The sequence below is a fragment of the Cetorhinus maximus genome, chromosome 7 (assembly GCF_964194155.1).
Source record: "Cetorhinus maximus chromosome 7, sCetMax3.hap1.1, whole genome shotgun sequence".
Lineage (NCBI taxonomy): Eukaryota > Metazoa > Chordata > Chondrichthyes > Lamniformes > Cetorhinidae > Cetorhinus > Cetorhinus maximus.
Window position 1 is genome coordinate 68,372,708 of NC_135885.1, and position 72,089 is coordinate 68,444,796.

Genomic DNA, 72,089 nt, shown 5'->3' on the forward strand with positions numbered 1-72,089 from the left:
GCTGCTATTGCTGCTCCTATTTGGTTTTGGGGTTACTTGTTCTTCTGTTCCTCTTCAGAGATCAACATAATGGCTGCATAAGCTGTTCCCATTCTGAGGCAGAGAACAGGTAGGTTTATAGCAAGGTAAGTAAGCACCAAGGTCAGTTAAATGAAGTCCAAAAGTTGCTCCTGCCCTGTAAATCAGGGAAGGCAGGCTCTCACACGAGTGCTCTGAGTACAAGCCATAGGCATGGCTGCAGCTGTTCTCTTTCACAATTAAAATGCTTTCTAGCATGTCACTTGCAATGTTCAATGATTTCCTGCTGTGCACTTGCCTTGTAGGTCCTGGCAAGATCCAGGCAGCTCTGTGGGCTGCTTGTTAAAGCCAGAATAGAAGGTTAAATTGCTATTTTACATTATCTGAGGCTATGCCTTCAAGGGGTTTCCCACTCACTTGCAACCACCCCCATGTTAAATGTGGAAGATATCAGAAATAAGTAGGGTTCCCTACATGCTGTTATTTTTCAAGGCTTCAAACACCGACTGCCCCCTCCCCTAACCCCAACTGAGCCAATTCCCCTTTGCAGATAAAATTTTGCCCTTAGATTACAAAAGCAAGGAAGTTATGATGAGTGTTTTTAAAACATCGGTTCAGCCTCAACTGGAGTAGTGTGTCCAATTCTGGGCACTGCACTTTAAGAAGGGTGTGAAGGCTTTAGAGAGGATGCAGAAATGATTTATAAGATGAGGGACTTCAGTTATGTGGGCAGTTTAGAGATGTGGGGTTGTTCTCCTTGGTGAAGAGAAGATTGAGAGGAAATTTGATAGAGGTGCTCAAAATCATGAGTGGTCTAGAAAGAATGGATGGAGAGAAATTGTTTCCATTGGCAGAGGGGACAAATTTAAAGTGACTGACAAAAGAACCAAAAGCGACATGAGGTAGAACTTTCTTACACAGCAAGTGGTTTGGATTTGGAATGCCCTACCTGAGACGTGGTAGAGGCAGATTTAATTGTGCTTTTCAAAAGTGAATTGGTTAAGCACCTGAAAGGATATAGGGCAAGGGGAGGAGCATGAAACTAACTAAATTGCTCTTACAGAGAGCCAGCATAGACAAGACAGGTCAAATGGCTTCCTTTTGTGTTGTAGCCATTCTACGATTCTATCCGAATGAATCCATATTTGTATATTCTGCTGAACCAGTAATATGGTCCAAAATTCTGCATTCATACAACATGATTTTATTCATTCCTTTCTTTCTTCCTTGTTTGTCCGTCCGAGGCGGAGATGACCATGTTCATCATCCAAGGTGATTGGTAGGGCTGTGGTGGGTACATAGGTGACTGCTAAGGTTGATCTAGACCCGGAAGATCCTGATACAAATAGGACAGGATACCACAGATGACTGAGTTTTGGACAAGTTGCTGGCTTGGGATTTCCTCTCCTTGTGTTTTCTCTGTGCCTCTGACATGCACTTGCTTTCAAAGGAGGCCACACCACTTTTTATTTGGTTGCGCCAGCTGCAGTGATCTTGGGCGAGCTTCTCCTAGGACTTAGGATCGATATCAAAACTGCTAAAGCCTGCAGAGTGTCTTTGTAGTGCGTCCTTTGACCACCAGACTTAAGCTCTCCAAAGAAGATTGGCTTTGGTGAGTGAGTGTCAAGTATTCTGGCAACATGACCAGCCCAACTCAGTTGTGACTGTCGCAGTATGGTGTGGATGTTTGGCATGCAAAGACCGATTCTGCTGGACTGAGCAGCAAGTCCAGTCGAGTGCCCAATGGTTTTGAAGGCAGATTAGCACCACATTGTAGTTTTATTGTCAATTGGATTTGAAACCAAACTCACTAATGGGCTGAAATTTCTCACATTATGAATCCCCCGTTCCAAGTTAAAAATAGTGAGGCAACCCACAAGAAAGTGTATGCTCAAGGACAGGCAGATGTCTGCCACAATGAGCTAGTAGTAGATTCAGAATCCAGGTGCTCACCACAAAGCTCAGCCTCTCTTTGGAAGCTTTTCCATACTGCTCATCAGCTGAATCAACAAAATAAAGAGTGGTGTGTTCACTCTTCCCAGTAAAGAAATATCAAAACTGGAAAAAACTCAATTCTTTATTGTGAATAACAGTCTCTTGCAGTTACACCTTCTAAAGTTAGATAATGTGAGAGTTTATAAAACATAAAATTATGAAGAATATTGCTAAAGAAGCAGGTCATAGGAGTTGGTGCTATTTCACTCTCATTCAACCAATGTTTTTATCAAGACTTTTCTATTCTTAAGCTTCTTACAGTTCCATCTATTTAAAAGGCACCACATCAATCCTTACTAGGAAAGAACATTGCTGCAATTATTTAGCTTTTTGCGTTGTTTCTTTAATTCAGCATAATATAAATTACTTCCATGGCCTGAAAGAAGCAGGATCCACTGAAGTTACTACCCACCAAATGACATGCTTGGCAATCACTTGAATCCGAGCCTTGTTCTATAGTAACAGCCAGATTTACAGCACAGCAAACAGTGCTGGCATAGCTTAATTCATTTCTGCCTACTTCCAAGAGAAGAAACAAACTCTAGTATTTATTTGTAGAAGAGTCAAATATGCACTAATACTCATCTTCGGGAATATTTAACAGTAGGTCTTGGGATAGCAAAAATGTTCAGCTTGCAACCTAACTGTAATAACACACTTCTTACTTCTGTTACATTTATAAGATTATTATAGTTTGGGAATGTAGCTTTAAATCTACAAATGAAGAGGGTCATGTGACCTGTTCTGCAGTCTGCCTGATGGTAAGCCTGGATGGTTTGATTGTTAGAGATCAAAGGAAGACTTATTGTTATTTTATTGAGAACATGATGCAAGGCATTTATACTTGGCACTGAAACTTGCATTGTGCGGGCAGGTGCACACCCAATTTGCTCGAGTGTAAAATGACATGCGATGACGTCGGGTGAGCGCCCCCACATCATCATGCAATTGACAATATTTCGGTCGGCGGGTGCACGCAGGAGTCGGCAGCTGCCCGCTGACAATGAACAGGCCTATTAAGACCGTTAAAGTTCTAATAGAATGAAATTTTTTGCTGCCTGTCCAACCTTATGGTAGGCGGGCAGACAAGGCGGCCAAGCCTTGCAGAAATTAAAAATTAAATAAAAACCTTGAAATTTAATTTATAACATCTCCCTGCTTATGTGACAGAGTCGTATGAGGGGACATGTTTTTAAACAGTGTTAACTTTTTCATTTGTGTTTTTAAATCTTCAGCTTCCTGAGGCAGCTCTGTGCCTCAGGGAGTTTTCATTGCGTGCACCCGTGCGCATGCACAAACTTCTGCGCTCGCCCTCCTCCCGAACCCATCCCAGCAGCACTGAGCACTGCAACACACATTTCATGCTGGCTGGCCATTAATTGGCCAGCCAGCATGAAATCGATGTCGGGGCCTGTTGCAGGCGGCAGTCAGCTTCGCATCAACTCCCGGGCCCACCCACCGCACCTGACCGACAAGGTAAAAATCCTGGCCTTGGAAACCATGGCAGCTGTTTCCAAGTTTACCATGAATAAACTTTGAATCTCCCAAAATCCCAGAAAGGTGTTGTGGGTATCAGGTTGTAAACAGCTGTTCTGTAAGTCATCCATTTACTTTTAGAATGAAAAAAAGTTGGGATCAAGTATAACCAATTAACAGTTCTACCCAGAAACAAGATTAATGTGTTTCATGTTGCCATGGGAAAAGAGGGCAAAGGAAGCCATTTTTTGAGATCAGGTTACAGGCTTCCCTATAAATCAATGAATATCACACAGAACAGAGGTTCCATGTGGTTAGCAGAGAGAAAAAGCTGCTTGTCTTTGCAAGTTACCACAGCCTGATGCAGGAGGGAGACGCTCTCTAGTCAAAGAGACGCATTCAGCAGCCATCTAAGGATTCTGGGAGATTTGTCCTGGCATGGCCAGGGAAGAACATTAATCAGGACAGATTTACTGTCGGTGGTGGATTTAAGAAACTCTCCAAAAACTGAGGAAAGCACCTGAAGACAGACACCCGAAGTTAAAACTTGGCAAAGCGGGGATACAAGAACCCATTGGAAGCTGGTCGGAACTGTAGGCTGTTTGCTAAAAGGACTGCAATTCTGTGAAGAGTGTGATGAGTGATAAGTATACACAGGGAATGTCACTTTCTGTAGTTAAAGTATAAGTGGCCTACAACAGGAAAATAGTTTTAGTTAGTGTTTTAGTCATATGTTACAGTCAAAGGAGTACAATGTGAAATTGTGTTGTTTCATTTTTCAGCTAACACCTGGAATTCTGAATTTCTTTTTTTTTTAAAAAAAGCTATTGAGCTCTGTGGAGATCATAACACTCTGCTGCTCATGGGCTCATTAGGTGTGAAATTGGGCTCAGTAGTACCCACCAGGCACCAAAATAGCACTTGATACATGCATGAATACAACTGCCGCGAATCATGCTGGATACATCATCAGTGAAGGCATTAGTGTGCACGTGCTCTGTTAATGTCCACCAAAAGCACCTAGGACAGGCAAATTGTGACGTTAATCAGCGTACAAACCTGATTTGATGCCATTTGGCTGCTATTTTGGAACTCAAAGCTCTAGTAAGATGCCCTCTCTAAACCGCACATGGCTAAAAACTTGTGAAACAGCAGGAAGGTCTCCCCACCAGTACCATTTAAAGAGATCATCAATTATTTACACTTCAGCCGCTGGTTGATTTCTTTTGACTGATGCTATGAGTCTACAAGTGCTTTCTGTAGTTGTCTCAAGTTGCAAAAGATCTGGTAGGTGCTGAAGTCTTTCCTGACTTCAAGGCTTTTGTGCAAAACAGTTGTCAACAGCTATGGGTGCACTGGATGGCTTTCCCCGTGGAATAGTGCATGACTTGGAGAATGAGCAGGTTTCAGGCAGAGCAAGACCAGCTATTAGAAGAGGGGGCGGGTGGAGAGGAGGGGGTAAAGGAGAAAGAGGATGAGGAGAAGAGAAGCAGCAAACTCAGCAGTTTCCTGCCCAGGCTGTATTTGAAGAACGACCTCAGAAGAGATATCAGTAGCTGCAACCACAACTCCCCATTCACCAACACTCTTAATCCTTACCTTCCCCTGTCACCGACCATCTCACAATGTCATCTTGGCCACAATGGAAAAAATAAAAGCCACCATAAATAAACATCCCAATCCAAATTTATAAATTAAATCATACAATTTGCATACAATAAACCAGTAAACCAGTCACTGTTATGCATTCCCTTAGTGCCTTTCTTCCACCAGCCTTTTTCCTAGTGCTCCTCTGCAGTGTTACCCCCATAGCTGCAGAAGTGGATGGTGGAAGGCTGCCAATTTTCAGTGACATATGCATTACGTTTCTCCTGCTTTCCACCTCCTTCACCAAGACCTCAACTGTAGCATCCAAAAACCTTGGAGCCCACGTTGCACCATTCTTCAGTGCTTCCCAGGTCAGATTATCTTCCTGCATTATTGCCAACACCTGCTCCAGCCACAAAATCTCCTTTTTAAGAGGTACAGGCTAGATTTTACAGTGCAGGCTGGCTTTAACTGGTAGTAGCAAATATCAATTGTTGCTCCCTGCTGTTGCATGCATTAAATTAACATTGTGGTTGGCACTGGCTTCACACAGAAATCATTATAATGAGCACACAGCAGGAAGTTAGTGTGCTGACTGCATTTCAAACAACTGATATAGGTGATTACACATTAACAATCCCCAGAGTTTTTGAGGGGCTATATAATTTAGACCCCATTGGTGTCTCAATTCTTAAAAACAACATGAAGGACCGAAGTCTGTTACTGAAAAGAACAAAAGCACAAGGTAAGTAAGTTATAAGTAATTAGGTGATGCTAAGCTAGGGTTTTCATATCTTGATGATTCTAGAAGGAACAAAAGATTGAGAATGGAAAAAATGTTAATGGAACCTTCCCAGATATGAGAACAATATTTAATTTTTGTTGTGCTTAGACTCTATAAAGACTCAACAGTTCTGGGTTTGGTATGAAAGAAGAATCCAAGCTTCTAAAATGCAGATTTAATATAGAGGAGATGATACTATTTGAGGTTGGAATTGAAGTCAGAGGTCAGAGTCAGCAAGGCTAAGAATGCCAATATATGAAGAACAAAAAGTGGATATTTGTGGCCAGGTTCAAAAAGATAATCATGGGTGATTTTAATATGCATATAGACTGGACTAATCGAATTGGCAAGGGTAGCCTTGAGGGAGAGTTCATAGAGTGTCTTAGAGATTGTTTCTTGGAGCAATACGTTGTGGAGCCAACCAGGGAGCAGGCTATTCTGGATTTGGTTTTGTGTAATGAGATGGGATTAATTAATGATCTCATAGTAAAGGATCCTCTAGGGAAGAGTGATCATAGCATGCTAGAATTTCAAGTTCAGTTTGAGAGCGAGAAACTTGAGTCCCACACTAGTGTTCTGGAGTTAAACAAAGGTCACTACATAGGCATAAGGGCAGATTTGGCCCGAGTGGACTTGGCAAGAAGACTATAAGGTAGGACTGTTGATGAACAGTGGTAGATATTTAAGGAGATATTCAATTCTTCCTGAGTAAAATATATTCCAAAGAGGAAGAAAAATGGTAAGAGGGGGAAAAAGCATCCATGGCTAAGCAAGGAAGTTAAAGATAACAAAGGCAAAAACTAAGGCAGATCAAATTGCAAAGGTCAGTGACAGGCTGGAAGATTGAGAAATTTTTAAAGATCAACAAAGGGTTACTGAAAAAGATAATAAAAAGAGCAAAGGTAAATTATGAAAGAAACCTAGTGCAAAATGTAAAAACTGATAGCAAAAGCTTCTACAAGTATATAAAAGGAAAGAGAGTAGCTAAAGTGAATGTTGGTCCCTTGGAGGTTGAGACTGGGGAATTAATAGTGGGGAACGCAGAAATGGCAGAGATGCTGAATCAATATTTTGCCTCAGTTTTCACAGTGGAGGACACTAGTACCACTCCAATAGTAACAGGTAGTGCAGAGGGTATAGAGGAGGAGGAACTTAGAACAATCACTACAAAAAAGGTACTGAGCAAACTATTGGGATTAAGGGGTAACAAGCCCCCAGGACCTGATGGCCTACATTCCAAGGTCTTAAAGGTAGTGGCAGCGGAGATAGTGGATGCATTGGCTATAATATTCCAAAATTCCCTGGATTCTGGAAAGGTTCCAGTGGATTGGAAAAATGCTAATATAACGCCCTTATTCAGAAAAGGAGGGGGGTGGGGTGGGGAGGCAGAAAGTAGGAAACTATAGACCAGTTAGTTTAATGTCTGTTTTTGGGAAATTGTTGGAATCCATTATTAAGGAAATAGCAATGGGGCATTTGGAAAGTCAAATTGCAATCCATCAGAGTCAGCATGGTTTTATGAAGAGTAAATCGTGTTTGACTAATTTGCTAGAGTTCTTTGAAGATGTGACAAGCAAAGTGGATAATGGGGATTCTGTAGATGTAGTATATCTGGACTTCCAGAAGGCCTTTGATAAGGTGCCGCACAAAAGATTAATACACAAGATAAGATCACACGGAGTTAGGGGTAATATATTAGCTTAGATAGAGGATTGGCTAACCAACAGAAAGCAGAGAGTTGGGATGAATGGGTCTTTTTCTGGATGGCAAGCTGTAACTAGTGGGGTGCCACAGCGTTCGGTCTTTGGGCCCCAACTATTTACAATCTATATTAATGACTTGGATTCAGGGATATTAGGTACTACAGCTAAATTTGCAGATGACACCAGAATAGGTGGGAAAGTAAGTTGCAATGAAGAAATAAGAAATTTACAAATGGATATGGACAGATTAGGTGAATGGGCCAAAATTTGGCAGATGGATTTTAACGTGGATAAGTGTGAGGTTATCCATTTTGGTGGGAAGAATAAAAAGGTGACTTATTAGTTAAATGGAGAGAAATTCCAGAGTGCTTCAGTGCAGAGGGATCTGGGAGTCCTCATGCATGTATCGCTGAAAACTAGTATGCAGGTACAGCATGTAATACGGAAGGCAAATGGAATTTTGGCATTTCTTGCTAAAGGAATAGAGTATAAAAATAGGGAAGTGTTGTTGCAACTGTACAAGGCATTGGTGAAACCGCATCTGGAGTACTGTGCACAGTTTTGGTCCCCTTACTTGAGGAAGGATGTAGTTGCATTGGAGGCGGTTCACAGGAGGTTCACTAGACTGATTCCAGAGATGCGGGGCTTGTCTTAGGAGGAGAGATTGAACAGTTTAGGCCTACACTCGCTAGAGTTTAGAAGGATGAGAGGAGATCTAATTTAGGTATATAAGATGCTAAAGGGGATAGACAAAGTAGACGTGGAGCGGATGTTTCCCCTTCTGGGGCATTCTAGAATGAGAGGCCATAGTTTTAGGCTAAGGGGTGGTAGATTTAAATCAGAGATGAGGAGGAATTACTTTTCTCAAAGGGTCGTGATTCTGTGGAATTCAGTACCTCAGAGTGTAGTGGAAGCCAGGACGCTAAATAAATTTAAGGAGGAGGTAGGCAGATTTTTAATTAGTAACGGGTTGAAGGGTAATGGGGAGAGGGTGGGGAATTGGAGTTGAGGCTGAAATGAGATCAGCCATGATTGAATGGAATGGCGGGGCAGGCTCGAGGGGCTGAATTGCCTACTCCTGCTCCTAGTTCTTATGTTATGTTCTTATCTCTTGTTACTCGAACCAAGAGTTATACAAATACTTTTATTTGAAGGATTGATAGAAACAGGGGGTTGGAATTTGCTCAGACCATTTTCTACTCTATTGGTATAACTTGGCTGGAAGTGAAACAAAACCCCATCCACACACACAAAAAGAACTTATTTTGCTCAACCAGAGTTACAATAGCAGAACAGTTGGAGCATCAAGCAAATTCAGAGTCAAGATTACTGCTGTCTTATTGGATGGCATTGTGGGAATCAAGATGATGTGACTGAGCTATTGCATTGCAGGAAGGCTGGCAGCTTTACATGCTTGAGACATGCGATCAGAAATAAGCTGATGAACATTGAATGGAATCACTATCAAAAATATAGATGAGACTGGAGGATGAATGAAGGGAGCCTTTTATGTAAGGAAGGAAGAGAGTAGAAGAAGAGGGAGACCCCCTAGAGAGTTCCTAAATTGATGGGAAAAGAATCAGATCTAAGGCAGGGTGATTTCAAAGCAAATGTTCTTGCCATGAAGATAGCTTGGATAGGTACAAAGTAATGTTGTTCTAAATTGCGATGTCAGACCCTGTCAAATGTCCAAAACAATGACAGATAATTCACTCATGTGTCCAAGAGAAGCATTCCAAAGTTGCCTAACATAGGAAACAAGGTCAATATTGCGACTGCTGAAAACCATGCGGGTAATTATGGATTTGGCCATAACTTTCAAGGCTTGAATGATTTAAGAGCAGCAATGTCATTTGTTAGACTTGCCCTTGCATGTTTGGATTTATAATTTTTTTTCTGGTAGGTTGCTGGAAGTAGGGCTTGATGGCCAATTCTGGCTGCATTGCCTCTGCCCACAAAGTCTTCTCCAACCCAACAATATTGCCCATTTGCAACCTGGACTTCCTATCCCAGCTGAAGCATTGATGGGCCAGTGCAGAGATCCAAGGAGAAGACCGGTGAGTGCAACAAAAGTTGGATGAAGTGAGGGCACATGTCCTTTACACGACAGTAACTGCCATATTCAGGTAACTTTTTAAAGTCTCAAGTCTTTCAGTGGCTTCATGAGTGGGCGAAAGGGCGGGTGGGTGAGTAGGTGAGCAATTGGGTCGGGCGTGGTGGGAGAGATTCAGGTCGGGTCAGGGGGTAGTTAATCGGATCGGGTTGGTTGGGGAGGAATAGTCAGGTCGCGGGGACAGTGGAGGGATATTTGGGTCGGGTCGGGGGGGACAGTAGTCGGGTCAGGCCGGAGGGTACAGTCAGGTCTGGGAGATAGTTGGGTCGAGTAGTGGGGTTGGTAGGGGGGTGAGTCGGGTCAGGTCTGGGAGAGGGTGGACAGGTCGGGTCGGGGTAGTTGGGTCATGTCGGGGGGTGGGGGCAGTGATTGGGGGGTGTGGGTAGGGGATCATTTGTGGTGATCAGTTCAGTTACACTGCTATTCACTTAAGTAGAGCGGATATTAGCCCATGTAACATTCCCAGGGCAAGTGTGTGGGTAATTACCATGTTTCTGGTCCAAGTCTCTGACACTGAGCTTAGTGTCAGAGACTTGCATGAAGTGTTCCGGGCAGTGGAAACAGCCCATTGGAAGTTTAAACTTCCAGGGCAATTTCAGCGCATCTGTGTGCATCGGGACTTTCACAGGGCCCAGACATGCATCTCCCAATTTAAGACCAATATACAACGATATTAATACCAGAAGATTTGGGCCGATATGTTGCAGAGAGGGAAAGCAGGCACCTGACATCCGAACAATTGTGTAGCTCCTGAACTTACTGTAGGAATGAGAAACAAAAGGTCTGAGGAGGAATGAGAAATGTAAATTCAAGTGGGTAAATTCAATATCAAGTCAGGTAGAAAAAGAAATAGAAAGAAAAGAAATATTAAATTAAGAAAGCAAGATAAGGAGGCAGAAAGTACACGTAAAAATTTTTAATTTTACAATTTTTGAATCAAAAAAATTAAACCTGAAGGAATGAGACTATACTCTTGTCATAGTTTATTTTTCAGTTCTAGAGAGGTTTACTGGTACTTAACGACCAGAAAGTTACCTGTGTGGGGTGGGCTGGGCGGGAGCAGGCACGGAGCTGATCGGCTGCGCGCCACCATTTAAGGCTCGCCCAGGGTGATGCACGGCCAGTAGCGCTCAACGCTACCTGTGTGGGTAGGGGGAGGAGGGAGAGTCGGGGCCTGCGCTCCTTCACACATGCGCATGAAGGAATCTCCTTGAGGCACGGAGCTGCCTCAGGGAGATTAAGTTGCTTAAGTACAAAATTATTTAAACATGTTCCCTCATGTGACAGTGTCACATGAGCTGGGACATGTTTTTATATTTAGGAAAATTTTATCATTTAATTAATAAAAGCTTTAGGAAGCCTCATCCTGCTCGTGGATGAGGTTTCCTAAAAAACATGAAGGCCGCTTGGGCTCTTCGCCTGCCCACCAACATAAGGTTAGACGGGCAATGTTGCAAACAACTTTAATTGGTTTCTTAATGGCCTTAATAGGCCATTGAGAGTTTGATGGGCACGCAGCCACCTCTGGCGTGCACCTGCCGAACAAAAGATCTAAATGACGTGCAATGACGTTGGGACACATGCCTGATGTCATCTCCTGTCATTTTGTGCGTTGGTGTGCAGGGGCAGGCCCCAGGGAGATTCCTGCGTTCGTTCGCATGCCCGATGTCATCTCGCATCATTTTGCACGTCGGCATGTCGGGCCCGCCCCCGCACGTCAACGGCAATATTCAGGCCAGCATTTCAAAAAGGGTACTTAGGCTGAAATAGACAAGAGTTAACTTTCTGAGATGAATTCTGTAGGTTGTATTTACCGCAGAAATACAGAAACTTCACACCATTAAATGCATTTTAATGGTGAGATGTCATTTTTGTGCTGATAATTTAACATGCAACCCTGACAGCAGTTTTTGAGTTCAATCACACATCTTCTCCTCGCCTGTAGTTGTTGTACCATTTGCGCATAAATAATGGGCAGTGCCATTAGTCTCATTGCTAATTTGATAGCGAATTATGGACCACTGATAATGGGACAGTACTGTTAAGGGTAAGAGGTGTCATTTTTTTAAATCAGGGATACGATAAGCTGAAGCAAATTTCCAAAGAGAAGGTACGGTGGCCTGAGGGAGGAAATGGAAGGACATCGATCAATGATAAATCAGATTGTAAATACCTTGAATATGATAAGAAAGATAACATTGGGTCAGAGATCTTAGAGACAGGAACAGGTGACTGGAAAGAGCTGGAAGTCATAAATTTAATGTTAGTCATAATGTTAAAACAGATTGGGGGAAAATTTTTTGTGAGGGTTATCAAAATAGAGTTCAATGAGAAAAGGAAGCCAAATAGATCAGCTTTTTCTTTAGGACGGTTTGTAATTATGTCACAAAGTGGTGGAGAAATGAATAAGGAGAAGTTACAAGAGATTACCTTGTCAAGGGATCTGAAGGAATGACTAGTGGAAGGTGGTGCACAGTATAATGCTCTTATTCAAAAGGTTTCATGTCACAGCTCTTAAGTGAATTCAAAGACATTATAATCAGAGATGAAGTTGGTTCAGGATGCTCAACATGCTTAATGCCTGGTACAAAAAGCAGAGCCATTATGAGAGACAACAGAATCATTGACATAAAATTAGATAAGACGCCAAACAAGGCATGATGGCTTACAAAGCATGATATCCCGAGATAGCTACGAGACGTTGATCAGTACTGCTTATGCTGATACAGTGCAGGAATCAGAATTAGAGATAATGAAAGGTTTGGAAAATGAATTGAATTATTGAGATGATCAAAGATAGACTGATTAGTGAACTATTTAAACTCATTCACTGAGAAGCCAGAATTGAGATTTGAGGAACATCATGGATTTGGATAACTATAAATTCAAGCAAGAGGGCACAATGTGTGTAACAAGTATTGTTTTAGACATTACAAAAGACTGTGACAAATTGCAAATCTTTAGTTAGGATTTACATCATATTGAAGGAGGCAAGAAAATATAATGGACTGCTACCTCCAACAGAAAAAAATGCTGGTAAATCTCAGTGCATCCATGCATTGGTGGTGCCCACCAGATACACCAAATAGTAAAAGCACCCACCTAATTATGAATTGCATGGGTCATTGAGTAAATGGCTTTGTTATTTACTAGTGCCCCATATAGCCTTTGGCCCTTCGTTTGCCAACACATTTCTGCAGCTTCTAACTTGCTCAATGAACATTGTTGTCACATTTGACCCTGAGCCGAGCTTCCAACCTCACATTCGCTCCATCACTCAAGTCAACACTATTTCTACCTCCATAACATCACCCAAATTTGCGCCTGTCACAGTTCTTCTGCTACTGAAGCCCACATTCATGCTGTTATAACTTTTTGACTTGACTATTCCAATGAAGTTCCAGCTGGTCTACCACATCTTACCATCTATAAAATTCAAGTCATTCAAAACTCTGCTACTGTGTCTTAACTCACACCAAGTCCCTTTCATCTATCACCTGTGTGTCTGCTGACCTATACTGCCTTCCGGTCAAGTAACATAATGATTTTAAAATTCTCATCCTTGTTTTCAAATCCTTCCATGGCCTCAGCCCTCTTAATCTTTGTAATCTCCTCCAGCCTCACAACCCCCTGATATCTGTTTTCCTCTAACTCTGGTCTCTTGAGTATGCCCAATTAAGTGCTCTACCTTCAGTTGCCTGGACCTTAAATCTCTGGAATGCACTCCCCACACCACTCCACCTCTCTACCCCTTTAAGACACCTTTAAGTGTCTTTCCACCTTTAAGACACTCCTTCAAACCTATCTCTTTGCCCAAGTTTTTGGTTATTTCAGCTTGTCTCCTTATGTGACTCGTGTCATATTTTGTTTCCTAATGCTCTTGTGAAGCATATTGGGAAGTTTTATGATATGAAAGACACAATACAAATATAAATTGTTGCCGTAACGTATATTTGCCATTTTTTGATAACAGAACATTGAATTAGCCTTCCTTCAGTTTAAAAAAGCATTGACTTTATGCCTAGGAGAGAAGGCAACAGAGGAACACATCATTTTTATTGCGTTAGATGTCATGTGCAAGTAACGCAATGATGCATTTGATGTGATTTGTGTCATGGTGTTTCACTGACAAAAAGGTTTGATACTTTTTTTTCGGAAGGAAGTCCCCATGTTGAAAGAAATAGTTTGTCAGCTGTGATAGAATTGCTTTCCAAACTGGTTCAGCTGTCCTGGTCATTAGATGCCAGCCTAGGACAATTTGTAACATTAACCACAATATAACTAGCAGATTCATTATCGAAATAACTTCTTCAAGGGGGAATATAAATTTGCTTGTGATTTCTTACCGTTCTCTGTGTTCTCAAGCTCTGTGTCAGTAAGAGTGAGTGCAGAATTTGCCCGACTGGATAAGCAGGAGCTTCGTGTTGATTTAGCATTTTGTCCCCAAAGTGTCATTGCATTTTCAGGAGACATGACCCCATCTGTTTCTGTGTCAGCATCAGAGCCTGCGCTTACGGAGTATGCACGGTGTGACAGCCCTAATTCTGTCCGATATCCAGTGCCAGGCTGAGGTGTAGCTTCAGTCAATCCTAACTCTCGCAGAGAAAAATTTGTTCCTAGAAAACAACATTCAGTACATCAGAAAAATGTAGTCGCTGCCTCTGTACACAATGGTGTTTTTCAGTTATGCAAGGCTCAAATTAAGCAGCTCAAAGTTGTAGGTAGATTCCTCCCCCACCAAACCCCAGCCCCAGCCATTCCTATCTCTTAGATACTTTGCAGAGGACAAAAAAGGTAAGTAGCTAGATTAAACCTTCACAGCTGGCCAAAATAATGGTACTTACACAAAGTTCTTATTTCTTACAACAATTCTATTACTTTAAAGCAGTAAATGGTTTGGAATGAATTAACACCTTTGAAAGCTGAATGGCTGTCTATTGAGAGGGTATTGGAAATATTAAGACCATTGATTGATTTATTTTCAGTGCAGGTAGGTGAAGGAACATTTGGCAATAATATATTAAAAAGTGGTACAGCAAAAGCCTTCCAATCTGACACTTCAGATCAGACACTTCAAGAGCCCACAACAGGGGCTGAGTTCGTTTACACCAGAGCAGACAAAGGCGATTAACAATTTATTGAGGTCTATTATTCTTTCATGGGATGTGGATGTTGCTGGCTAGGCCAAAAGTTATTGCCCATCCCTAAATGCCCTTGAGAAGATGGTGGTGAGCCACCTTCTTGAACCGCTGAGGTCCATATAATGTAGATACCCCCACAGCGCTGTTAGGAAGGGAGTGCCAGAATTTTGACCCAGTGACTGTGAAGGAATGGCGATACACTTCCAAGTCAGGATAGTGACTTGGAGGGGAGCTTGCAGGTGGTGGTGTTCCCATGCATCTGCTGCCCTTGTCCTTCTAAGTGGTAGAGGTTGCAGGTTTGGAATGTGCTGTTGAAGAAGCCTTGGTGAGTTGCTGGATTGCAACTTGTAGATGGTACACACTGCTGTCACTGTGCATCAGTGGTAGAGGGAGTGAATGTTGAAGGTGTGGATGGAGGTCATCAAGCGGGCTGATTTGTCTTTGATGGTGTCGAACTTCTTGAATGTTGTTGGAGCTGCACTCGTCCAGGCAAGGGGAGAGGATTCCATCACACTCCTGACTTGTGCCTAGTAGATGGACAGGCTTTGAGAAGGCAGGAGGTGAGTTTTTTTCTCCAGAATTCTCAGTCTCCAGCCTGCTCTTGTAGCCACTGTATTTATATGGCTAGTCCAGTTCAGTCACTGGTCAATGGTAACCCAGAGGATGTTGATAGTGGGGGATTCAGCGATGGCAAATAATGCCACTGTCAAGGGGAGATGGTTAGATTCCCTCTTGTTGGAGATGGTCATTGTCTGGCACTTGTGTGGCATGAATGTTATTTGACACTTATCAGCCAACACCTGAAATTTTTGCAGGTTATGCTACATATGGGCCCAGACTGCTTCAGCAACTAAGGATTCACAAATGGTGCTGAACATCGTGCACATCATCAGGAACATCCACATTTCTGACCTTATGATGGAGGAAACATCATTGATGAAACAGTTGAAGATGGTTGGGCCAGAACATTAGCTTGAGGAACTCCTGCAGTGATGTCCTGGGACTGAGATGATCGATGGGGCAGCAATTGGCTGGGGTGGATTAGTCCTGCTTTTTGTGGACAGGACATACCTGGGTAACTTTCCACAATGTCAGGGAGATGCCAGTGTTGTAGCTGTGTTGGAACAGCTTGTCTGAGGGCGTGGCCAGTTCTGGAGCACAAGCCCTCAGTACTATTGCCAGAATATTGTCAGGGCCCATAGCCTTTACATATCCAGTGCCTTCAGCTGTTTCTTGACATAAAGTGGAGTGAATCAAACCGACTGAAGACTACCATCTGTGATGCTGGAGGCCTCCCGAGGAAGCAGAGATGGATCACCCACTCGGCACTTCTGGCTGAAGATGGTTGCAAATGCTTCAGCTTTTTCTTTTGCACTAATGTGCTGAACTCCCCCATCATTGAGGATGGGGATATTTGTGGAGTCTTCTCTTTCAGTTAGTCATTTAAATTCTCCACCACCATTCACAACTGGATCTAATCTGTTGGTTGTGGGGTCACTTAGCTTTGTCTATTGCATGCTGCTTTCACTGTTTGGCATGCAAATAGTCCTGTATTGTAGCTTCACCTGGTTGATATTTTTAGGTGTGCCTGGTGCTGCTCCTGGCATGCCCTCCTGCAGTCTTTATTGAACCAGAGTTGATCTCCTGGCTTGATTTTAATGGTAGAGTGGGGGATATGCTCGGCCATGAGGCTACAAATTGTGGTTGGCTACAATTCTGCTGATGGCCTTGTGCCTCATGGATGCCCAGTTTTAAGTTGCTAGATCTGTTCAAAATCTCTCTCATTTAGCAGTGCCTTCCAGGCTGAATATTGAATTCAACAACTTTAGATCTTAAACTCCCTCCCCTATCCCCACCCTCTTTCCGTTTCTTCCCCCTCACTTTTGTTTTTTCCAATAATTTATATAGATTTTTCTTTTCCCACCTATTTCCATTATTTTTAAATCTATAACTGTAATACCCTGTCAGTCTTTCCACCCCACCCCCACTAGAGCTGTACCTTGAGTGTCCTGCCATCCATTCTTAATTAGCACATTCTCTTAGATAATATCACCACCTTTAACACCTCTTTGTTCCTTTTGTCTGTGACATCTTTTGATTATCTGCTCCCATCACTGCTTGCTTGTCCCTACAACCATCACCCCCCCGCCCCCCCCGCACCCCCCAACTTCTCTCCCCTCCCACCCCCGCAACCTTAAACCAGCTTATATTTCACCCCTCTCCTAACTTTACTCAGTTCTGCTGAAGGGTCATGAGGACTCGAAACGTCAACTCTTTTCTTCGCCGATGCTGCCAGACCTGCTGAGTTTTTCCAGGTAATTTGGTTTTTATTTTGGACTTCCAGCATCCGCAGTAGTTTTTTGTTTTTATAACGATGGAGGGAATCCTGAATGTGAAGATGGGACTTCGTCTCCACGAGGATTGTGTGGTGGTCACTCCTACAAACACTGTCATGGACAGATGCATCTGTCATGGGCAGATTGGAGAGGATGAGGTCAAGTAGGTTTTTCCTTCTTGTTGATTCCCTCAGCACCTGCTGCAGACCCAGTCTAGCAGCTGTATCCTTGAGGACTTGGCCAGCTTGGTCAGTAGTGGTGCTACTGAGCCACCCTTATTGATGGACATTGAAGTCCCCAACCAGAGTACATTTATCAGCATATTTATACACTTATGGGCATTGACAGATTTAACCCTAAGAAATTATTACCATGATTCCTAGAATGAAATGGGGCATGGACTGAAGCTGAAAAGAAGGAAATTAAATGGACAGGTCAGGTTTAACTACTCCAAAGAGAGAGTGGTACATGTTTGGACTTCCAAGGGAAGCAATCAGGGCTGACATTATTAGTAATCTCAGAGAAAATTGGAGAGCATGTGGTGACAAAATCAACTGAGGGACATAGGCATTGAACCATCAATTCTGTTTCTGAACAATGGGGCTGGTGAATATATCAAAATCGCCTTTTCTTTTCCAAAGCCTGTAAATTCCATGTTTCGAATACTGTGTTTTGGAACACTTACAACCATATTCCAGTGATTGTCAAAAGGGAAAATGAAATGCATTAGGTTCTAGGTCAGTTCATCAACAACATATAGTTGTCTGAAAAAGGCAGCATGGTTATTATTGCAGCAATACCTGGAATTGATGCTCCAAGAATGCCTCTTAAGATGCCATCCAACACAAAATTGATGAAGGTAACAAAGGAATGTGTCACAGTGGATAACCGGATATTAAACTAACAGAATAGAAGATCTAGAAACATTTTTTCAGTGAGAAACATATCAAAGGGCTATTGTCATGACATTTTAGAGGCCAGTTCAGAAATACTTTAAGTAATTGTAAGCAAGTTGCAATTTTCAGCTTAAGCTAAAGTTATTAGGCCACATATTGCTGAAACATGCCCCGTTGGTTAGAGTTACAATTGCACATTTGGGTTTTGCCAGGAGTGTAGCTGATAACAGGGCATCTGAGATCTGACTGATTCAAATACATTCTGTTTATTCTATTAGTCAATGAGATTGAAGTATTGAAAAATGAAGAGATGAGGATAAATTAGTAAGGTGAACTCAATGTCGCATCAGGAAGAAAGAGAAATAAAGAGATGGAAAGAAAGATTGGGTTAATAAATACAGTAGAAAGAGACAAAGGAAAAGTAAGAAAACCAATTAAAAATTTGACTTTTTAAAAATATCCTGTAAAAAATCACAATCTGAGGGATTAAAACTCCACACTTATAATTGTTACTTTCTAGGCATGAGAGTTTGATTGGCTGAAGTTAACAATTATCACATTATTAAAAAGGCACACACATTACTTCTTACTAGACTTTAATTGCCTATTAAACACAAAGTTAAGTGCAAGTACAACAAGTCCATGAAAATCATGGGATTGTAAAATAAGATCATAAGAAAGAGGAACAGGCGTAGGTCACTGGGTCCATTAAGCATGAACTGCCATTTGATAAGATCATGATGGTCTGACTGAGGCCTTAACTCCACTTTCCTGCCTGCCCCCCAGAATCCTCGACTCCCTTGGAGATCATTTAAATATCTGTCTAACTCAGTCTTGACTATATTCAACGATCCAACCTCCACCACTCGCTGCAGCAGAGAATTCAAAAAATGAATGACCCTCAGAGAAGAAATTCCTCCAGTGAGTACAGGCTCAACCTGCTCAAACTTTCCTCATAGACAACCCTTCATTCCAGGAATCAGTTTAGTGAACCTTCTCTGAACTGCTTCCAATGCAAGTGTATACCTCCTTAAGTAAGGACACCAAAACTGTGTGCAGTGCTCTAGATGTGGTGTTACCAATGCCCTGTAAAGATGTAGCAAGACTCCTTTTATACTTCACCCACTTTTCAATAAAGGCCAACATTCCATTTGCCCTCTTAATTATTTGCTGAACCTGCATGCTAACCTTGTGATTCATGCACAAGGATACCCAGATCTCTTTGAACCACAGCGTTCTGCAGTCTCTCTTCATTTAAATAATATTCTCCTTTATAATTTTTCCTGCCAAGTAGACAATCTTACATTTTCCCACATTATACTCCATCTGCCAAATTTTTGTCCACTTGCTTAGCCTGTATATATCTCTTTGCAGCCTCTTTGTATCCTTCTCACAACTTGCTTTCCTGCCAATCTTTGTCATTGTCAGCAAATTTGGCTAGTCATTAATGTACATTGGAAATAGTTGAGGCCCCAACACTGATCATTATGGCAAGCAACTAATTTGACTCATTTATTCTGACTCTGTTTCCTGTTAATTAGCTAATCCCCTATCATGCTAATATATCACCCCCAACACAATGCATTATCATCTTGTGTAAGAACCTTTAATGTGACACTTTATCAAATGTTTTTGGGAAATATACTGGTTCCCCTTTGTACACCCTACATCCTCAAAGAAATCTAAGAAATTTGTCAAACATGATTTCCCTTCCATGTTGATTCTGTGTGATTGAAATATGATTTTCTAAATGTCCTCTTACCACCTCCTTACTAATGGATTATAACATTTTCCCAATGATAAATGTCCGGTTAACTGGCCGCATTTTCCAGCTTTTTGTCTCCCTCCTTTCTTGAATAGAGGGTAAATTAAGAATGAGATGTTTCCATGATGCTGATGGTGGAGTGTTAAAATTCGGCCAGCAACTTGTGTTGATTTGCAATTCACAGGGCATCCCTTCCTAGCTACAAATAGTTGGCTGATTTGCACATTAACAACAGTGTGTGTCTTTCACATGGCTTGTTTTTTTTAAAGCAAAATTTGGCCATTTCTTACCGTGGAAGTTTGCTCGATATGCAATGTTCTTCAGGTGATTCTAAACTGACTGCTTTCCACAAAAGTCTCCAGCTCATGTGCAATAGTGAAAGATGTCTCGCTCACCTCCTGCTACATTCAAAACAATTCTGAAGAAAAATATGGGAATGCTAGGCCTGAACCAGTTTAATTCAATTCAGTTCAATGCATTCCAGCTGTACAAATAGCCATAAGACTCACTATCTGAAGAAAAATCAGGAGGAATAAAGGTTTAATTTTTTGAACTGAGGTAAATGTACATTTGTAGGAAAAAGAAAGGAAAAGAAAGCTTTCAACTTTATCACGTTCTTCATCTCCCTGTCTCTTAAATTGGCTGTGACAGATATGGTCCTGCTGGACCAAAATGAATACAAGCTGCTAAAAACAGTCTGCTCTTAACCTTGATGCAGAATATAAAACATGAAGGCTTATGGCCCATTAATACTATCAACATTGTTCATAGCTACCAAATGTTTAGTTTTTGCAGAGACTACAAATAAAAAACTAATAGCTCATGATTTCTCCTTGGGCCCAAAAGTTCTGTTGTCCTTTTGAACCAATGGCTTAGTTATTTCTAAGATACTTTGTGTCATCAAAATCTGTTTGCTTTCTTTCTGTTTCTGCTTGTTGACTCACTCATGAGCTTGAGAAGATCATCAGTATTAAAGTCCAACTTCAGTGACTGCCTCTGGGAGATGGCCATAAATTATGAAAAATTACTGCCACAATTAACTGAAAATCAAACTTCTTCATAATAAATGCTGTGAGATAAATTGATTTCATACCCTGGGCCTAATATGCCCTTTTAAAAAGGACAAAGTTCAATGACAGGAACCAATAAATCACTAGGATATTTTCCATCCAAGTTTGATGGATGAGACTGTGGTCATTTTCATTATTGACTTTTTATTGCAATTTTCTTTCTATAACAATTAAAAATACTCATTTATCTGGCAGAACATTCATGCTTAAAAACTGAAAAATATTAGCATCAATATTTGCTATTAGCATAATGTTCCATTCAAAAATATAAACTTGAGAGATTTACTTCTCATTTGGTATTCAAATAAATAATACTCTTTTTCACTGTAAAATAGTTAGAGTTACTAGCCCACCAGCAAAATACAAGCATGGTTTAAAGTGAAAACCTTGATTTTACAGCTATTTAAAATTAACTGTGTGTTTTATCAATCGAGGCATTGAGGACAAAAGAAGAAATGATGAATTTATACAAAACATTCGTCAGGCCACAGTTAAGAATACTTTTCCAGTTTTGTGCAAAAGCTTGTACAAAGGATATTTAAGAAATGGAAGTGTACAACACAGATTTACGAGGACAATGTCAGGGGAAAAAAAATCATATGATGGATCATATAATGCCCCCGGAAAAGGTGCAGAATATTACAAGAATGATTTCTACAGGGCTATAGCAAGACAGCAAGGTTGAAGATTAGTTGTGGATTACTTTAGCATAGAGCCAGCACAGAACAAGGGAGTGAATGGCTTCCCTTTGGTGCTGTAAATCTCTGTGATATGAAGGTTATTGTATGTACCACAAAGGAACTTTGTTTCAATGTGGATGTATATTTCTTTTGTTCCTCCAGTTTTCTACATACATCTGCTGAAAATACAGTCATGTTTGAATACAACTCCAAAAGAATTGGCTAATCACCTTCAGGTCCCTCTCCCAGTTGCCCATGTGTGAACCTACACAGAAGTTTTAGCAGGCTGCGCTCCCCCCACCTCCCACCCCACCCCCGCAGGAGAAAGTGAGTGCAACCACACCAACTGTTCTCACCCAAATTTCACAAACTCACTTTTCACTGCAGGTCAAAACCGTTCTGTAAAGCTGACCTCAAATTAGCATTAACCCATTCAACTCTTTCACTGTTGATTGCAGAGGTTCTCATAAGATACAAAAAGCTCGTTTTTCAAAAGCACTTCCAAAATGCAAGGCATGATCAGGCTTGATCTAATTGAATGGTAGCAGAGCAGGCTCAAAGGTTTGACTAACTTGCTCCCTTTTCTAAGTCCAGTGGTAAAATTTGATTGCATTCTTGTCCTTGCAACAAATGTTGTAAGTGCTGCTTATTTTGTAACAGTGGATTGGCAAAGTCACATTGGGCCTGCACTCTTTTCCTTGCATTTGACTTATTTCCTCTGGGGAGAACCCAGGACTCCCTTTTATCATTCACCATGCAATTGTATAGCACGTTCACGTGCTGAAAATAGAACACTTTGACTTTCCATGACAGTTGCAATTCTAATGTAAGTTTTTGAGGTGTTTGAAATTCAATAACAGTTCTTAGTGTAGTACAGCTATCTCAGAATATTGCCTTTTCTATTAATTGTTGAAAATTCATTAAATTCCATTTGCATTTCATTCAATGTTTTCACAAAAGTCCAAATAAGTGTGAAATATTATTGATTTTTAAAAAAAAAACAAATCTCTATGCGAACAGAAATGTAGCTAGCATTTTCTGGGGTCTATTTTGTTCAAAGTTAAATATAGGTTTTCACATCTGAAGCAGTTTAATTATCTGACAAATTCATAAATATGCATGTTCCCGTTACTAGGCTCCAACAAAATGAGAAATTTAAATAATTTTATTTCCCCAACATGATCTTATCAAAGAAAGTCAAAACAGAGAGTTTACTGCGCTACATGCAGCAAACTTTATGGCCTGGATTTCGCTGTAACAATGATGGTGAACCTGTCAGCACCTGCCATCCTTACACTACTGAAACTGAAAGCAACCTCAGGAGTACAAGCGTGTGTAGAATAATATGGAAATCCAGAAGCTGCTGTAAGTGATTCTGCCTGCTCCACAGGGTACATTATATAACTCTCCAACATTGATATTAACTGGACTCTAGAACACAGGATCACAGTCTCGGAATAAGGGGAAATGAGGAGAAATGTCTTCACTCAAAAAGTTATGGATCTTTGGAATTCTGTAGCTCAGATGGCTGTGAATGCCGTCACTGAATATATTCGGGAAGATAAATCGACAAGTTTTTGGGTAATAAGGAATTAGGGGCAAGGAGATAGTGTGGGAAGCGGGAATTGAGGTAGAAGATCCACCATGGTTGGATTGAATGAGCTACTCCTGCTCCTATTTCTTATGCTCTTCATTTATGACTTTTTAACATGGTTCTGCTCAAAATTACATCATTTTTAACTTGTTTCCAAGCAAATGACTTTGTAAAAAATATTATTTTCCAATGGCTTCTCAATTTTTATTAATAGGTACTGCAACAGCTTAAAGCCTGTGAGGGTGAAACATGGCTTTTCCACTCATGGCCTATCAGTTTTTACAGATTCAGTGGCATGGCTTCTCTTCACCACTCCGCATGCTCTGACATTTAGCTCATGTTAGACTAAGCTGCAAAGATCCTTTGTGGCCCACATCATGGAGAAATCCTCCGGGCTTTCCCACAAAGTTTTTGCTTGGACCATCACATTAGGTCGCTGGGCAGTTTTGGTCAAGGTCAATGGCGAGTGCTGTCACTTCACCATTGACCACAAAGTACGGGCCAATATACAATAAACCTGACTCTCGCATTAGACCTTCCTGCTAGCATCCATCTTGATGTCTGTATATTTGATTCTATTCACCTCCCAGGTTAAACCCGTATGGCAAATCCATAGATGTGAAACTTTAGCACACTGTTTGAACCCAGAGTTTCCCACTGTTTCCTATCCCATATCTGATCTGTGAGCAATACCACATTCCTTTATAGGAGCTTAGGTGTAGACCATTCAGCTCCTGGCCTGTTCTACCATTCAATGAGAAAATGGCTGGCTGATCTACATCCTAACTCCACATTTCTTAATCGCTTGGCTAGTAAAGGTCTATCGGCAGAGATTTAAAATTATTAACTGATCAAGCATCAATTAGTTTTTGTGGGAGAATGTTCCACACTGTTGTCAACCTTTGCGTGAAAAAAATGCTTCCTAACGTCTCTCCTGAATGACCTGCCTCTGATGTCCCACTGTCGTAGGTTTCCCAACCATTTTGAAAAAGTTTCTCCTTAGCTACCCAATCAATTCCTCTTAATCAAATCACCCTTTATCCTTATATATTCCAGGGAACACAAGCCTAGTGTAGCTTCTCCTCATAAATTAAACATTGGAAGCCTGGTTATATTCTGAAGAGTCAGCGTTGCGCTCCAACCAAAGCCAATATATCCTTTCTGAGGTGCAATGCCCATACTGTACACCATACTCCACATATGGTCTAACTCATGTTTTCTTTGCTGTACCAGAACTTCCTCTCCTTTACACTCTAGCTCTCTAATCATAAAGGTTAACATTCCATTAGCCTTTCTGATTTTTGTTTGTACATGACTACTACATTTTAATGATCTAAACCCACTGCCCCTAGCTTTTCACAATTTAAAAAAATACTCAAATCTATCCTCTCTTGATCCAAATTGGATGGCTTCACACTTAACTGCATTGAAGTACATCTGTCAAAGTTTTATCCCACTCGCTTCATCATCGTCTCTTTTCTGTTAACAATTTTATGCTCTTATCTATATTACTTACTATGCCACCAATCTTTGTGTCATTGGCAAACTATAATATGTGGCTTCCTATTGCATTGTAAAGGTCATTAAAGAATAAAGTATAGTTGAGGCCCAGCACAGATGCTTGTGGGACACCACTAATCACTTCCTTCTAATTACAGTACAAACCCACTATTTCTAATCTGATCAGGCAGTAGAAAGCAATCTCCTAATCAGGTCAATCGCTTACCTTCAATTCCATGAGTTTTAATTTTAACAAACAGTCTCTTACATGGAACCTTATTAAATACCTTCTGGAAATTCATATAAACAATGTCCACAAGAATTTCCCTGTCTACTATTTTAGTTACTTCCTCAAAGAATTCCATTAGGTTTCTTTGACGTGACCTATCCTTTAATAATCAATGTTGGCTTTCCCCAATCGGCTCAAAAATTTCTAAGTGCTCAGTCACCTTGCCCTTAATTATAGATTCCAATAATTTCTCAGCAACATGTATTAGATTACCAGGTCTATAACTTCCTGATTTCTCCCCGCCCTCAAGCAATGGAGTAACATTTGCAATTTTCCAATCTAAAGGGACAATTCCTGAATTGAGAGTGCATTGGAAGATTATGGCTAATGCAAATGCAATTTCTTCAAATACCTCCTATATAACGCTGGGGTGAAAAGCACAAGGTCCTGGGATGTATCATTCTTTAGCCATTTTTTTTTTAATTACTGCTTTCTTGATTTAGTGAGATCCAGTTCTTGATACTCTTTATGTTCCCTGGAATATCAGGTATATTATCCTCTTCCTCCACAATGATGACTAATATAAAGTAATTATATAAGTCTGCTATTTCCTTTTGCTTCTAAGGAAATTTAAAAAAAAAAATCTCTGGGTTAATCCTGATAACCCTCAAGTTTCTTTCATCTCTGGTTCGCTAACATTACATGCCCATGCCTCCACTACACTACTGTAAAACCCTTAAACAACTGGAGCTTTTATCATCTCAAAGATTGCTGCCTCCAATGGCGACCTCCCCAAACTACCCATCATCAACCCCAAAAGCTTGAACTTCATGTTTTGTCCTTTCCTGCATACACATCATCCCAACCTTTGACACGCACTATGAATGCCTTGTGCAACATTATTTTCAAATCTCTCCAAAGGCATCCTCTGTCCCCTCTTTAACTGATTGATCTTCTCTAGCTTTATATCCTTGAATGGATCGCCTGCTCCTGTGATACTGGGTTACTGCTTGTTTGCATTCACTTTGCTCCATCATTAGAGGCTGACATTTCAGTCAATATGGGCAGAATTTTCTGTCGGGCGGGCGGGACCGACCCAATCTCTGGTGGGCGGGGAGCCGATCCCCGCTGGAGAAGCGGGCCCCGCCGCCATTTTAAGTGGGCGGGCCAATTAAGTCCCGCCCAGCGTGATGCCCGGCGGGAAGCGCTATGCGTTATGCGGGCGAGGGGGGGGCGGATTCCCCAAATGCGAGAGCACGCTCTTTCGTGCATGCGCACGAAAGAGCGCACATCTCCCTGAGGCTAAGTGCTACCTCAGGGAGATCGCTGATAGTTGTACAAACATTAAAAATAGAAAAAAAAATCCTTAACATGTCCCCCTCATGTGACAATGTCACACGAGATGGGACATGTTAATACATTTCACTCAAACTTTAATAAACTTTTTAAACCCCTACATGAAACCTCATCCCACCGGTGGATGAGGCTTCATGTTTTTTCTATTCCCCGCTGGGGCTCCTGGCCTGCTCGCCAGCCTTAAGGTTGGACGGGCAGGTCCTTTAATTGTTTTAATGATCCTGTCAATGGCCTCAATTGGCCATTGACAGGTCGGCGGGCACACAGCTGATCGCGCTGTCCTCCCGCCTTCCTGAAGATTTAAATGGACGGGATGACGTTGGGGTTTCCCCCCAACGTCATCCCACGTCATTTTGTGCGTTGGCGAGCGGGCCCTGCCCCCTGCTCGCCAACGGCAAAATTCAGCCCTATGTCTCTGCCCACTGGTATTCTCTCTTTAAAAAAAAGGAACATCCCCCCTTCCCTTCGAAAAGTCTCCTTTTTGACAATATCTCAATTATCTCTCGCATATTTTTCATCTTTTTCTATCAACTCTATTTCTCTCTCCACAGATTTTGTCAGGCCGGCTGTCTTTTTCTAGCACTTTCTTTTTTTGCCAGGAGTGCCAGAGAAATGCAAGTTTCTATTCATGTTACATGATGATGTTCATGCAAGAAAATTTCGGACTGATATCACGACTGGATGATTTGTATCTGAAAAATGAATTGTAGTTATGTACTGGGAATGTCTCCTTCCAGCACTAGTTATTAAACCCCTGAACTGGTTCAATGCTTTCTACTTTCCCTTTTCTTTGCAGTAAAATTATCTTTATAATAACTCAAGGTACCTGGTCTGCAGTATTCATCGGATTCCTGATGAACTACTTCTTTGACACGATTACCGTAGCCTAATCTTGGGTCCTGATCATAGGCTTTGAGTGTTTCACTGGAGCTGTAAGATTTGTGAGGTACTTTGCTGTCTTCACTTTCCACCGAAGAACTGGTGTATCGTCGCTCCTTTTCACGTCTGCTCTTTGTTAAAGACCGATACGGTTTCCGTTCTTTTATATCCATGGTTTGTTTGAATGACTTTTCAACATCAATAATTAGCCGTAAAGGATTTTAGCCCAAAATATTCTGCAAGGAAGGAAAATCAATATCAGGAGTAAACTAAAGGAATGGCACTGAGATTTACATGGACATTTGCTCAGATTGTTATGAAAGAAAGTACTGTCAATGTTAAGTCCTGTCCTCTTTATGCATCACAGCTTTATTGTTTACCATTCTATCTCTACAGATTAATTCTTAGCTGGAAAGCTCTCCTGGGGAGCCCTGGAGACATATTTAATCAAACAGCAAAAGTGCCAGATATTCTCAGTTTTATGTTAGATATGGGGATTCTCAGAGTGCCCTGAAAGATATTATTGATTGTGTGCCTTAGGCTTTCTGCAGGCCAATTTAGAAAAATTGGTTTTGTAAATATTTTTCTACTTTTGCTAGTGATTGCATTACAAAAGCAAAGCTAGTTCATAATCAGTCTCTGAACAGACCAACTACATGACAGTGATCATAAGGACTCCGTAAGAGCTCAATCTGATATAAACAGAGTGCTCCTATTTTAATCTCAGGTGGATGAAGTGATTCACCTCCTGACGCTGTGAAAGGAACTCCAACATTGTTGTTACAGTACCAATAGAGTATGCTGGCATGGGTACTTCATATTGCCCTGCAGCGTATTGGTGTGCATTCACACAATAAAATGGACTTCACCTGAGTTTATTAAATGCACGTTTGGGTGGCCAAGGACGGATAGCAGCAGGCAAGACTCCAACATGTTCTAAAACCTAAAATATCCCTGTGAATTAAGAAATACTCAGCTGTCTGCAAAAGCTGAGTTTGAGAGAAGAAAATCTCACAAATATATACAACAGAGGTACAACGGCATAAATATTCCATGATGTTGGAATTCAGTTCAATATTGAAGTGCAAAGTTGGGGAGGGGGTCAGTTACTTCCTTCGAGTAGAATGCTTCCATCCAGTGCTTTCACTATTAAGCTAGTTTAACTGACCAAGTGGTGCCATTAGCTTTTACAACTGGAACCTGGGCTTCCATTTAGCCCAAAGAGTTTCAATGCAAATCCCATCTTAATGGCAGTCATAAGACAGTTCCTGATGTACCCAAAGCTGGGGGGTGGGGGGCAGTTAGCTCAGCTGGCTAGATGACTAGTATGTGGGTCAGATTAGCACCAACAGCACAAGGTTCAATCCCCATCTAGCCAAGATACACTCAGGTCCTGCCTCCTCACCCCACCAGTAAAAAAATCATGGTAGTTTGGTGAATAATCACCAAGGACCTGTCTTCAGGCAGAGAACTGAAGAACATCTAAAACTATACAATGCAATTTTTCTACCAAATTTTATAGTTTTATAACATTTATAATATTTATATTACACACAAAAAGGCTGCAGTTATACTAAATTTAAGAAGTACGAATCAAAAATAGGTAATCAGCTGTAGCTACCAATAAAAATGAGAAACCGAACCAATCAAATTGGTGCAAACATCTTTTCAACCATCATCCCAGATTCATCATCAGCTGCGCACTTCTTACTGCCAGTAACGTTGGTAATATTCTAAAGACATAAGCATTTTTGAAATCTACACAAAACTGATTAAGCTTCCTGACAGTGTAGCATTCTCTGTTTCAAAACGCATGTAATCATGTTTCTCTTCGGGACCTTCATCTCCATGAAAAGTTTAAGTCTCAAGAGCTTCCAGATTGCCTAATTCTACAACTGTTAGCTGGAGAGGTTCAAACTATCAGGCTACAGCTATTAACATGCACCCCTGCCCACGTTTTCCAATAACTCTCACAATACCTGCCCAGAGGAGAAAAGGTTGTCCACTCCCCGAATCTGGCAGTGCTCTAGTTTACCATCTGATCTGGCCAAATCTTTTAAAAATTCTGGTTCTTTGGGATCCAGCAACCTAAATGCCAGACCTAGAGCCCACCATTTTGGTTGATATGCACCCAAAGAGGCCATAGTGATTTCATTCACTTGGTGTACCAGCTGTCATCCATATCCAGGTTTAGAAGTATAAATTCCTGGTATAGTGTTCTGTCACTTGGCTCTTTCCCCTGTCTTTTGCTTTATAAGGAGTGGACAAATGTTCTGCCCCTTATAAGGCATCGAGGAAACTCTGTAAACAATGTGGATCTGATGTAACTGTCTCCCTGCAGCACTTCAAGACAAGTTATTGCAGTAGAGCAGGAGCAGCTCCAAGAAAATTCCTGACATATATCCCGTGCACACACCCTCACATGCTCCTCTCCAATTGTACTTAAGGTGGACTAAGATCACTCCTGTGGTTTCCTCCAGTCCTGACTCTACCAGAATCTGCAGCTTCAATGGGACAAATGGGTGCAAGCAGTAAATTGGATTTCAGAAAGTCCAACGTCCACCTCCCTATGGTGGAGAGTTTCTGAGGCCCATTCATGACACAGGTGTGCCCACACCAGCAGAAGGGAGGAAACCCTTCATTTTAATAGGTGCCCAGCACAATGAGAACCTCGCAGGAAAACAGTCCAGCATTTTAGTTCTGTGTAAGTCACAGAATTTTGTGGGTCTTCAGCTCTTAAAGGGCTGCTCTTCATCATTAGATGGGATTCACGATCTTCCTCCCATACTAAAGCAAATACTGCAGATGCTTGAAATGCAAAATTAAAACAGAAAAAAATGTTGGCAATGTTAAACAGGCCTGGCAGCATCTACAGAGGGAGAGAGAGAGAGACACAGAGAGAGAGAGAGATCGTCAACCTGAAACGTGAACTCTGTTTTTCTTTCCACAGATGCAGCCAGACCTGCTGAGTATTTTAAACATTTTCTGTTTTTGTTTCATAACTTTCCTGCCTTAATGTAAGAAAAATGGCTCAGTGCAGACTTGGGAGAAATGTGTGCAATGGAGATTATATCCAAGAATTGTTTGAACAATTATTGATTTCTTGGAAGTCTTGATACTGGAAGTGCAGTGAAAGAAGGTGACATGATTTGTGACTGCAGGCTTCCCCCTTTCCTGTGACACAACAGGTCCAAACTGTATTGACAAACATTATGGATTAACAAATGAACATCACACTTGGAAACAATTGCAAAGGATATTTACTAGATAATCAAATGCCCTGATTTACAGCTTAATCCTCATCCATAAATACCCACTGTAAATTTTAATTTTCCAGACTCCCTGCAAAGTAAGCAGAAAACATTTATCCTATTTTGAAGCATTTCTTCCTATACAAACCAAAAAAGTTGAATATGTGGTTGCAAGGTGACCAATATTGGGAAAATGCTAGAATACATTATTAAGGATGTTGGAGCAGGACATTTAGAAGATCATAGTACTATCATGCAGAGTCAAAATGGTTTCGTGAAAGGGAAAGCATGTTTGACAAATTTATTAGAATTGTTTGAGGATGTAACAAGCAGGATGGATGAAGGGGTACCAGTAGATGTAGTGTATTTGGATTTCTAAAAGGCATTCGGTAAGGCGCTACATAAAAGTTTATGATACAACATGACTGCTCATGGTGTTGGGAGGTGACGTATTAGCACGGATAGATGATTGGTTAACTAACAAGAAACAGAAGGTCAGGATAATTGAGTAATTTTCAGGTTGGTAAACATTAACTAGAGGAGTACCACAGGGACCAGAGCTGGGGCCTCAAATATTTACAATTTATATTAGTGACATGAATGAAGGGACCGAGTGTATTGGAACCAAATTTGTTGACAATATAACAATAGGCTGGAAAGCAGGGAAGTCTTCCTGCAACTGTACAGGGCACTGGCGAGACCACGCCTAGATTACTGCGTACAGTTTTGGCCTTCTAAAGGGGGACTATATTTGCATTGGAAGAAATTCAGAGAAGGTTCACTATGCTGATTCCTGGGTGAAGGAGTTGTCTTATGAGGAAAGGTTGAGCAGGTTGGGCCTATATTCATTGGAGTTTAGGAGAATGAGAGTTGATCTTATTGAAGCATACAAGATTCTTAGGATGCTTGACAGGAAAGATGCTGAGAGGATGTTTCCCCTTATGGGAGAATCTGGAACTAGGGAGCACAGTTTAAAAATAAGATATGTTCCATTTAAGATGGAGGTGAGGTGGAATTTCTTCTCTCAGAGGGTTATTAGTCTTTGGAATTCTTTTCCACAGAGAGCAGTAGAGGCTGGGTCATTGAATATATTCAAGGCCAAGTAGATTTTTAACCTACAAGGGAGTCAAGGGCAATGGGAGGCAGGCAGGAAAGTAGAGCTAAGCTACAATCAGATCAGCCAAGAATCTTTTGAATGGTGGAGCAAGCCTGGGGGGCCGAATGGTCTACTACTGCTCTTATTTCTTCTCTTACCAAGTTTGACGTTTAGTTCAAAGATTAGAGGCAGCAGAGTCATCATGCCTGCTATTTCATTTGCCAAAGGCTGGCACAGAGAAGGAAGTCATGTTGGCAAAAAGGTAATGGGCTAAGATTTTCTGGCATTTGCAAACATCTTCCTAAATGTTTTCTGCATCATGGCCACAACTTTCCTGTCCAACTCTGCTACCACTAACAAGAGACTTACTGAGGGCCCAAAGCTGGCATAGATGTTCTCTCAAATTTAAATTTCACTTGTAATTATTTCACATTCCATTGGTTTCACTTTATTCAATTGTGTATCATTATTTGTTGAGACCAGCTTAGTCAGAGGGCTAATTATACTAGCACGCTTCATGGTTGGCCTGCATTTATGCATACAGGGGAATTAGGGACATTTCTTTATTGTGGAAGAAACAATTGCGTTTTCGCATTGTTGTATTCGTTTTCGCATTCGTTTTTGTATTGAATGTTCATGTTAGTGTCCAGTGTTGTCCTCGTCTCTGTGGGACATGGTTGAACTTGCAGGCTTAACTGGCCCTCCCTTCTATGCTTTGTAAAGGAGATTATCCGAGAGCAATCTCAGCAGGGGTAACTGAAATATTGCGGTGAACTCAAAGCCCTGTAAGGGCTCTGCCAGACAAAACCCTGAGATGGACCCACATGTGGATGGTCCTGACACCAACATTTAAGCCCCTCATTTTCTTACATTGAATGACTGTGCCCACCACATCCAGGAGGCCAGGGCCTTTCCTCTTCCACTCTTCCATACCCCCGACCCCAATCCACACATCCCCATAAAGTACTGACTCACCTTTGCTGGTCCCGAGTCCCCCTGCAATCTCTCTTGCTCCCCTCCCTGTGCCGCAGATTTCAATAAAGAAAACTGCAGACCTCAGACACAATTGCACAAAGCCAACTGTTGCATACTAACTTTAAATAAATGTTTTCTGGGTGCGAGATTCTCTTGTGCCACTGACTTTATCTTGAAGGTAGGTGTTACAATCCCAGATGATGTTAATATTGGACAAGTCAGATTCCAGAGTGAAACCTGGTTTGGTAGATCCTAGCTTTGTTTTTTTTTAAAGAAACCGTGGCTTAGGTTAGCTCGATTTCAAACAGCTTTTTTCTGGCAGACTTCGGAGCATTTACTAGATGCTTTTCTTCAGTTGGTATCTCTCCCTGAGACACCAAAAAGCCATAAATTGAACTCACTATTACTTCAAATTCAGAGCAAACACACAAGTTCCTTATACTTAGTTCCCCAGCAGGCTTGTAGTATTTCTCATTAGAGAGAATAGACCTTCTGCCTGCACTCTCTGGTATACGCACACTAGCTGACCACCATTCTGTGTTTCTCTGTCTCTCTGTGTTTCTCGGGACCCCTGTCACTAGGCAACAGCACAGTTTTTTCTATCTTATATTTTTTGAACTTCGCTAAACTACTAGCCCCTTGGTAACCCATCGCTTCACTTCAAGAGTTATAAAACCTCATTAAAAACGCATGTATACAAACAGGGCCCCAGACTTCCCGGCACCCAGCTCACAAAAACCTCTAAGTGAAACCAAAACCAGGTTTCTCCTTTCTTAACACCCAAATACAAAACATAAATTAAACTTAAAGCTATACATTGTTCCTAACAGTAGGAAATAATTTTAAAAGGTTTTACATAAGTGAGTATTCATGACATGCAGATGTACTAGTGCAAACCCACCACAGAACAGTGTGAGATCTGATATGCCACAAGCACGCCGCTGACTTAATCTGTGCATCTCAACCCACCATTGGGAAATCGAAATTTAGGCTCCCACCTAATTCAGTCACCCCGCATGCCATATTTCCCACTCTTGCAAGTTTCATGAAATCCCTCCCATTGTGTGGATTCACAGTAATTAAAGCTTAACTATCCCTCCTCAGTTTTGCCATACTTGCTTCTTTCTGAAGTATCATTCTTTCATTAATATCCTGTTTACTGACTCACTTTTGTTAACCTAACAGCAAGAATCTTTAGTTGCACCACCTGTTTTGCATGACACATTAAAGATCTCATGATCTTTTTTAGGTTTTTGCTCTCAAATACTTTTCTCAGGTCCAGCATTTTAGACCGCTCCCTTGGACAAGTTCTCACAACCTCTGACCTGGAGTGTGCCTTTAGCTACGCAATATCTAGGTAATTGGTGGGGAGCATTTGAAGAGAAAATTTTCACTATTAATTATATCATATGTCCTCTCATAATCTTCCTTGACTTTGGAAGGAGGCAGTGTAAAACTTCATTACATTTGGGCTTAGGCTATGAACTTGTCAGGTTTCTTAACCTGTCAGACTCACTTCTCTTTGCAGGCATTATTTTATGGATTCAGTAGAAGTCACCATTAATCTTCCTATAGATTCTTCCCTGGGGGAAGAGATTGAAGCAAGTCACATTATAAACCATGCAACTTCATAGGACATCACGCCAGCCACTCCAATGGCTCCATGACCAATTCGAGCAGCTCGAAGAATTTAGGCAGCGAGTCTGAGGAAGCGGATTCTTAATTCACAAGTGAGAAGATACAAATGGACACATCAGGAAAGGAAGGAGGATTTGGCCAGATTGTAAGATCTGCTCTTTTGTCAGGGATCAGCAGCCAACTAAGTCTATTTTCTGACTTTAGCCAATCCAGGAGCACAGTAACAACTTAAAAATAAAAGAGAACATTCAAAGACTGAGGTATCAGGAGGGTCCTAAAGGAGGAGAGAGAGGTTGAGGGGTGAAAGGAGGGAATTCCAAGCATGGAGCCATTGTTGGTGGATGTTTGGAGTGGTGGTGGTGGGTGGGTGGGTGGGGGGGTGGGGGGGAGTGAGGAGGTGGGGAAAATGCGCAAGAGGCCAATATCAGTAGAACAGAGAGTTCTTGGATGACACGATTTCACGGCTGGAAAAAGTACAGAAATAGCACGGAGTAAGGCATAGTGGGATTTAAACTAGAAGCTAATGTAGGTCAGCAAGAGCCAGGGTGAGCCAGACTTGGTAAAGGAGAGATACAAGTGGCAGAGATTTGGGTGCTGTAGTTGTAGAGGGTGGAGGATGGGAGGGTGATCAGAGGAGCATTGGAATAGTTAAATCTGGAGACATTTTCCATGTTCTATGAGGCTGCCACCAGCAACTGACATGGAATATGTAGGAATGAGCTGTTGATATCATCCCAGTCACTCAATATCTCCTATTGCACTTTTCAACCATTCACAATGCCTGTCAAATCCAGCACTAACAGACTAATCTAAAAAAGTGTGCAACATAATATAGAGTACTATGCCTGAGTGGCCTCTTTGCAATTCTTTGCAGGAGTGTCACAAAGCACAGAGCTTCTCACTAAAGCTGTGAGTAGTGCCACTGGGACCTTCAATACTCAGTTACAGGAATCTATCACTGCTGGTTTTGACAGACTGCGTGATTGGTTCATAAGGGCAATGCTGGCAGGCTTACATGGGAGAAACTATGCAGACTGCTTTCACATATAGTGTGCAGTTTTGGTCTCCACACTTAAGGATATACATGCACTGGAGGCGGTACAGCAAAAGTTCATTAAACTGGTCCCTGGGATGAGGGGGTTGTCCAATGATGAAAGGCTAAGTAAATTAGGTTTATACTCTCTGGAGTTTAGAAGAATCCAAGGCAATCTCATTGAACCTACAAAATTTTGACGAGGCTCAATAGGGTAGACGCTGAGAGATTGTTTCCGCTGGTCGAGGAGCCTAAAACATGGGCGCATAGTCTCAGGATAAGGGGCCGATCATTTAGGACTGAGATGAGCAGGTTTCTTTACTCAAAAGTCTTGTGATTCTTTGGAATTCTCTACCCTGGAGGGTTGTGAATGCTCCACCATTGAATACTTTTAGGGCTGGGATAGACAGATTTTTGGTTTCTCAGGGAATTAAAGGATATGGGGAGCATGGAGTTGAAGCTCAAGATCAGCCATGATCATATTGAATGGTGGAGCAAGTTCGACGGGCCATATGGTCTACTCCTGCTCCTATTTCATGTGTTGTGTTCTGCTGACAAGCAGATTGCTGATCATCCGACTGGCGTGGTCAATACAAGGAACAAGCCAGGAGAAAGAACTTGATGAAGTGGCATTCTCTCACATACCTGCCCGCTCCAGCCAAGTGCCCCAACTCAGAGGAATCGTCAGAGAGTAGCCAAGCATTAGCAACCACTGTGTTGCTGTACGTGACTCTAGTTAGTGCTAGGATATCTCATGGACACAGTCGTTTGAGGTTCAGCTGTTTCAACAGACTATCAGCGTCACAGCAATCTTTCAGCATAGCTCCTCTCCTACTCAAAGAGCACTTAGGCAGAGGATACATTCGGACAAGCACATCTTACAGCATTACCGAGGGCAAGCATGGATATAGGGTTTAAAGCAGATAATTTGTGCAAATAAAAAATTTGAAAGACTTGTATTGCTTTAGCACTTACCACAACCACCGGACGTCTTAAAGTGCTTCACAGCCAAGTAAGTACTTTGAAGCGTAGGCACTGTTGTAGGAAATGCAGCAGCCAATTTATGCACAGCAACTTCCACAAACAGCAATGTGATAACAACCAGATAGTTTATTTTGTTGACTGGGGGATAAATATTGGCCAGGACACTGGGGATAATTCCCATAATCATCTTCAAAATAATGCCATGGGATCTTTAACGTCCACCCGAGCAGGCGGATGGGGCCTTGGTTTAACATCTCATCTGAAAGAAGGCACCTCCGACAGTGCAGCACTCCCTCAGTACTGCACTGGGAGTGTCATCCTTCATTTTTGCGCTCAAGCCCCGGAGCGAAGCCGTGACCAGCCAATATTGAATTATGGAAAAGCTAATATAATCAATATTCAGAAGCAAAATGGAGGAGTGCCAATATACCTAATAAATGATAGTTGACACAGGCCAAAATGTGGAGGTATTGAATCCAAGGTCTGGGCTGGAATCCCTGCTATTCACCTCCGTGTGTGACATATTGTTTTCCAGGTAAAACAAACAAAGGTGGTCAGTGGTGGGATGTGCCCATTATTGGAAATAGCTTTTGATCACAAGAATTCTGCACCAATCTTCTTCCCTATAAATCAGCAACCCCACTACAGTCTCCTCCTTTTCTTCACCCTCTTTCTATGGGCTTCCCCATTGTTCTGTTGCATGCTTCCTGTCTGCTGGATGGCAAAACATTCTGTACTGAAGGACGGCCAAGTAGTCCAAACAGAATCATCATTTCAGCATCTCAACAGTTGCTGACAGCAACACAAGTGATGGTATAAGGCTCACAGTATTATACATGGAGGTGGGTTGTTCACGCCTGATTCATCAGGCAGAGCTGTAAAGTTTAACCATGTTCTCCCAACAGAGCCCATGTCTCAAGGTGATTCGGTATTTTAATTTTCCAATACATATCTGACCAGTTGCAGCAGATATTCTTCAACTTGTTTCAGCATTCATTACGTTCCTTTTAATTTTTGTTGTCTCTCTCTACATCAACTTGGCACAAGAGTCACCAGAACGTTAAAAAACAGATTTTGTCGAGCTAAATGTGGCATACAAATCAAACAATTGACTGATTTACTTGCGGGGGGAGTAGGTGTTGACACTAAAAATCAGCACCCTAAACTGAAGTAGATCTTAAATAAAGTGATAGCTTTTCTTTTTCACCAATATTTCTGCAACAGGACATATTGCTATTAATTTGTTGCTATGAAAAATAAGTCAAGTTGTTGGATCATACTGATGCTCATGTCACAAGTATTTGCAATCCCCATTTTATCTAATGCATGCAGCTGCAAGATCATCAACATTTAGTATAACAAGGGGTCTATGTTATAATCTGAGTGCACTATCATTTAACTAGATTCTGGGCAGTAAAGAGTTAATTCTGATAGTAGGGACATAATGTCCACTTAAAGAGTTGAGAGAGACAGAGAGAGAGAGATAGAGAGAGAGAGAGAGAGAGTGCGAGTGTAACAGAATCCATAGCGTGACATATTATGGTAGAATTTTGACAGTTGTATTATAGATATTAATATCAATACACATCATTTGTATGTATTTACTAACTAAAGAACCTTAATTCCTGTCAACTTTTAAAATTTCCATGCCCACATTTTTGTGGAAGTTGCCTATGCAGATTTCCCATTCCGCAATTACATTTTCATATCACTGGTGCTACTGTCATGGCTTCATTTTGGTTTTCTCAGCTTCTCAGCCTGCATAAGGCAGACAGATTTGCATTTATAGAGCACTTTTCACGGATAACGGATGTCTCAAAACGCTTTACAGCCAGGGAAGTACTTTGAAGAGTAGACACTGTTGTAATGTCGTAAATGCAGCGGCCAATTTGTACACAGCAACTCCCACAAACAGCAATGTCACAATAACCAGATAATATATTTTTATGATGTTGATTGAGGGATAAATATTGGTCAGGACACTGGAATAACTCCTCTGCTCTTCTTTTGAAAGCGTAATGGGATCTTTTACATCCACTTGAAGAAGCATATTCCAAAAGACAGCACTTCAATAGTGCAGCACTCCTTCAGTAATGCACTGGAGTGTCAGCCTTGGTATTTTGTGCTCAAGCCTTGTCATGGAACTTGAAAACGGAACCTTGCAACTCAAGAAATGAGAGGGCTCCAATCTGAGCCACAGCTAAGAGCTCTGTATGGTACAGAAAGCCTTACATTCCATCCAATTGTATCACTCTGATTCTCTAATTAGTTTAAGTTTTAATACGTGTTGCTGCCTTCCCAATCCATGCCCAACTTTCCGGAAATTCCATGTGTGAATGTCTCCAAATAGGTTTGCACTGATTGATTGTACCATACTCCTTCAATGCCTTGCCTCTGTTGCCGTACAGTGCCTCACTCTTCATGGTCAGAGAGTTTCCAGCTACAATTTTTTTCCCACTTCAACACCATTACCTCTGGAGTCCCCCAAGGGTTATGGTGCCATACTCCAGGGGGGTATAAAAATGAGATCCCCCATATACGAACTGGACATTGTAATCATTGCACGTGCCCTCTCATGTTTTTTCAATGTTTCCAAAGGCAGGCAACTAATACTTTAGTGAGATGAGAGTAGATGTTTAACAAATCATTAAATGGGTTGATTTTATAAGCAGTAAGATATTGTACAGAAGATATAGCAAAACTCAGGTTATTTCACAAAATTGAGTGAAGGGTCTGAAGTTAAGAAAAATAGAGAAGTAATAAAAATACACCACACTATTTGAATTACACTTCCTTTGAAAGAAAAAAAAAGTTGCATTTCTATATCACCTTTCATGACATCAGGATGCCCCACTGTGCTTTACAGCCAATTAAGTATGTTTGTATATAGGAAACACAGCAGCCAACTTTAGGCCCAACAAACAGCAATGTGAGACAAACAGATAATCTGTTTTAGCAATGTTGGTTGAGGGATAAATATTGGCTAAGACACTGGGATAACTCACCTGCTTTTCTTCAATACAGTTCCGTGGGATCTTTTATGTCCACTTGAGGAGGCACATAGGGTCTTTAATTAATGTTTCAAGGCAAGAGTGCTAGCATTCGGCCACAGCTGTTGTTGCTGTTTCCTAACCCCACTTGTGGCCGACCAAGGCCCAGTGTTATTTGGCTTACCTTCCAATTCATCACAATAATACCATGCTGACGAATGAAATATGTTTAAGCTACAATGAAACAAGCCAATTTGGCTAACCAGTCAATGTCAGAATTTACCCTTCACTTGAGCAAATACTTCTAAGGTGGTTGCTCACATGGAGCTAGAACTGAGATACTTCACTGGTGTGATTGAAAGAGATGCTCAACAATATATTAAACTCTACAGTGTAATATTTCATGCAAGAATGCGTCTGGGTTAATGATCAGATAATCTGTTTTCTAGTAATTTGGGTTGATGTCTGAATATTGGCCAATCAATTGCATCACTAAAGCAGACCAAGCTTTCCACTGGACCTAGGCGGCACCATTCTTAGCATGCACCTGCATGGGCCTTCATACCTTTCTCAACAAACATTCCCAACTGACCTTTGATGAAATGAAAGCAAAATACTGTGGACGCTGGAAATCCAAAATAAAAACAAAGTGCTAGAAATTCAGCAGGTCAGGCAGCATTTGTGGAAAGAGAACCAGAGTTAACATTTTGAGTCCAATATGACTTCTTCGGAACTGAGGACCTTTACCATATGTTCACTTCTCTTTGTTGCCTCTGAGCAGAGAGAGTTGTGGGTTATACCTCAAATATTTTCCCTGTTCAGGGTTGACTAACAACCAGTTCAATCGAGCTACTGCCACATTGGTTGGGGTGACCACATCTCACTATTTACAATTTACATCCTTCCAACATCCTATGTATGAACACTCACCAGAAATGTCAGAAATTAGATAATAATAAAGACTCCCTAAGTTTTTAAGGGAATGATGTCACATCTGATTTTACCACACAACTCAATCCAATGCCACATTTAAGCTCAAACAGTAAGCTGCATTTTAATGCTTTGTTAGCTCATTTTAACTTATATGCAAGACCAATACAATATGGCTCAGTGGTAGCACCATTACCTGTGAATCAGAAGGCCCCACTCCAGAGATTTGAGTGCAAAAAATATAGGCAGATACTCCCATGCAGTCCTGAAGGAGCCCTGCACTCTCAGAGTGCCGCCTTTCAGATAAGATGTTAAACCGAGGCCTCATCTGCCTTTGCAGGTGGACATAAAAGTTCCCATGGCACTACTTTGAAGAACCATCAGAACTATTACCACCATGCTTTTGCTAAATTTAAAAAAGGAGCAATGCCTCGACCAATCAGTATCCTTTTCTCATGCAGCCAACTGATTGGTGAAGGCGTTGCCATGCATGCAGAATGCTACAGAAAACTATTGTCCATTGTCCCCAAGGACATGTTTTGTTTGCACAGGAAAGGCTTCTAGGCTACATATATTCATACACAGGGAATTTGTTCTCTGCAGGCTAAAGGAATATGTCCAGGTATTGCTCCTTTTTGAATTAAACAGAAAATTGGGGGAGTGGAGGGGGGTGGGGGGCAATACTTCCCTGGTGCATTCTCCATGGCAATACCTCAACCAGACTCTACTTGCCAACCAATCAGCACCCTTTTCTCGTGCAGTACAATTTATTGATCCCTTTGAAATTTGGCATTCTTGCATCTGTCCTGGTGATTGCTAGATGAAAAACTAGCTCAGCAATAAAATAGATTAATCATTATCAAATGCTGCTTGTAGGAGCTGTGTATAAATTGACAGCCATGTTTCTGACATTACAATAGTGACTTCACTTCTTAAAAGTTCTGAGGTCTTGAATGAAAAGTCTTTTTCTTTTGAAAGAAAATTGGCTGAAAATCGAAAAATGTGACAATTCACAGTAAAATATTCATACTTCCAGCTTAGTGTTGCTGTGAAGTGATCTGGGCTTCTCGCTGAAGTCAAACTCAGAGTGCCAATAAGATGCAGGAAGCAATCAGACTCTGGAGATGAACTAAATGAAGCTTCAAGGAGGGTGTGTCTCATACCCCATCTGCTTGACACCAAATTAAATTTGAATCTGGTTCAGTATCAAAGCTGGTTGACAAAACATTTGGGGGCCCAAAGGACTCCTTGGCACTTTGCAAACGTTTGAACTGTAAATTAAATGTTTTGAGGGCAGAATTAATACCTTTGAAAATTTCTAAATATTTAGATTTTTAACTGTTGGGAGAACCCTGCTTGTGCCCAAGCAGTTGCACAGGCCTCTCTTAGAAACAACTATTCCAGTTCCAAACAGGCACTGTGAATACAGTTCTGCCTGGCTGAAATCTCCAAATGATTCCTATGATGTGAATGTATCCTTGGATGTTCTCCATTTCAAACATTTTCTGCTTTTAAAACCTTTACAGAAACTACTATATATAATGATAGCAAAATTAACTTAAACAGCCTTGTTTCTTTTGACAACATTAACACACAAATATTAAAGTTAGGAATGAAGGAATCTCAGACTGACCTGTTAAAATTATCATGCTCTTATTGGCAACAATAGTTTCTAACTTGCTCTTATGGCCCTTTTATAAAAGTGTCCTTCCTGGGCCGGAGATAACTCATAGACGTTTAAAGCACAGAAGGAGGCTATTCGGCCCATCATGTCCATGCCATTCAACAAAGATCTGACCACACTAATCCCATTTTCTAGCACTTGGCCCATAGCCCTGGAGGCTATGACAACGCAAGTGAACATCTAAATACTTCTTAAATGTTACAAGAGTTTGTGATTCAACCACCCTTTCAGGCCGTGAGTTCCAGACTCCCACCACCCTCTGGGTGAAAAACATTCTCCTCAACTCCCCTCTTAGCCTTGTACCTCTTACTTTGAATCTATGTCTCCTGGTTATTGATCCCTCTACTAATGGAAAAAGTGCCTTCCTATTGACCCTATCTATGCCCCTCATAATCTTATACACTTCTATCACCTCTCAAACTTCACTGCTCCAAGGAAAACAACCCAGTCCAATCTTTTTTCATAGCTCAGGCTCTCCAGCCCAAGCAGCGTCCTGGTAAATCTCCTCTGCATCCTCTCCAGTGCAATCACATCCTTCCTATAATGTGGTGACCAGAATTGCACGCAGTACTCCAGTTGTGGCCTAACCAGCGTTTTATATAGTTCCAGCATAACCTCCCTACTCTTGTATTCTATGCCTCAGTAATAAAGGCAAGTATCACATATGCCTTCTTAACTACCTGATCTACCTGCCCCGCTACCTTCAGGGATCTGTGAATATGCACACCAAGGTCCCTCCGATCAGTACTTTCCAGGGTTCTGCCGTTCATAGTGTAATCCCTTGCTTGTTAGCTCTCCCCATGCGCATTACCTCACACTTTTCCAGGTTGAACCATTAGGTGGTACAGAATAATTTAAGTAAACATAATTTCACCAAAACGAGGGTTGTGGGAGTAGGTATTTGGGCAGACTGGTGTTGCTCAGTGGAACTGGCCAACTGCCGCTTAGTCTGGTGTTTGCAATTGGTTATATCCTTATTGATTATTTATGTCATTTCTTATGTTTCCTGCAGATTTTGACCTTGCTGATAAAGCTAGTGCATGTGGTCTCTCAAGTTACAAAGCGATAACAAAGAGACCTCCACCGTGGGTGTGAAAACAAACTGAAAAGAGCTTTCAACATTATATGGCATAATTGGTTTGCTGCACTCACATACAAACAGTTCAAATACAATAAACTGCAATAAAATCTTAAATAGGGGAATCTCAATGTGTTTTTGTTCATATCCATGAAAACACACCACTCCAACCAAACTACTCAGTTTATTTCCAAACCCAGGCAATTTCAAGGTGAAGGGACAGGATGTTAAAATAAAGTCAATGAATGCATTAAAAAAATTTATTCCCTGGAATGTGAGCGTTGTTTGCTAGGCCAACATTTATTGCCCATCCCTAATTGCCCTCGAGGTGGTGGTGGAGCAGCCTTCTTGAACTGCTGCGGTCCATGTGGTGTAGGTACACCCATAGTGCTGTCAGGAAGGGAGTTGCAGGATTTTGACCCAGTGACAGTGAAGGAATGGCGATATAGTTCCAAGTCAGAATGGTGAGTGACTTAGAGGGGAATTTGCCCTTGACCTTCTAAATGGTAGTGACTGTGGATTTGGAAGGTGCTGTTGAAAGAGACTTGGCAAGTTGTTGCAGTGCATTTGCTGAGGGAACACATTGTCGGCATAGTGCACTGGTGGTGGAGGGAGTGAATTTTTAAAGTGTTTGGGGTGCTGGTCAAGTGCGCTGCATTATCTTGAATTTTGTCGAGTTTCTTGCGCATTGTTCAAGCTAATGGAAAGTATCCCTTGCTCCTGACTTGTCGATGGTGAACAGGCTATGGGGAGTCAGGTAGTGAGTTACTCGCTGAAGAATTCTCATCCTCTGCTTGTTGCCACAGTATTTATAGGGCTGGTCCAGTCAATTTCTGGTTAATGGTAACACCCAGGATATTGAGGGTGGGGAACACAGTGATGGTAGCGCCACTGAACGTCAAGCGGTGATAGTTAGATTCTCTCTTGTTGGAGATGGTCATAGCCGGGCACTTGTGTGGCACAAATATAACTTGCAACTTATCAGCCCAAGCCTGACTGTTGTCCAAGTCCTGCTGCATCTGGGCATGGACTGCTTCAGTATCTGAGGAGTCACAAATAGTATTGAGCACTATGCAATCATCCGCAAACATCCCTAATTCTGACCTTATGATGGAAGGAGGGTAATTGATGAAGCAGTTGAAGATGGTTGGGCTAGGACATTACCCTGAGGAACTGCTGCAGTGATGTCCTGGAACAGAGATGATTGGCCTCCAACAATCACAACCATCTTTCCTTTGTGCTAGTTATGACTCAAACCAGTTGAGAGTTTTCCCCTTGATTCCTATTGACTTCAATTTTGCTAGGGCTCCTTGCTGCCACACTCAGTCAAATGCTGCCTTGATGTCCAGATCAGTCACTGTCACCTCACCTCTGGAATTCAGCTCTTTTTTTCATGTATGGACCAAGGTCATAATGAGGTCAGAAGTCAAGTGGTCTGGCAGATACCAAACTAAGCATTGATGAGCAGGCTATTCCTGTAGGTGTCACTTGTTAGCACTGTTTGATGACATACTCCATCACTTTGCTGGTGACCTGGAATATACTGATATGGATCATCCAATCGGCACTTCTCGGTGAAGATGGTTGCAAATCTTTCAGCCTTGTCTTTTGAACCAATATGCTGAGCTTTGTCCACATTTAAGAATTTGCTTGCTTTGGAGCCTCCTCCTCTGTTTAATTGTTTAATTGTCCACCACCATTCATAACTGGATGTGGCAGGCCTGCAGAATTTAGGTCTGATCCATTGATTGTAGGATTGCATAGCTCTATTGCATGTTGCTTCTGTTGTTTAGCATAAATGTAGTCCTGTGTTGTAGTTTCACCAGGTTGACACCTCATTTTTAGGTATGCTTAGTGCTACTCCCGAACCAGAGTTGAAGCCCCAGCTTGATGTTAATGATAGATTGGGGGATATGCCAGGCCATGAGGTTACTTCTTATAGTTGAGTACAATTCTGCTGCTGATGTCCCAATGCGCATTATGGATGCCCAGTTTTGAGCAAGAGATCATTAGGATCCTTCCATTAGCTTTTGGCTAAGCGACCCTCCAATTTTCTTTCAAAACCTCATGACTGTGGACTTCTCAGCTCAAGCATGGGCCTCCCTGCATTCGTACTCAAGTGATTTAAAAATCAGGAACACCACTGGTTCCTGATGGCCTCTACACACCTTGTCCTGGCTTTGGACATGCACAGCCCCTGACAGACTTTGTCTCTCTCTCCTTTCTCCAAGCTAGAACACTTGTTTTCACTATGAGGGTTACTGTAGATTTCTTCCTCTAGCTTCAAGATAGATAAATCTTCCAGCCTCTTTGCCCCTCATGTACTCCATCTCCAAACTGAGCATGAGCTCCTACCTGCATTCTCCGTGGCAAACAATAAAGTTGGTATTGTCTCTGCTTAAGATCCAGGCCTAGCTAAGATTTATCCCTTTTTATCTCTTGACTCTGAGCTGTAAACTGCCCAAGACCAAAGCTAACTGATTACAGTGAGGAGACATACAGATATATTGGAACAAAGGAACCCCCCTAGCCCCCACAGCCCATCTCCATGACAATGTGGCAAATTTGGGATGTTCCAAACAGAAATGTAAACTAATTATTCTTTTACCTTCAAATTAACCCTCCCGGGACCGACATGAATAATTTATGGCTCTAATAGAGTTAATGGCCCTCTCTTCAAACTCCCTGGTTCTACCAAGGAAATCTTTTGTTTATATTTTGTTTATTTTAACTTCTTTGATCTGGGAACCACGTGAATAATCCAAATCCTTTACTGAAATAACTACAGACTTCCTGTGCTGACCAAAAGCTCAAAGGTGGGCCATGCATTATTTAAGTTTTCTCACTTCTAATTCTGACCTCATGAAATAAACACTTTGAACTGTAACTGCCCCATGTCTGTTTGATAAACAGCCATAAAGTACAATTCAGTTTCTCAATCAGATATTTCTATTTATCTTACATTTAAATTCAATTTCTAAAACTAAAAGTTATAACTCTAAATCACATGAATTATGAAGTTAAACATTTTCAAAACACTAGTATTAAAGAAAATAAACCTTTTCAAAGAAAACCTCTCCAATTCTCTGGAAAATGCTGACTTTTTTTGTAAAATGCTGACATAGCTACGTGGTTTGCTTAAAAAACTGACCATTGGCATGTAAGAATTTAAGAATCTATGTTAAAACTAGATAAAACAAACCTGAGCTACAAAGAAATTTTATCTTGCAAGGCATGTTCTGCAATACCTTATTTGGACCAGAATACAATGGACAGAATAAGTGACAGAAAAGCAAAACACTATGGATGTTGGAAACCTGAACTAAACACAAAAAGATATTGGAAATACTCAGCAGGTCAGGCAGCATCTGTGGAGAGAAATAAAGTTAACATTGAAGAATGATCGGATGAAAGATCATCTTGAACTAAAAGATAACTATTTCTTTCCACAGGTGCCACCTGACCATTTGAGTATTTACAGTATTTTCTGTTTTTCAAATTTCCAGCATCCACTGTATATTACTTTGTGTTAGTATTTGATTCACTGCCACTTCTCTCCCAGGATTTTTTTACCTTGGAAAAAGTTCCACTCTTCTCTCCAACAAGATTTCCTTGTCTCTTCTAACTTGTTCCCCTTCATTGCCTTCTATTCCCTTCTCAGGTTTGGTAAGGTATGTAAAAAACTTGATTTTACAGCCACATTTCCTGCCTCAGTAACTGTCTCCGGCTTCAACTTATTCCAGGTGGATTCCAACTAAAAATCTATGTCTCATGTTACAAGTACAGATCTCTCCAAGACATCTAGAACTCCTCAAATTGCTGTTCTTGCGTCATACCAAGATGCATTCTCAATGCTACGCATCACTGTCTGCACACTCTCGACTTCTCCCTTAAGCAACACCAACTCACTCTCTCATTTTTCATTTCATTCTTCACCTCATTCGGTGCTTCACCAAGTTATGGGTACGAACACCCCTCCGGATCCTTCCTCCCCTCCAATCCCATCTCTTCAGCTCACCCCTGGCAGGTATTCAAAATATCCCCTGACCTCCCCTCTTTGACTCTGAATGCTCTATCTTTAGCAAAGGCCTCAACTCCTTCCTTTTAGTTGTGTTCCCCCTGCCCCCAACCACCCCCCCCCGCCCTCCCCCACCCTACCCAATTAATTTTGAGTTTGGCATGATGCTACGCTCTTCTCCTCCATGCCCATTTCCTTGGCCAGGAAATTTCTGCCTGCTTAACACATCCTTTCAGCAGTGTCAAATATTCTCCCTCCAACTGGAGCCCTCCGTCTGCTCTCTTATCCACTCTAGATCTTTTCACTGAGAACTGCCAGTGTGACATTGGCCATCTTAATTTCTCTGCTCCCCTCAATCACTCCAGCCCACCTCCCTCTGAACTCATGGCACTTCTTTCTCTCAGGTCCAACCCTAACATCAGCAAACTAGATGACAAAGATGGCAATGTTGTTGTCTGCCAAACTGACCTCTATCCAGCTGAGGCCATTTTTTCTCCCCTTTTACAGTCTCTTCCCACCTATGTCTATGGCTCTTCCGATGCTTAATGTCACTTCACTAGTTTCCAGTTTCCTGGTCCTAACTGCTTCCACTTCATTATGGACACCCAATCTCTCTGCACCTCCATCTGCCACCAGGATGGTCTCAGAACTGTCTGCTTCTTCCTCGAATGGAAGTCCAACCAGACCCATCTACCACCACCCTCCTCTACTTGGCTGAGCTTGTTCTCACACTGAACAACTTCTCCTTCAACTCCACTCACTTCCTCCAAATAAAAGGTGTTGCTATGGTTACCCGCATGGATCCTAGCTAGTTTTTGTAGGAAATGTGGAACATCCCTTGTTCCAGTCCTACTCAGGCCCCGTCCCTCATCTCTTTTTTGAACTGTATTGGTGCTGCTTCCTGCTCTCTCTATGACCTAGGAAATTTCATTGACCTTGTTTCCAATTTCCACCCTCCTCTCACCATCACTTGGTCCATCTCTGACTCTTCCCTTCCTGGACCTCTTTCCCCATTTCTGGGGATAGGCTATCAACTAATATTCAGTACAAGCTCATGGACTCCCACAACTACCTTGACTACACTTCCTCACACCCCTCTTCCTGTAAAAAATAGGTGAGCCAGGATTTAAATGATACTCAGTGAAGTGCGCAACCTGCAATTCAGAGGAGATTTTAGTGAAAAAACCCCATCAGGGATAGAAATGATATCAAAATCTCAATTATATGATCACCGGATCCTTGAAATTATTCATTAAAACAGGAGGGCATTAATCCTTCACTCACAGGTCTAAAAGTGCTTTCTCTGTTTTTTTAGCAGAGGTGTTAAGTGATTTCATATAAATGAGCTAAAATAGTTCACAAAGGAAAATTAAAATTTAGGTTCTTATTGCAAAGTGTACTTCTAAAACCTACATATTTGGTTTATTCAAAATATTTGTGGAATAAAGAAACAAGCTTCAGATTTCTAGCCTATAATCCACTTTATAATTTAATGAATAGAAAGTTATATTTTTTTCAGTTTTCTTCTCTTTCTCCTTCTGAAAACATTGATTTATTCTTGAGTACAGTTCAATAAGCACCATTAACTTGCTGTTACCTTGTCCAACTGGTGATTATTATTCAGCTTTGGCCTGGGGTCTCAGCAGATAATTTCACTGTGGGAATATTACAGCCAAGGCAGGTCCTGTCTTCAGCACACACCCACACACTTACGCTTTCAACAGCATTCCCATTGGCTTCCTGTCAGAGATCAGCTAACTCAAAGCAGATCAAAGGTCAAATGTGGGAATGTTTGGCCTATTTGACTCAGCTACTCACTGGATATGTTTGTTATGAGTACTCTTCCCTTACTAATAGATGCAGTAGCTGCATGGACCAGACAGCCTGAGAGGATAGGCAATCTCCAGTTCCATTTCCCAGGACTCTTTCAATGCTCTTCTTAACTGTCTACAAGATGGCATGCTTAACCGGCTGAAGGATGGCTTTCCCTTCCCTCCCCTCCCCTCTTCCAACATTTCTGCTGGGTACTTACCCAGAACAACTGTCAAAATGAGGTGTTCAGCAGAGTGAGAGACCAGTATTCCACAGAATATCTGTGTTGGTAACAACATTTTGAAATTCCAATGTGCCAGTCAATATCAATTTCTTTTTGTTCAGCTATTTGAAAGAAAAAGCACATGCCATATTGTGAGGGACTTTCAGTGACAAAGGACAGATAATCTGCTGTAGTGCTGCTCTAATTTGAGCAATATTGTACTAATAGCATCAAGTCAGATTTTGCAGATAGCTCAGAGGTGCAAGTTTTCATTTTTAGGACTTTCCTCACAACCTCTTTGTACAGCTGAAGACCCTAGTGAAACAAAACTTAACTTCCTAATGTGCAGCATTGCAAGAATCAAGTGATCTTTTGTGACAAAGGCTCTCTTTATTGACCTAGGTTCAAGCTTCTGTTCGCTTTGACAGCAACAAAGCTTCGAATGATTGATGACTATAAACCTGGAAACAAAAACCTTTTATTAGCCACAAAAAGTCTTTATTTTACGTTAAAAAAATCCTTTGTAAAAGCGAACAAAAGTTTTGTTTTATTAATGTGTTAACCCTAGGTGAACGAAGCTTGATTTGAATTTTCAACAAGAAAGATGCACACAAATTGAGCAGTGGCATTAAACCAGGATAGAGTAAAACAAAGCCTGATGAAAAACAGCATTCATTATATTTTGACTCATGTTTACTTCAAACTTATTAAACATACAGCATTGAAATGCCAATCAACCTTCAAGTAACACAGCTCCTAATCGGGAAGGTAGAAATGACTAGAATTATTTCACTCCAGGATTATCTCCTTTCTGATTTTCTGGACACTATTGCAATTGTGCAAATCAAATTTATTTTGCTGTCTGTTCCAAAATAGCTTTCTCCCCCTCTGTTTTTCCAACCTTTCAGGACTGTCACTTTTACTTGACTTCCTCCAACCAAATAATTAAATGGAGATTGGAACAATGGTGGAATAAAAAGTGCATTCTGGCACTGAGGTTTGTTTCTCTTCAGTTTAAGTTGAATTTCTATGTCATTAATGCATCACTTCAGATTGACGGAATTCTCATTAAATGATGATCATCACTCTGGCAGGCAGAATGAGTGACTAAGGTATTACGCTAACCAAATTAGTTTATGAATGGCCAGGGCACAGGAGTGGACAGGACAACAAGTCCACCAACATCTTTTCATCAAGACCAAAACAATTGAATCTCCTTTAGGTTTTTCAACCCTTCTGTAGGATAAGGGTCTGGCACATAAAGGGTTAAGGTGGGATTGAGTACAGTACAGCCTACTCAATGATGTAAGTGAACACATGACCCACACCTTATATTATTGGGAGGAGCTGTGTGTAGAAGCACACACGGATACAGCTCCTAGCTTGGACCTTTAATGTACCTATGTATATAGTTTCTTATAGTTAATAAATACTTACTGTTGAACTACCTAAGACTACAAAAATCTTAATAAGACCTACCGATCTACACCCAACATTTTACAACACTTTCAAAAGAATCGCGATTGAGAAGATAGTTGTAAATTTACAGTTTGTAACCAGCCAGAATGCATTATTTATTTATATTAGAAACTTATGTTACAGGTTGAAGCATTCCAACAACAAAAATCTAACCATTTATATACTCAGGATACCACCTTTAGGATCCAAATTAAATTATGCTGTTTCTTGCATTATTGATGTTGATACTGTTCCAGTTTGAGACTTTCAAGTGCCAAGAAATCTGGGATTTAAAAATACTTTTTCAACAGCCATCATCTCCTTTTGTGCATGGGTTACATTCATTGAAATACCCACTGGCCACTTCTTCATTGCCAACTTTTTACATTAGCTAATATTTGACTAGTCCATCAGTGTACTGTATTTAAACAAATAACAAAGTGCTACACAAATGAGCAGCTTTCTGAATGCACAACTTGAATTCTAATGTAAAAATACATTAGAGCAAACACATTAATGCCTTTTACACTAAAATTGAAGTTTCCAATAGAATCTTTCTGAAACACCCTAACATCTCTTTCACATTCATCTAATTAAGTGCTTAACATAATTCAAAATATTGCTTTTACCTGAATAATTCACATTAAAGTGCTTATATCAGGTCAAACACTTGTAATACAATTTTCCTTGTGTTAATAAAACTTGTCCATGCAGAAATCGGATGTGACTGTTCCAATTCAAATGAAAATGTTTTTCATAACAGAGCCGGAGGCTATGAAATAAATCATCCATTTATTTACTGGTTGAATTGCTGCCTCTTAGTGCTTGTTGGCGTTTTTGCTATTGCCAGACTGAAAAAACTAACAAATGATTGTCACAACGATGCAGTGCTTGTTATTGGCAGACAAATGTTTTCTAATAACTACTTCAAATGCTAACTACAAAACATTTCGATAAAAGCCTGAGGAAGAGAATTCTATATTAATCTTGAAATTCACTACTTAAGTTGTTATTGCAATTACACTTGGTACAACTGCATTGACACCAAATAACGTCATCTTTAAACCAGATCAATGGCATATTTATGTGAAGAGCAGTCTCAGTGATGGTTAAGTACTGTTCTGATGATAATTCTCTTCTGTGACAAAAATGCTGTTGTTAGAACAGTGAATACAAGGATTCACTTTGTACATAGAAGAGCAGTGAAGTCACCAAATGTTTGCCCACTGATTCGGTTTTACTGACAACTAATTTCACACAGAATAAAAGCAACAGTAAGTTACTGTGGAATACATTGACATCACTGTTGAGTTCACTTCTGTTGGTGTCAAAATGAATGCAGCTTCAAAAATGTAAACTTGACGTGTAACAGAAATTCCTTTTCACAAGACCCTATAAATTTACTGATAGTTTCCTAGACTTTATAGAAAGATTAGAAGCAAGACCACACCTAAATCGATGATATCACCACAGCATTTTTGCATCTGCATGCTTTGGGGAACAAGATAAGGACCAGTGAATGTGCATATACAGGGTTACGGGCAGAAGGTGAGGAAATGGCACCAGGTGCATTCCTCATTTGAAGAGCTGGTGCTGACACAATGGGCTGAATGGCTTTCTTCAGCGCTGCAGCAATTTTGTGGATTAGGGCCTGGTGAACTCAAATTACTTACTAATTCTAGCCGACAATTGAAACCATTGATGCTGCATCCCCATCACCAGACTCTTGACTGAAGACACATAGGCATGAATATGTACAAAGTCAGCAAATGAGTCTATATTGATGGAACTTGGAAACGTGACACTGACACAAATGACAACAATAACTAGTCTGATCTTAAATGTTCCATTAAAACAAGTTGAAATTTCTTATTAAAATGCTATCACAGGTATAATGAACATATGGTGAGTCCAGAGGCCTAGGAGACAAATGTGACATTCCTCTGCTACGGACTGCAATTTCAGATATTCAAGATTCAAAAAAAAAGTCTTAATCCATATTTAATTGCCATTCACAATGATTTGAATCCAATATAGCTCCATCTGTGCTTTTATTCAACTGACCATTCCATTGTTAAGTGCCACTGATTAAAAGTCATTAAAATAACAAGGACGTTGCAAGGGAATTGAACTTCATTTTCACTTTGCACTCAATTGCAATCTAACTGCTTTCTAGCAGAAGTTTAAGTGCTGTCATTGCAGTTCACCAAGTTTCAGAGAAGTATTTTCAGTTCATAGTAAGCATATTTCCTGCTTCTAAATGATGATTAAATTAAAGTTAATTTGAGATAAATCAACTTTTAAGCTGTATGATTGATGATATTTCTTAATATTTTTCAAAAAATGTACTGTATTTTTTCAAAAGTCTGTACTGAAAAGATAAGGGCCACAAAATTTGAAATGGCACCAAAACAGATGCAGGTGTAGAGGGGTCACAATGCATAATTAACCCACGTCCAATGCTTCTTATGCAATTAGCAACCAAACTTAATGCTGCCTGCTCATTTAAATGATTTCTATACACAGGGAGTGCTAAGAGTGCTAAGAGGCTGCATGCTCGGGCTAGGGGTGCAAAGTTTTGGGAGACTAATACCACTCAAAGGTAGCCTGCACTGCCAAAGCCAGACTGCACCTTTTGAAAAGGGAGGCACGCTTAAGCTGAAGCAGGTGCTGGAGCTTGTTGCAGAAGAGAATGTCAGCTAGAAGAACACAGAATGATGGCATAACTCAGCAGAGAGTGGGAAGATATTCCACACTGCATAGGAGGCTTTGGTCGAGGAGGTAGAGGAGAGGTGCCATCTATCAGCAGTGGGCCAGGAAGTTCTCCAGCCAAACCCTCTGAAGTCAGTGAAGGCAGATAATTGTGGCAATCAGTGCCAACAGTCTAGTACCAAGGACCTGGATCCAGTCTGTAAGATGTTCAATGACCCCATACAAGTAGCCAGTGTCACTGAACTTATCTTCAAATGTCAGATCCAACCAACTTCACCATGAGCCTCACACACTGCTCAATGCACCACAACCCCATAACTCACATTCAGCAATCATTCTATCATTCATGACACATCTTAACATTCATATGTCTCAGCTCACCCTGATAGACTATGCACGACAACAGTAAGTTATATTAATACAGCACCTTTAACATAAGAAAACATCCCAAAGTGCTTCACAGGAGCATTATAAAATAAAGTATGACACTGAGCTACATAAGGAGTTACTTGGTCAGATGGCCAAAAGCTTGGGCAAAAAGATAGGTTTTAAGGAGTGTCTTAAAGAGGAAAGCGAGGAGAAAAGAAGGACAGGGCTAGTGAGGGAATTCCAGAGCTTGGTGCCTTGGCAACTGAAGGCACAGCCACCAATGGTGGGGCTGTTAAAATCAGGGATGCACAAGAAGCCAGAACAAGAGGAGTACAGTATCTCCGGGGGTTGTGAGGCTGGAGGAGATTACAGAGATACAGAGGAGCCAGGCCATCGAGGAATTTGAAAACAACAATGAGAATTTTAAAATTAAGACATTGTTTGACTGCTAGCCAGTGTAGTTCAGCAAGCACAGGGGTGATAGGTGAACATGATCTGTCGCAAGTTAAGACACAGGCAGCAGAGTTTTGGATAACCTCAAGTTTATAGAGGGTAGAATGTGGGAGACCAACCAGGAGTGAGTTGGAATAGAGGCAACAGAGGTAAGAATGCGGTTTCAGCAGCAGATGAGCCGAGACGGGGAAAAGTCAGGCAATTTCACTGAGGTGGATACAGGCAATCTTAGTGAAAGCATGAATGAGGTCAGAAGTTCACCTTGGGATCAAATGCGAGATCAATTTTGCGAAATATTGGCTTAATTTCAGACTGTTGCCAGGGCAAGAAATGGAGTTGGTTGTTATGTAACTGATTTGGATAGGGAACTATAAACAATTATTTCAGTCTTCCCAATATTTAACTGGAGGAAATTTCTGGTCATCCATTCCTGCAGAAATATTGCTTCAGCATCCCAATGGTGTGCTCAATGATATTTTGTGTGGCAACATGAATCGTGTTCTCTCCATGCTGGTCATGTATGGTGTCATGAGTCAGGTGATCAGCAGATAGCCCATTCAACCAGTAGACCCCATTTGGTAATTTAGCAACAGTGGAGGAGCTCAGAGAGGTGGTGGTGAGATAGAGCTGGGTGTCGTCAGCGTACATGTGAAAACTAACTCTGTGCCTTTGGACATTGTCACCAAAAGTATGTAGGCAAGAAAGGGGAGGGGGCCCAGGATAGATCTTGTGGGGGACACCAGAGGTAACAGTGCAGGAGCAGGTTGAGAAACAATTGCAAGTGGTTGTCTGGCTACAATTAGATAGATAAGAATGGAACCATACAAGAATAGCCCTACCCAGCTGGGCAACAGTGCTGAGGCTTTTAAGGAGGATGGTGTGCTCAACCTTGTCAAAGACTGCAGACAGCTCAAGAGGGAAGATGATGTCATTTGTGACTTTGATAAGGCTATTTTTGGTACTAAGACAGCAGTAGACATCCAATTGGAGAGCATTACTGCAAACCTGCCAGAAAGCTTCTGGTCACTGTCAAGGAGCATGGTAGAGTCCAGTACCAACTTAGCACAGGGTTTTGCATGGACCTTGAAGCTTATCATTTCCAAATTGGAAATGGTTGTCAATTCCATTACCACACTTGTGAACCCAATCATAATGTAGCATCTAAGGCTGATGTCTCATTACAGCACAAGCAGAAAGCCACCCTTCGCCTGAATGCTACAGTGGCAACTAAGACTGAAGTCATTGCCAGCTAAGCTTGCTGTCACGCATGGTCAGACTGCTGCTATTATAGATGTGGGTACCAGGGTTCACAGGCACTTTCAGGATCCCTGTGTCCAGAAATCCACCCTTCAGCACATTGCTAGCATTACTGAGGCACTGGCCTGTTGGAGTGGCAGTGGCTCCATGGAGCACAAATCTGTTGTCCTATTACAGAATTACAACATTCATCCTCTCAATAGCCATTTGGCAATGCCCTTGCTGTTGCCTGTCAACCAGTAAGCCCAGCCACCCATTCCAAGGTGGTGCAACCTGAAGTCGGGCCTTCTAGGGCTAAAGCTGCTCAAGGTCATACACCTGCAAGGCCACCTACAGTTTTCCCTATTGAAAGTTAACAGCCTTCTGTCAGCTACACTGCAGCCACTGGGGTAGCACTAAGTAGGAGCACTAAGGTAGGCATATGCGCGTGGAAGACAGACACTAATGAAATGCACAGTGATTAGTTAACCAGTGCATGCAATATTGGATGGCTATAAAGTTCATTTGGATTGTTTGTCTTGTGTTGGCTTTTCAAACATATGAATTAGGAGCAGAAGTAGGCCACGGTTCCTCCAGCCTGCTCTGCCATTCAGTAAGATCATGGCCGATCTGATTGTAGCATCAACTCCACATTCCCATCTACCCACGATAACCTTTCACCCCCTTGCTTATCAAGAATCTATCCACCTCTGCCTTAAAAATATTCAAAGACTCTGCTTCCACTGCCATTTGAGGAAGAGTGTTCCAAAGCCTCACTACCCTCAGAAAAATTTCTCCTCATCTCTGTCTTAAATGGGTGTCCCCTTATTTTTAAACAGTGACCCTTAGTTCGAGATTCTCCCACAAGAGGAAACATCCTTTCCACATCCACTCTGTCAAGACCCCTCAGGATCTTATATGTTTCAATCAAGTCACTCTTACCCATCTAAATTCTAGTGGATACAAGCCTGGCCCATCCAACCTTTCCTCATAAGACAACCCTCCCATTCCAGGTATTAGTCTAGTAAACTTTCTCTAAACCACCTCCAATGGTTACATCCTTCCTTAAATAAGGAGGCCAGCTCTGTACACAGTACTGCAGATATGGTCTCACCAATGCCCCGTATATCCAAAGTATAACCTCCCTATTTTTGTATTCCATTCCCCTCGCAATAAACAATAACAGTCTATTAGCTTTATTAATTATTTGCTGTACCTGCATACTCACCTTTTCTGCTTCATGCACTAGGACACCCAGATCCCTTTGCATCGCAGAGCCCTGTAATCTCTCACCATTTAGATAATATGCTCTTTTTTTCATCTTCCTGCCAAAATGGACAATTTCACATTTCGCCACATTATACTCCACTTGCCAAATTTTTGTACACTCACTTAACCTATCTACATCTAGCTAAGTGCATGCTGTGATGGTCAGTAACAGAGGGCAGCATTTTCCCGTCGGCAAGTGGAGGGGGGGGCCCACTCGCTGACACGTAAAATGACGTGCGGTGATGTTGGGTGGGCGTCCCATGTCACCGCACATCATTCTGATCCTCAGTTCGGCGGGCACGCAGCAGAGTCAGCTGCGTGCCCACCAACCTGTCAAAGGCCTATTAAGATAAAAACAAAAAGCTAAAAGCTACTGCGGATGCTGGAAACCCAAAACAAAAACAGAATTACCTGGAAAAACTCAGCAGGTCTGGCAGCATCGGTGGAGAAGAAATCAGTTAACGTTTCGAGTCTTCATGACCCTTCGGCAGAACTGAAGGACTTCAGAACTTCAGTTCTGCCGAAGGGTCATGAAGACGCGAAACGTTAACTGATTTCTTCTTCACCGATGCTGAAAGGCCTATTAAGGCCTGTTAAAAACTAATTAAAGTACTTAACTGAGCTGCCTGTTCAACCTTAAGGTTGGCAGGCAGATGAAGAGCCCAGGTGACTTTCGCATTTTTCATGAAACCTCATCCACGGGCAGGATGTGGTTTCATGAAGGATTTATTAATTAACTAAACATTTTTGAGAACATTCATTGACATGTCCCAGTTCATCTGACACTGTCACATGAGGGGCCATGTTTTCAAGTTTTTTTTTCCTTTATTTAAATTTTAAAACCTTAAACTGATCACCCTGAGGCACATAGGTGCCTCAGGGAGATCTCTGCGCTCTTTCGCGTGCATGTGCACTCAGGGAATCTCCTCCCCTGGCCCGCACAGGGAAAGCACTCCTGGGCGCGCGTCATGATGGGCGGGCCTTAATTGGCCAGTCCACGTAAAATGGCAGCGTGTCCCCGATAGGGGGCGCCAATCAGGTTCGCGCCCGCCCCCACACAACCCCCCCGATGGGGGGGAAATTTCTGCCCAGAGGAAAGGTAAGGTGTGGGACTATTGGTGAATAGGAAACTGTGGTTGCTTTTACGGACACCGCAGTCAAATGAGTCAATCATGGACATCCTAGCCAGAAAGGGGTTGCTGCCTCCTCAGCTGCTTTCTATATATCTGGTGGCAAAGGCTATGCCCTCACAATGGCAAGGCTGTGCAAAGATGCAACAGGCCAAGACAAACTGTGACAAGCAAGGCTTCCCAGTGTGATCAAGGCAGCAGAAATATTGCTTAAATGCCCCAGTCGTCTGTTCAATGATATTTAGCGTGGCAATATTTGTTTCTTGTAATACTCATGCTAGCCATGCATATATAGTGTCACAAGCTAGGTGGCCTGCGGATAGCCCGTCAGCCAGTAGACATCATTTGGTTTCTTGTAGTGGCTCAAGTGGAGGTGGTACAGCAGACGGCAGCAGAGTAATGGCATCATGACTGCTGCCAGGATAAAAGGATTGCCATGCATGATTCGCTGAGCATGGCTCCATGCCAGCCAGACACCGAGGGAGTGGAATTTACAGGCAGCGTCTTCAAAACAGTGTATGTATGGTCATGGGAGCATACAGAGTCTCAGTGACTTTCCTTATGCAACAGTAGATGACAAACTGGGAGATGTTGCAAATATTTCCAGCTGCCGCCTGGAAGGAGCGAAATGCAAACGAGTTCATGGCCATGGTCACCTTCACAGCCATTGGCAACGAGCATCTCCTTGGTGAAATAGAGGCATCTAACGCACTGTTCCTTGCTGAGGTTGAGATGGGAGCATTGCTCCCTGAACAATAGTGTGGCCTTTGCAGAACATTTTCACCATTTCAGTATAGTGTTTCAGTTCCTATTCTCCTGACCTTGAATCTGTTTTTTTGTGTACAGCTCTTGGGTGACAATAAGACAATATTATGGGAGTGAATGCAGAGGAAAGACAATTTCCCTAGCTTACAATTTCCATTTTTCTAGATTACTCATTTTCTTATTCATTTTTCTATAATGAATGTGGTTAGTTTCCTAATGCCTGGTTACATCCAGATGGAGAGTATATAAATCCCACCAGTCCTGTTTCATACAATACAATTGTCCCAGCTGTAAAATCACAACAGACTGCTAATGGACCACTAACACAGCTTTTGGCTCCCTCCATTGAGCACACATCCCCTGTCAATTTTTTTGTGCTGACTGTATCTAATAAATCTATAATGACTGGCACTTAAACCTCCCAATTTTGAGGTCTGGATATTGCCAAACCAAATCTATGAGGCCTTCAATAAAATTAATTGGTGCAACCTTAACTCGTTGCCTGGCGGGTGTAATTTCATAACATGCATCTATTCATAATTCAGCATGAATTGGCAATGTTACTGAGAGTGCTGGTGAGGAGAGCTAATGTTGGCATGTTCCACTTACGCAATGGCAAGTGCACTTCTGCAATCGGAGTTAAGGCAGACAGTTGGACAAAGCAGAACAAATTTTACTCTGAATCTAATGCATGCTACATTTGGAGGATAGTGGTGTGGCCAGTGTCTTTCTATGTTTTTCACTGACTTACACCATTGATGTGGCTGCTGTCTGTCAAAAAGAAAATCAGGAATATTTTCTAATGAGGGAAGGAATGAGAGATATTGCAGTAATTATACCTTGGCCCAATTCCTGATAATGTATTGGAGAAATAAGCATCCAAATTGTTGGCAAGCTTGTGAAGACCATCTTTGCGTTGATTGTAACATGACTGTAGCTTGTCCCACATTATAACAGTGGACTTTGCAAACTAGATGTAAGAACCTAAAAGTTCAGCACTAATTTCTATTTAAGCAACCCAATGAGAGGCCAGGAGACAGGCTGTTGTACACTCAGACCGATAGGCAACAGATGCCAGAGAATATTGAAAGCATTAAGGTTATAAGACCACTCCTTTGCTCAGCCTAAAAGTTGACAGAGACCAAACCAAAAGCAAAAATAGTCCTTAAAACATCTATTACAAATGTGGGTCTGCCATCATAACTTTCTTGGGGTCAGAGGTGTCAATCACTCCATTAAGCATCTTACATTTCAGGGAGTTGACTTTTCCTGCTTTATATCTAATTGTAGATTAGCTCAATGCAGAGATGTCACCGTATCCCCTTGTGACCTGGATTGGGTCCTTGCCTTGCGTCTTTTGCACATGTATTTTCTCAATCTCTTTGCAAGCAGAATAAGTTAATATGAGATGAAGCAGGGTTGATTTAAATCATTAAGCTACTTTATTCTACAATAAGGTGAAAGTACAGAGCAACTGCTACAATAGATTCACTTAGCTCAATCAGTACAACTTATTTCCATGTAATGATCCAAAAAATGTCATGCTGTCCCACTTCAGAAGCTTGTCTCACATCACTTAAAATTAGAAGTCACCTAACTAACCCTCAGTATTCCTAACCTCTTTGCCTCAACAAAGGCTCTCACACCTATTCCTTTAACAGACTAAAACTGTTTTCCAGTCTACTTGACACCCAAAAATCTGTCTTTTAAAAAGCCTGACTCAGTGCCAACCATTAATCAAATTCACTACCCCTAGAGCAGAACCCACCACTTGTCTTGGCAATTATCCTTGCTGAGATAAAACGACTAAGGTTGTCGCAGCAGCAATGAGTGCACACAGTCGCTGAAATATCAGGTTATCTTTCATCATCTCCAGGACACTGGTCCCATCTGAAATCTAAACTAAATCTTCTAGACCTGTTATCCAATGATTTTGATCTCTGTGGATATCATTTTTAACACATATTACATCAAGCTAGCCTCTCCCTATCTCTATGATTGAATAGTCTGAAATCCTAAAACAGGACAACAGCAAAGCCCAGTTCTGCAGCTCTTTTTACTTTAATATGCAATAGAATGTTAAGTGAATATAGGCCAAACATGTTGGATCGTCAAAACATCTAGACTTGGTCATAATTTCTGGCACATTAAAAGGGATTCTTCTCCAAATCAAGGTTTGAAACCAGGAAAGGGGATGGTCAATGAGATTACAGATATGAATATGCACCCTCCATAAGCTGGTTGAGTTTCACTGAGCTAGATTCACTGCAGCCCATTACAGCAGGAACCATAGCGGCTGGGTCCACTTAATTGGAGGAGAGGCCCTGCGTCAGTCTCTTGCTGGAACCTCCCCCCGATTAAGTGGGAGGGCGGAAGGGGCCAACGTGGGATTCCTAGCTGCCAGTGGCAGGATATCGATATGTCAATTATGCTGACTAGTTCAGTGGTAACTGAAGATTAAATGAGAGTCACAGGGCTCTCCCATGCATCCCGAAATTCGTACAGCAAACACTGTCAGGTTTGCCAGCAACTTCCCACGGGGGGGTCCCTCAAAAATCAAGCACTCTGTGCTCAATTGAGGCTCCCAGCATCAGAAAGTGGGGTAGGGGCACCTGACAGCCACACCCTCGCCCTTGCCTCCGACTCCCCTGCATCCCACCTCATGACCCCTATCCCACAGTCCCTGTCTCTCCCCACACTCATGTTTAACCTGAGATCCCTTGATGATCCTGGGCCTCTGGTGGGAGGTTGGTAGCTGCCACCGCTCCCAGTGGCGTTGATGAGCAATGCAGAGCTGCGGCTTATGATTGGCCAGGAGCTGACGGCAGATGGGACTTCGCTACTGGGGTCCTGAATCCCAGGGAAGGCCCAACAGTGGCCACAAATGCCTTAACACTATCAGGTCTACCCCATGGAATTGACAGGGGTTCCCTGCCGGATCTCCTAGTGGTGGGCAACACCCCCGTTGGACCAACTAAATCCAGCCCAGGTCAGCAGAGTAGAATTAACAGAAGGCAAAGAGTGGTTCAGCCAGAAGCAGAAGCAATGCCTCAATCACCTGTACAGGAAGAAAACAACAACTTAAATTTATACAGTATCTTTCATGTAACAAAACATACCAAGGCACTTCACAGGAGCATTATAAAACAAAGTATGTCACTAAACCACATAAGGAGTTATTAGGAAAGATGGCCAAAGCTTTGTCAAAGGGGTAGGCTTTAAGGACGATTTAAGTGAGGAAACTGAAATAGAGAAGAGGAGAGATGCAGTAAGGGTGTTCCAGAGGTTGAGGCCGAGGCAACTGAAGACGGGGCCAAACAATAGTGCAACAATTAAAATCAAGGATGCTCAGGAGGCCAAAATTAGATGAGTGCAAATATCTTGAAGGATTGTTGAAGGAAATTACAGAAGTAGGGAGCGACAAAGCCATTGACTAATTTGAAAATGAGGATAAGATATTTAAAAACAAGATGTCACTTGACTGGGAGGCAATTGGATCAGCTAGCACGAGGGTGAGAGGGTAACAGAATTTGGTCAGAGTTAAGACACGGGCAGCAGAGTTTTGGATGACCTACAGAGGGTAGAATGTGACAGACCAGCCAGTAGTGCACTGGAACATCCATACAAAGGTATGACTGAGGGCTTCAGCAGAAGAAGAGCTGAGACAGAGGTGAAGTTACAAAAGTGGAAGCAGGTGACCTGAGTGACCCTGCTGCCTTCCTACCTCCACCCAATTAAGAGTGGGGAGGAAGACTGCAGGATGGCCTTCGTGCCCCAATACTAATGGAGGCCGATAAGTGGGTAATTAATGCCCACTTAAGGGTGCCATTGGCAGGAGAGTCGCCATGCGAGGAATCCGAAAAGCAAACCCTCTCGTGTTTGCATGTGGACTTCCAGGGAACGGTCCATCCTTCAAAGGCCTGATTGAGACACCTGGCATTGGGAAATGGTGGTGGGGTAGGGGGACACCCACTGAGATCCATGCCCCTGCACTTTTTTTTCAAACCACTACCCTACCAGCCAGTAATCCCCACTCTCCCCATGACTCCCATCCTCCCCTTATTCACTTATGGCCTGGGTCCCTCATCAATCCAAGGACTCTGGTTCATGCATTACCAGCTGCATTGCTCTTGACATCAAGGCAACATTTAACCTAGTGTGGCATCGAGGAGCCCTAGCAAAACTGGAGTCAATAGGAATAGGGGGAAAGCTCCCCGCTGGTTGGAATCATGCCTAGCACAAAGGAAAATGGTTGTGGTTGTTGGAGGTCAATCATCTCAGTTCCAGGATATCACTGCAGGAGTTCTTCAGGGTAGCGTGCTCAACCCAACCATCGTCAGCTGCTTCATCAATGACCTTCCTTCCATCATAAGGTCAGTAGTGGGGATGTTCACTGATGGTTGCGCAATGTTCAGCGCCAATCACGACTCCTCAGGTACTGAAGCAGTCCATGTCCAAATGCAGCAAGACCTGGACTGACAAGTGGCAAGTAACATTCGCGCCACACAAATGCCAGGCAATGACCATCTCCAACAATAGATAATCTAAACATCGCCCCTTGACATTCAATGGCATTGCCATCACTGAATCCCCCACTATCAACATCCTGGGGGTTACCATTGACCACAAACTGAACTGGACTAGCCATATAAATACTGTGGCTACAAGAGCAGGTCAGAGGTTAGGAATCCTGCAGCAAGGAACTCACCTCCTGACTCCACAAAGCCTATCCATCATCTACAAGGCACAAGTCAGGAGTGTGATGGAATACTCTCCACTTGCCTGAATGACTGCAGCTCCCACAACACTCAAGAAGTTCAACACCATCCAGGACAAAGCAACACACTTGATTGGCACCCCATCCATAAACATTTACTCCCCCCACCACCTACACACAGTGCCAGCAGCGTGTACCATCTACAAGATGCACTGCAGGAACTCACCAAGGCTCCTTAGACAGCACCTACCAAACCCACAATCACTACCACCTCGAGGGACAATGGCAGAAGGTGCATGGGAACACTGCCACCTGGAAGTTCCCCACAGGCACTTGTCCTTCCCCTCCAGTGCCCACGGGTACCCATCCTTCCTCTCCAGTGCCTGCTGGCACTCTCCACCCCTTCTTCTCAGTTCAAGTGAGCACTCTTCTCCTACTTAATTTCATGCTGCCACACTTTATCCCTTCTCCCGTAGTTCACACTGGCACTCTCTTCCCCTACCTTTTACCCCCATCTGACATGGTCATTTTCCTTGCCTTTATCCTCAGTACCACTCCCAATTCTTATCTTCTGCTGTTCATCCAGCAAATTAAATGCTGTGACACAATTAGTCAGAAATCCTAATCTTATAAGAGTTTCCACCCACATATAAATAAGTTCAGTCCTTTTGAGCAGCAACAGAAGGTTGGAGCCAGGAGCACCAATGCAGGGCAAAGCCACAGTGACTGATTTTTTTGTCAGTAAACAGGACAAATTGGGGGCCACTGTCCGTAAGCACTGACTACGACATGAATGATTGCTATGTGTATATGTGTATACCTGCATAGGAACCTCCTCTTAAAATGAGAGGAAAATGGGATTGGCTAGCCTGGTAAAAGGAATGCAGCATTTACTGTAACTTACTGAGACATACAGCATCAATATCTTAAGCATTTTTTCAATTGATAGTAACTGAATAACTAAACAACTTCCTGCCATTTAAAAATGTAAATTCAAAGATGCAGCCAAGAAACTGTAATAAGCATTTGGAATGTAGACTTGGTTTTATTCAAGACCTGCACTCTCACATTCCTACAAACAAAAGATGGCATTCTTTTCAACTTTTATAGTTTTTCTTATTGTCATATTCAAATACAGTTACCATGCATTTTAAACTGATTTTAAGTGATTACTTGAACCTGTGAAAATGTCCGTGGTGTAACACAAGAGCAATCATCTATTGTTCCATATGCAAATGAACTCAGCACAATGAATTACATTAAGTTTTTTCCATTGCTTGGGAAACTCTTTCGAGTTATCAACAGTCACAGATTGCAACTCTTTCGAGTACAATCACAGTTCTTGGTTTCCGGGAGTGGGACATGAACCCACAACCCTCTGATTCAAAGGCGAGGGTGCTATAAACTGAGCCACAGCTGACACCTCTCCATCGATTGGGAACATGCAGAGAAAGTGTTGTCCACATTAAGCTTTATCATCACTAATGTATTACCGACAAACCACAGAGCAAGCAAACAGCTTTCGAGCCCAAGTTCTAAGGAAACAGCTGCATTGCAAACTTCTTAATTTAAGGCAATGAACTACTCATGTCATCTGTGAACTTTGTTAACTTAAGTTGACTTTTTTAATGACTATTCATGCAAAAAAACATTTGAAAAGCGATTTGAATAATTATACTTCAGCTTGCTGAATTTTAGACCAGAGTTAATTTATTCTAAAGCATGCACACTGACTGGGGTTGTGGCCCTGGTTTGTTATTTGGGTGAGATTTCTACTGCTAGGTTAGGAGCAGCCACTTGTAAAATTGCCTTTCATCTTCTGTTTGCTGGAATTGCATCTTGCGACAGTTTTGTGTGAATAGTTTCTCAGGGCTGTTGCTGCAGGAAAGCATTTTGATACCTTTATGGAAATAAGTTACTGGGGAAAGTGGACCCTGTAAAGAAGATTAATATGACAAGGATTCTTGTCCTTTTAGGAATTGATATTAAACAGTCTGTTAAACTCTGAGGCCAAAATTATACATTTACATAACAAAAAAGCAATAGTGTACGCTTAATGTGAGAAATCGTTTTCCTTTTAACACTGATGACTATTTTATACTTGTCTTCTTCAAATTTTTATTTTATTCCAAAAGAGAGACATTCCATTCTAATCTATTTTGTATAATCTAAATAAATACAGCTTTGAGATCCTGTAGAAGTATGTTTTTATGAAGGTTTCTTTGTTTTAGAGTTTTATTTTACATAAGCATTATTGGGCTATTTTTTTTTCTATTCAAACCACCCATGATAATCTCAGAAAGCAAACATAACCCTTGGATTCTGTCCATATCAACCATCTCCTTGAACCCTCATTTGCAACAAGTGTTGAGGAGCTCATGGACTACTTTACCGCTAAAATTGAGAACCTTTGAACAGCTTCCTCTACTGCTTCTCGCAAGCCATTGCTCACCAAGCTATAGAACAATCATTTGCATTTATACAGCACCTTTACAATTGTAAAATATCCCAAGGAACACTGACGAGACAAATTTGACATCTTTATCCAAAATATTCGCTCCAGAGTCAGGAATGCAGAGTCGGGAGAATTCCCAACTTCACAAACGCGACTCAGGAAAATGTATCCCGAATCTTTGGATATTTGTTCCGAGGGGCAGGTGTTAAATGGGAGTTGGGCCTGATGCCCCCAGAAACAGCGCAGAACAGCCACAGGGGCTGCCAGGTGCCAAGGTGAGCTGGTTGAAAGGCCACAAGAAAAACAACAAGAAGATACAGCACCCCAGCCCTCACACCCCCTCGCCACTACACACTTTCCATGCCCCAGACATACCAACTCATGCCCCTCATACCCACCATGCCAACTCATGCCCCTCTACCCACTCATGACTCTTTATAGCCTCTATGCCAACATTGTGCCAACTCATGTCAGCCCATGATCCCCATCCACCACCCTTTTCCCTTCCACCCTCCATGCCAATTCACCCAGTATCCACCATGCATGAGATCAAATAAAATGACGTTATAAATATAGATTGCAGACATCACTGTTTTTTGTTCAATAAAAACCTCATTAATAAAAATCTGTTCAATACAGTTAAATTCCTTCAAGTACTTAATCGTCTATAAAACAAACATTTCCTTCAAGTATTAATCTCTTATGAAAACAAACATTTGTATTCATAGCCCCACAAGACATTATGACCACTTGGAGCTGTCAATTAAACTTTAATCTTACAGGCCCTCCACTGTGATATCAAATCAACCATGCAGCACTAATCCTATAACAATGACAGTTTGTCAACAGACAGCTAGTGAGATTGCCAACAGTCACAGCAGGCTGTATTTTCCCCCAAAATTTAAAGGGCTTAAGGATTTAAAGGACTTAACAGTTTGACAGCTCCACTGCACTTATCCACTTTTTACATACGTTCATGTCTTCTCTTAACAATCCAAAGGGGCATCTGACCTCTCCCAAAGGAGTACCTGGATCTCTCCCAAAGTGTACCTCACCCAAGCTGGCAGCTTTAGATCTTTTCCTCAAGTATCGAAAGCCCACAAGTGGTGTTTTGGACATCCCAGTTACAAGAATTGGATCTGTTTTAAGGCAGTTGCACTTATACATGTGCAGCTGTCTCCCTGAACTACCGATGCGCAAACAATAATCCACACCCGTTTCCTCCCCTCCTCTCGGCAAAAATTGTGGGTGCCAAGTTTGGGGACGCGACTTCTGGAATCGGGGCACCGGCACCATTTTGGCTAAGGCATGGAGTCCTTCCAGCTTTGCGAACATTTGAATCCAAGTCCCAAAGGAAATTTTAGGCTGCATGACCAAAAGTTTGGTCAAAGAGATAGGTTTTAATCAGCATCTTAAAGGAGAGAAGAGAGGAAACTAGAGGGAGAGGCTCGGGAAGTGAATTCCAGAGTTTAGTGTCTAGGCAACTGAAGGTATAGCCATCCAATTGTGTAATGAAAAAAATTGGAGATGCTCAAGAGGCCAGAATTAGTTGAGGATTGTAAGACTGGAAGATGATGCAGAGATAGTTTGGGGCAAGGCCATGGACCGACTTGAAAACAAAGATGGGAATATTAAATTTGAGACATTGTTGGACCGAGAGAAATGTAGGTCAGCAATGGGTGTTGACGGAAAGGGGCTTAGTCAGCAGAATTTTGGATAACCTCAAGTTTATGGAGGCTGCAAGATGAGAGACCAGCAGAAAAGCACTGGAATACTCGACCCTCAAGCAAGATTCCCTTTAATTTTCTTGGAATGCTCAAGTGATTTGTTTAAGTGTGCAGCCACACACCCAAGGTAACTTAAGGGAGCCTCCTTTTGTGTAGCCTACATAAGAAATTTTGGGTTGCTGTGTGGCCACAAAGCTGCACAACTTCACAACTTACTTGGAACATCGGTTTCAAAGGTTCGGTTTCAAAGCAATAGAGGTGTAATAAAGCTATCAACAGTGTTTAGGCTAAGGCAGAGGCATACCTCGTTCAAGTGACCATGCTCCTTGTGCGAATACCGCAGCCAAATCTTTTCTTGGTCGCATCCTTTGTTCAACTGCAGCCAACAAACTGATCAGGAGTAGTAACTCTGCAGAGTTTCTGTCCAAAGCCCAAGTGTTGAGGTCAATTGTAGCACCCAAACTGTCACATCAACTGAGATCAGCTACCTCAACCCTGACCAGGGATCAAAACTGGGATCTTCTAATCTCTACGAATCTAAGCAGTGAACTGACCATGATTCATTATGGTGGGGGAGGAACTTAATGGTATATACCAGGGATTTTTGTTTTTCTGCTTTGTATGCATTTAATAAAATTAAACCTTGAATCTCTTTTCTCATTACTTAAGGGGGAGAATTTTTCCCATGTCAGGCAGGCCATGCGGGTGTGGGAGCGGGTGCGGGTTGGCGCGGACCCGATCGCCACCAGTGATCAGGTCGGCGTCGCCATTTTACACAGGCGGGCCAATTAAGGTCCGCCCAACGTGTTTCGCAGCTCCTGGGGACAGAGGGAGTGGGCGGGCAGCAGCAGATTGGCAATCGCCACCAGGTCCAATGGTGACCTGATGGCCTGTTTAAAGGGCAAGCTGCAGCCGCTCCAAGGCTGCTGTACATGGCCAGAGGTCGGGGCAATGCAGATCCAGGCTGGCCATGCAGGAGGGTAGGGTGGGTGGTCAATGTGCACCCCGGTTTTCAGACGAGTGCCTTGCTGCCCTCCTCGAGGAGGTGGCAGCATGACGGGAGGTGCTCATCCCCCAGGATGGGAGGAGGGGGCCACCCCACTTGACCAAACGTGCCTGGGAGGAGGTAGCGGAGTTTGTGAGCTCCCATGACGTGGTGCGGTGCACATGGATCAGTGCCACAAGCACTTCAGCGACCGGCTGCGCATGGGAAGGGTGAGTAGCATGTTGGCATCGTTCACTTCACCCATCATGTAAGCTTCTTCCCCCCTGGCGTCCCACCCATGTCTGACTGGCCTGAGTGCAATAAGTCATTGACGGCATGTGTCCTTAGCTGGGTGGGCCAGCAGATATTCCCTACGTGTTGATCACCCTGAGCGGGTGGTGATGAGATGGGTTCTGCACCCGCAGCATGTGGTGGACTGAGACCCACATGACTGTGCTGGGAGCAACCTGGAGGATCTGCACCCAGGTGCAGTGCTCGAACTCCAGGACATGTCGAAGTCAGGGTGATGACATGGTGGGAGGGGCACAGGTAGCGTGGCACAGATCGATCTGCTGCCCTCTGCGATCCACGTCATTGTGCCTCCTTGCTATGGCAGGTTAAACTGTGTGCTCCCAAGTGTGATGAAGGCAGCATGTGGCCAAGGCAAGGGTGGTGATGGGAAGGACACACCTGGCATATTTGTGTGTTTTGGATTTCCAGCATCTGCAGTTTTTTGCTTTTATATTTGTGTGAGTGTTTGGCAGCAGAGGGTAAGGGTAGATTGGACCCCTGCAATGGCCAACTGGGCTTGGGGTGGGTCGGCTGCGAGGAGGTTCATGGTACAAGTATCACTTATCAATGCTCTTTTCTCATTTCCAGGAGAAGAATTCTCACAACACCACCAAGCGGGTGAGGACTGGAAGTGGGCCAGACCAGGTAGTGCTGCTTAGCCGCTTTGAGCAGGAGGCCCTCGACCTGGAGAGGCGCCATGCGCCCAGGTCCACCGGAGCCAGAGAGGCTGGGGTTCCACGGGCAGGTATGTGTGGCCAGCACTCACGTCATCAGCAGTCTCCCAACAGCCATGGCAGTGCTGATTGTTGAGTGAGTGATGTTACCAACATGGCTTGCCCAACGTATGTGGAATGATGAACACATGGTGATCCGGGGGACAGGTATATACATTGACAGTGTCTGCACACTAACTGATCGAATTTCCTTACTCTTTTCAGCATCAGCGGCGCAGGGCCGGGACCCGAAGCAGGAGGGCTCCCCTCTGACACCCGGGGTTCATGAAGTTCCAACATCACAAGTGTCACACCATCTCTGCCAGGCAGGCACCAGGGCAGATACTGGCACCTCGGTGGGCATCAGATCTTTGGCTAGTGTCCTGGGGAACAGCAATGAGAGCATTTCACAGTTGCTGGAGAAGCTGGCGGAGACAGGGAGTGTCCCTGGCGCAGGGGACCAGACATATGCTCAGTCTGTGGCCGATGATGAGCCTCTGGAGTCGTCTGCGATGCAGCCAACTCATGAGATGCGGCTGGGTGTGCAGGACCATGTGGTGGAGATACATGAGGCTGTACTTGGCTTGGTGTCAGTGGCAGAGGAGTCTATGTGCACCGCAGCCGATACATTGAGCCTCGTGCATGAGCGCCAAGCTTCCTCCATGGAGAGAGTGGCGATTCTCATGGAGAGGCAGCTCCAGGGACAGGATCAGGGATTCCTGGGGTTGCGCTTGGACCGGCAATCCCTCACAGCGGCATTGACCTCAGGCAGTCAGTGGCCGTGTGGGCGGCGGTTTGGGCACCAGGTCTCCCACCTCAGTAACCATCCATCTACGGTGAGCAGGGAGGGCCAAACGGACCTCACGTCGGCAGAGCAGCTGCCTGTCGTCTCTGCTGGCACCTCTCAGGGTGCTCCGGATGAGGCCGGCAGCTCCTCCGCCCCTCTGCAAGTGACCGCGGCACCCAATGAGGCTGCAACAACTGGGGAGATGCCAGCTGTGGAGCTGGCAGCTCCCTCCCACGTGGGGCTAGCACAGGCTCCACGGGCCAGAGGATGTCCACCAAGGTCAGCAAGGCCAACAGAACAGCAGAGAGAGCAGGCTGTCTCAGATGCCAGTGCCAGCGAGGGGGCACCACAAAGGCGTAGCACCCACAAACATAAAATTAAGGCACCTGAGGCACATCCCGGGTTCATCAATGCTGGTTTTTTTGTTGGCCCCCCCAATGAGTTCCTTCCACTTGTGTTTGTAGTGCGACACCATTTTATTTGTGTTATGTTAAGAGGCTGTTGTGAAAGCATTAAATTAAGATCATCTAACATGGATGGGGGTGCTTCTTTTCTTGGGCAGATGGATGGATTCCTGAGACGTTATGAGTGACTTGTGTATCATTGACCTTTATTGACTGGGCCCATCATCAATGCTCCTATCCTGACAGGTTTTGCACTAAGGTCTCCTGTATGAAGGCTGCAGTCCAGGCTTGTGTTGGGGATCCATATATGCTGTGCTAGCTGAAGATTCCTTGGATTAGAGGGTCGCAGGTGCCCCTGCCTCCCTGGAGTATGCCCAGGTCAGCGTCTACCCCCTCAGCATTTCCCTATGCGTGCATATCCTTGGACTCACTGCTGGACTCATCGTGCTCAGCCCCAGCCACTCCGTCTACATCTTCTTTGTCCACTGCGTCTCCCCTTTTGCAGCGCAAAATTGTGGAGAGCACAGCATGCAACTATTATCAGCGTTACTCAAACTGGGGGTACTGGAGTGTGCCCCCTTAGCGGTCCAGGCATCGGAAGTGCATTTTGAGAATACTGATAGCTCTCTCCACCACAGCCCTTGTGGAGGCGCAGCTCCTATTGTACCGCTGCTCAGCTTCTGTTCTTGGATGGTGGAGAGGCGTCATGAGCCACCTTTGCAGGGGATAGCCCTTGTCACCCAGCAGCCATCCATCCAGCCGGGCTGGAGCACTGAAGAGCCCCAGCACCTGGGAGTGTCTGAGGATGTAGGTGTCGTGGGAGCTCCCTGGGTACCTTGCACAGACTTGCAGAATCAGCATCCTGTGATCACACATTATCTGCACGTTCATGGAGTGGAATCCCTTCCTGTTGATGAAGGCACCGGGCTCACCTGCCGGCGCCTTGGTGGTCACATGTGTACAGTCTATAGCACCCTGGACGCAGGGGAAGCCAGCAATGGGTGTGAAGCCTCTGGCTCGCTGTGTCTGGCTTGCCTGGTCCCAACAGAAGTGGATGAATGTCAATGCCCATCTGAACAGAGCATCTGTAACCTGCTTGACAGTGTGGACAGCTGATTGGGAGACACCGCAAAGATCACCCACCGACCCCTGGAAAGAGCCAGAGGCTTAGAGGTTGAGGGCAGCTGTGACCTTTAGAGCCACGGGCTCGGTGTGTCCGCCCACACTGTTAGCTGAGATCTCTGGCCCAATCATCTGACAGATAGTGTTGACTGTCTCCCTTGACAGACAGAGCCTCCTTCGGCACTGCACCTCAGACACTTTGAGGTAGCTGCTTCACCACCTGTACCCTGGTAGCAGGATAGTGGCATCTTCTGCGGCTCCTTCTGCCTTGGACTATCTCTTGGCCCAGCACCCTTTGTGCCTGCGCTTGTCCTCCCAAAGGTGGCTGCCCTGGAGGCTGAATGTGCACTCCTGGCCGTCTCCCCCTTCTAGCCCTCCCTTCCTCCTCAGAGGAGGTGCCTCCAGTGGAGAGATCGCCTCCCATTCCCAGGCTCAGGGAGGCTTCCTGAAATCTACAGGCCCCAAAACAAATCCGCACTGCAAAGTGCTGACCTGAAGGTTATGAGTCCAGTCCAAGCAGCTGGTATGCGTTTTGAAGTTTGCCAGCTCACACAGGCAAGTTTCAGTAACTTTTGTACAACAACTTTTAAATCTGTACAATCGTGACCCCACTGAGCCCTGTTCTCCCACTCATGGATGAGGTTTATACAAATTTCTTTTAC

General features: G+C 42.6%; 1 protein-coding gene across 1 annotated transcript; it reads right to left on the reverse strand.

Annotated features, from left to right (window-relative positions):
• Positions 1-4,441: 4,441 nt before the first annotated feature.
• Positions 4,442-27,351, reverse strand: LOC144682866 (teneurin-4-like). The gene is made up of 3 exons (XM_078545690.1): positions 27,070-27,351; positions 14,005-14,292; positions 4,442-4,488 (listed from the first exon to the last, which is right to left on the reverse strand). The coding sequence occupies exons 1-3, from the start codon at positions 27,293-27,295 to the stop codon at positions 4,442-4,444; spliced, it is 561 nt and encodes a 186-aa protein (XP_078401816.1). The 5' UTR covers positions 27,296-27,351.
• Positions 27,352-72,089: the final 44,738 nt, after the last annotated feature.

Bases quoted from the DNA above. Each gene is read 5' to 3' on its own strand.
- LOC144682866 (XM_078545690.1), bottom strand. From the start codon at position 27,295: ATGGATATAAAAGAACGGAAACCGTATCGGTCTTTAACAAAGAGCAGA. The intron at 14,293-27,069 runs GTACCTTGAGTT...GTTGTTTTCTAG, and splicing joins CGATGAATACTGCAGACCAG to GAACAAATTTTTCTCTGCGA. The intron at 4,489-14,004 runs ATTTATATTCCC...GTGGACATTAAC, and splicing joins CGGTAAGAAATCACAAGCAA to AGAGCACGTGCACACTAATG.